The 72,089-nt window shown below is 37.2% G+C and overlaps 1 protein-coding gene across 1 annotated transcript; it reads left to right on the forward strand.

Annotated features, from left to right (window-relative positions):
• The first annotated feature begins 36,439 nt into the window (after positions 1-36,439).
• LOC149171103 (uncharacterized) lies at positions 36,440-38,912 on the forward strand. Its single transcript, XM_089427435.1, has 3 exons — positions 36,440-36,762; positions 36,903-37,146; positions 38,101-38,912. The coding sequence occupies exons 1-3, from the start codon at positions 36,538-36,540 to the stop codon at positions 38,598-38,600; spliced, it is 969 nt and encodes a 322-aa protein (XP_089283561.1). The 5' UTR covers positions 36,440-36,537; the 3' UTR covers positions 38,601-38,912.
• The last annotated feature ends 33,177 nt before the right edge of the window (positions 38,913-72,089 follow it).

Consider the following 72,089-nt stretch of genomic DNA (forward strand, 5'->3'; position numbering starts at 1 on the left):
GAAACATTGGATCATCTATGGGACATGGATTGATAGTGGAAGCATCAAACAAGTAAATTTCCCATTTGTTCTTGAGGTGGTTGTAGTTTGGATTTGCTTCTTTAATTGTGCCATTTGAAACAATGTATAGCTGCCCAACTTGAATTAGACTGTAAAGAGATTCAGCCAATTCAGCAAATGCAGAAAGGTGGATCTCTTCCTTATCACGATTGATAAGGTAAAACCCAAAAACTTTTCCTGATCCTCGCACATTGTTGTAAGTCTTCAATGATGTTTTTGCAGATGCTTTACCTTGGATTGACCAGTATTTTCGAGCAGGATTGAGTGCTGTGAATGGAATTGTTGTAGTTGTTGCTGTAATTGGTGGAGTAACTACAGAGGGCAAGGTATCTTCTGTTGATGAAGAGCTAACTTGGGATGTACCTGCCTTTGCATGTAGTAGTGTTGATGAGTCCTTCGTCAATGCTGCTGAGCGCATCACAACTTCAAGCTCAACCACTCGGATCGACCTTATGTAAAAAAATGAGAAATGAATTAATGAAGATTTTTTTATTTTTTTTTTGTGTAATGCAGGAAGCGTATAGAAGACAAAAAATAGAAAAGGGTAAATTCAAAAGTTGGGCCTTACGAGGAGTTTTGAAGCACCGTGCAAGCGGCTTTTTTAAGCAGAATTATTGAGCCAATTTGAATTTCTTCACATGCAACTTGTTGGCTATATGTTGATGGTAGCAAAGTCTTGTGTTGATGTGTTCCATCAGATAGAGTAATGCAAAAGTGCGAGGATGTTGTTTTTAATGATGTAACAGAACCAATATCGATTATCTGGAGCAATGGTTGAATATCAGTGGAACCATTCAACAGCAGAGGAATGGCATTTGTAGTCAATGTTGGCTCCATAGCATTAATAGAGGGATTCTATTTCTATGATAGTAGTACCTGTAATTCATCAAATCACCACAGCACAAAAGTCATGTAAAGAATAATGTGATGTGAATGAGGGAACTAATCTAGCAAGGCTAACTTTCGATGGTGAAACAATAATAAGGGCAGAAGGTTTGAGAGTAAATTGTCATTCACAACACTATTAAAGATGAGATGACCTTGTAGGTGTTGTCAGTTAAGGTTAGCTTAGGTAGAAGTACTAATGCATCAAAAGATCCATGTGATGTTAATTTGGACTCATCTGTTTTTTCAATAGTAACACCTATTGCTTCCATCAATTCTGATAAGATTTGAAACAGAGCCGTTGCTGAATCAAATAAACAAATCGTTGGTTGTCCACATAGATCCCGTGTGAAATTTAGGAGACTGATTCCTCGAAGATGAAGAATCCGAGTCAGTGGATCTCGACAGATTCACCACAGTGAGTGGAGGAAGTCCTAACAACCATCTGGATTGACGGTGAGGGACGAATGTAGTCACAATGACTGTTATATTTTATCAGATAAATTTTAAGGTGATATTCTTTAAGTCTCAAAAACGAAAGCACTCAGGTACTAAAAAAGAAAAAATACACTAAAAATGACAATCGACAAACAAAGTTAAATTACCTTGTCTGATAAACACCAATTACTGGAGATGAAACCCAGTCTCTCAATGAGTAACAGAGAAGGATGGCCAAATGTACGGTTACGGTTACTTTTGAGCTTCGCCCGAACCTCAGATTGAGGGGCCAAGTACTCTCGTGAAGACGAGCACCCTCCCAAAAAATGAAGACAAAGTAGGTCCGTCCGTTTGAGGTACCAGGATAGCCCGTCCCAGTCACCTTAGGTAAGTACCTAGAAGTATTGGCCACTAGAGATACCTCAAATCACAGACATTACCAGGGGGGACATAGTCGTAGACAGCACACTGTGTGGGCAGGATACCTGAGTCCCCGACTCAGTTCCGAAATCCTCGAAGGGACCCCCGTTACACAGAATGCCCAAAGGAGCTGTAAAAGAAGGCGGGCTACCTTCAATTACAATCCAATGTTGTCTCGTATTTCGCTCCGTTGTGAGTGGAGTGGTCCTGGTAATATGAGTGCAGAAGGATTTTTCACTCTTTAACGACACTAGTTTGATTTGCAACCTTGGGTAGTTGACTCACTCTCTTATCCCAAGGTCCTAATATATCTAATGTTGGTTTGCTCTAAAAAAGAGTATCTGATTGATTTTAGTGTAAATTTTAGTGTACTTTCTTATTTGTCTTCGGAGGGGGTATTGACGTATGAATATGATGAGACTCTCGACTCATTAAACCGTGCAGAACAATGCTATAAAAAAAAATTCAATTTCTTATGCAAACAAGTCTTATTCTACACATGTATTATTTCACATATTCATGTATTCATCAGTGCATATAAAGTCATTCAACACTTTGCATAACCGAAAGTTCCTTTTCTCAATATTCCCTAACAACTATTGAACCAAAACAAAGCAGCCTACAACTATTTCGACAGAAGGAGATATACAGTTTATCAGCTTTTCTTTCAACAAAAAATTCTTTTATGAGAGAAAAACTAAAGCATTTTCTTAAAAAATAAATTTTAAGACATCAAATTTGTTAGCATAATAATGTTGCATATCCTAATTTAGCCCTTGGGACAAGTTCCCCCCCCTTTTGGTCCACAAAGTCACTTGAAAAACATGGAAATGGGTCACTAACGCACAACTGAAAGTTCATTTTATCAATATTCCCTAACAACTATTGAACCAAAACAAAGCAACCTACAACTATTTCGACAAAAGGAGATATACAGTTTATCAGCTTTTCTTTCAACAAGAATTTCTTTTATGAGAGAAAAACTAAAGCATTTACAAACCGTAAGGTTATCTGAAAAAGGTACCTGTTACACACATGTTCATCTATTTGACATATATTGACAGGAAGTGTAGAAAGGATCACCTTTGGTTCTTTCTAGATTCGTTTGGGGATTTCTGTGCGGTAAGAAGAACTCCTCCTGACCGGCTCCAAGATGATTCCTGCACAAAAGAACGATTGTGACGTTAACTAAAGAAGCTCGAAATCCAAACATGATACTGAGGAATATTAAACTTTATCATGTCTTAGTCCAAGACCATTAGTATTGAGAATCCCAGAGAGGGAGGTATTGGGTATTCTAGCAATAGCAACACGTTTTTATACACTGAATCCTTGCCTCAAAAGCATCATAAAATGTCATGAACCTAAACTTGAAGTTTGATTTTTTTTCAAAACTAAAAGAAACTCACAGCACGAAAACTGAAACTTTGAAATTTAAATATATATAATCGGAACTGACAAACCATATTATTCAGAGGTAGGATTAAATATGAGTGAAAAAGGGTCTCTTCATAGTGAATATATAGTGAATACGTACACATATCACAAGTGTTTGTACTAATCTCATTGATTCTGATGATGAATTAGTAAAACGGTAAAAGATACAAGTTGGATGGATCCCATTCATTACATAAATATTTATTGAAAAAATAAAATAAAAAATAGATGTCATTGATCAAGAATGACATGCACTATCATATTGATGGGGACATAATTTAAGTTTATAAAAATGTCAAGTTCAAACGCGATACACATTTTGATCATCAACCTTTATTAATCACAATTGTGTGATTCAGCAATGTGTATTAGCTGAAATCTTAATGCATATGCAACGTTGCATCTCAGGTTGATTTAGCAATACGTTGATGTTAATTACAATTATTTCTTCACAAAATGCCGTTGCGGATTCCAGAAATGTTTAGCACGTTAGGTTGAGTAGCTGTTTAAGGTTCATATACCAGTCATTCTAATTTCTATATCAGTACTACTACTAATCACGGGAAAAGAGCGCTGAGCTCCTTACTAATTAGAAAGAAAAGAGAGCATAAGGAAGGAGAACTCCAAATTTATGTAAACCTTACCACTTAAAATACGGAGCAGATCGACATGGCCAGAGGGACATGAACGCAGGAATTTAATTTTGGTGAAGGGTTAATACGTTTGCATTATCTATATTTATATTTATTTTACAAAAACATATTAATTTTTTTAAATCAAACACATTGATTAACGATTTCAGCCACATAACTTTCGAGAGTCACGTAATTTAAGCCAGTTACGAATCAATATGATCTTACTATCGCCATTACTCGTCTTTATCTCTTTTTCTATGTTGACTATATAGTCAAGTTAGGCAAATAATTATGTAGTTTAAATATTCTTAAATTTTTATTTAAAATTAAAGGAAAAGAATGCAATAACGTGTTTAAACTTTACACATATTTAGCTTAGTTGTACGCTGAAAATGGTATTTGGATAATTAATCCTGTACACACATGTATATTACTATTTCTATTCCAATTCCAATTCCAATTTGATTAAAATTTCTACAACAAGGACACAAACAGAACAGTTATTTGATTAAAATTTCTACAACAATGACACACACAGAACAGTTTTTTGGACGGTTTCAATAATGGTTACCATTAAAAAAAATATCGAAAATAAACTGAGTTTTAATTTTTAAGACATTAACTGTACCGGAGACAACTATAAATCGATAGTTAAAGTGAATTATACTAACTATAATTGAAAATGAAAGAATGTATATGTCTGTGTGTGCATTTTAACTATGTATTTATCAAGCATCATCAAATCTGACACACAGAACAGTTTTTTGGACGGTTTAAATATAAATACAAGTATCATATTTATTTGTGGGAGTTTTTATCTTCAACTTTTAGCCACAAGATTTAAACCGAATAAAATTTAAATATAAAACATAAAAAAAAAAAAAAAAAACTAAATTTCATAAACCATTAACTTACACCTAGTATATTTAATTTACAAATTATAAAAGGTATATAAATTTTATGGTTTACCCCCACCCCAAAATAGTTCAACTATATATGACAAAAATTGTATCGTATAAGTTGACATAAACTCTTTCATAGTCTTTGCATCAGTTCTTATATAATCCGAAGGCTACCAAAAATTATTTCAATACGAACATACGAAATTATTTTATGGACCTATAAATCAAAATTCTTTAGATTTCACTCTACCAGATGAATATATGCGTCCAGCCATAAAAAGAATCCTCCATTGTAGTTCAAAATTCGTTCTTTTCACTTTTCTAGACTAATAGATGCGGCCATTTAAAAAGTCCTGCAAATCATATTAAATCAAGCGAAACGCTTGTGCTCCTTAATAAATTTTAGTGTGTTGTCGATTACATGTTTAAAAAGTACAAAGGTAAAGTAACTGTGAAAAGGAAGACTGCCGGGATTTTATTTACACTTGGCAGCTGTTTTCATTAGGATTGCCAATCTTCTAAGAAATCCAATATACCAAGCCTTAAAAAAAAACAACAAAGTAAAATTAGTGCGAATTTTAGGGTTGCCAACTATCCAAGAAATCCAATATCCAGAGTCTTATGAAAGAAAGCAGAGCTTATAGTTATGTGCCACCAGGTGACAGATTATTCTATGGCCACCAACTGCAGTCTCCAATCATCTCTTTATTGGACATATTAAAGTCTGGCACATGATCATATCTATGTAACTGAAGTCTTAAATATATATATAGTTTGTGGGTTCTTGGGCTCCATCTCATCTTCCTTTGTGTTGTATAAAACAAATTTATCATTAGAAAAATGAAATATATTCCTATTATAATAATCAAATCCATACAATATTCACATTATATTGACTCACAAGTTAAAGTGTCTGCATTTGGTCTACCGACGGTCCTATTAATCTTCAATATGAAGTCTCAACAAGAATCATGTTGGGTATTTTTCATGGGGAAAATACCAAAAACCAAATAAACAAACACACAGAGGCAATGCTCTGTTTTTACTTTTCTCCAGGATCCTTTTGTGCACAGAAGACTTAAAAAAAATCACAGAGAGACAGAGTATTTCAACACCATAAAAGATTTCTGAGAAATTACTGGGTTAACTGCTGTAAATCTCTTTTTACATTCACTGCAGTGAAAACAACTTACTGCTGTAATAAAAGTTTACATAAGTTTACTGCTGTAAACAAAATTCACACAGACTTACAAAAAAAACTTCACCATTTTCTTTATGCACTGCTTGTGCAAAAACCACACATGGTTTTCTTACTCCAAAAATTACATCACCTGGTTCTTTTTCTTTTTACACACTACTGTGTGTTTTTCCTTTTACCGCCCCATCATCCATTTTTCGTTGCTGTGAACACTTATGTATTTTACCTCCCGTGTGCAATGCATAATGAAAGTCAACACACTCAAAAACATAAAAACTTATTACATATGTTTTCACATTTAATACATGCCGTATATAAGAAATATATATAAAAGACATATATTATACGTGCCCATACCCATAATAAAAAAAACTTAACTAAAGAGCATATGCGCCCATACCCATATTAAAACGAGCATCACCAAAAACTTTGTACCACCATTAAATTCTTTTACCTACGGCGGTCAACCATAAACCTTTTACTCCACGCAGAACATTGAATTGATGTGGGTCCGTATGCAGCTCCAGGTGATCAACGGCGGAGGAAAGTGGAGCAGATCCGACGGTGGATAACCATATCGGAAGACCAACAAGTGCTGAAAGTTAACCTCCGAGAAAATGACGCTGCGTTACGTCAGGGCTGAACCACGTGTCAGCTCCAAAATTTCTCGGGCTCGATCATCGGAAAAGTACCTTTGCCTGAAATCAACCCGAGAGCTTTCCGGCTGGTTTGCTTAACGTTTTCTGGCGGTTTTGGCTGAGAGCGTATGGCTACGTTGAAATTAGATTTCAACACTCCCCTTTAATTTCAACAGCTGGGCATTCAGTCATACCCAGACACTTCCTCAAAAATTCAAAGCTTTTCTGATCCAATGGCTTTGTCAAGATGTCTGCTACCTGTTCTTGAGTCCTGCAATGTTCTAGGACAATTTCTCCATTGTTCACCAATTCTCTGATGTAGTGAAACCTGGTGTCAATGTGTTTCGTTCTCTTATGAAGCACTGAATTCTTTGACAAAGCAATAGCTGAGCTATTGTCACAAAAGACCACTGTTGCTTTTGCCTGCTCTTGGCCTAAGCTTCTCAACATCCTTCTCATCCACACTGCTTGACATGCTGCTGCTGTAGCTGCCACATATTCAGCCTCTGCTGTAGACAATGCTACAATGGACTGCTTCTTAGAAGCCCATGAAATGGCTCCTGAACCCATATTAAAAACATAACCGGAAGTGCTCTTCCGATCATCTACACTTCCAGCCCAATCGCTATCTGTGTACCCAACCAAATCTGAATGTTCTGAGGCATGATATAAAATTCCAAACATTTTGGTGCCTTTGACATACCTCAAAATTCTCTTTGCTGCCTGCCAATGTGCCTCCTTTGGCCTCTCCATGAACCTGGAAATTAAACTAACAGCATACATTAAATCAGGCCTAGTTGCTGTTAAATACATAAGGCTGCCAACAATACTTTTATACAAGCTAGGATCAAAATCCTTGCTGCTGTCCTCTCTGCTGAGTTTTAATCCCATTACTGTGGGAGTGATCGCTGCCTTGCATTCTTGCATGTTAAATCTACTCAGTACTTGATTTACATACCTTGCTTGTGAGATAAAAATTTCTTTTTCATTTTGATCTACTTCTATGCCTAAGAAGTATCTCAACAAACCCATGTCAGTCATTTCAAATTCATCCTTCATGACTGATTTAAAATTCTTAATGAGCTGATCATCATTACCTGTGAAAATAACATCATCTACATACAAGACAACAATTAAAATTTTACCATCTTTTTCTTTGATGTAGACGGTGGGTTCTCCTTCACATTTGTCAAATTCATTATCCAATAGATATGAATCTATCCTGCTGTACCATGCTCTTGGCGCTTGCTTCAGCCCATAAAGAGCTTTCTTCAATTTGCACACTTTGTGCTCTTCTCCTTTCTTCTCATATCCGAGAGGCTGTTCCACATAGACCTCTTCCATTAACACTCCATTTAGGAATGCTGATTTCACATCCATTTGGTAGACTTTCCATTTATTTTGAGCTGCTATGGACAGCACTGCTCTCACGGTTTCCATTCTTGCAACCGGTGCGAAAGTCTCCTCATAATCTCTCCCATACTGTTGCTTGTAGCCTTTGACAACCAGCCTTGCCTTGTGCCTTTCTATCTTGCCTTCAGCATTGCTCTTGGTCTTATAGACCCATTTCACACCAATGACTTCTTTGCCTTTTGGTAACTCAACCAAATCCCATGTTTTGTTTCTCTCTATGGCATTCATTTCTTCATCCATAGCTTCTATCCATTTCCTATCTTTAATAGCTTCTTCAAAATGAATAGGATCATCAACATGACAATACAAGGCAAATAAGGAATTCATTCCTTCTTCATAAATTTCACTTAGATTTCTAAACTTCTTACCTCGTTCACTTGGTGTGCAAGTGCTTGAAGATGCACTTGAATTTCCTCCTTGTGGTGTGCTTGGAGAAGCACTCTCATTGATCCTCAATGGTGTACCTTGCTGTCCTTGTGTTGGCGCTGCTGTTTGGGGATGCATTTCAGCTACCTCCTCTTCATCTTCATCATGAGACAAACAGTTCTTGACATTCACTGTTTTCTCTATGCTTCCATCCCAAGCTTCCTCTTCTATGAATTGAACATCTCTGATGACAAAAAACTTCTTGCTAGATGGAATATACAACCTGTAGGCTTTGGATTCATCACTGTATCCAATGAAGATGCATTTCTCCCATTTTCTGTCCAACTTCCTCCTTAGCTGATCTGGTATATGTGCATAGGCCACACACCCAAAAACTCTCATGTGGGTGACTCCTTGCTTTCTCCCACTCCATGCCTCTTCTGGCACTTTGTTCATGACTGCCTTTGTAGGACACCTGTTCAAAATATAAACTGCACAATGTACAGCTTCAGCCCAATACTCATTTGGCAAATGCTTTGCCTTCAACATGCTCCTTGCCATCTCCATGATGGTTCTGTTCTTCCTTTCAGCAACTCCATTTTGCTGCGGAGTGTACCGAGTTGTGAACTGTTTATGTATTCCATTTTCTCTACAAAACTTTAGGAATTCATTTGAGATATACTCACCTCCTCTATCAGTTCTCAATACTTTTATGTGCAGCCCGCTTTGGTTTTCAACAAATGCCTTGAAGTTTTGGAATTTCTCAAACACTTCAGTTTTGTTTTTAAGGAAATATATCCAAGTCTTTCTTGTACAGTCATCAATGAATGTCAAGAAATATAGGCTACCAGCTAATGATGGAGCTTGCATTGGTCCACACAAATCTGAGTGGATGATCTCTAAGGGTGTCTTTGCCCTTATGCTCTTCCCTGATGGAAAATTTTCTCTATGTTGTTTTCCCAAAATGCAGCCTTCACATAGGCTGTCCGGTTTCTCTATCAATGGTAATCCTCTTACCATTCCTTTTCTGCTCAATAAGTTTAGACCTCCAAAATTTAGATGCCCGAATCTCAAGTGCCATAACCAGTTCTCATCCTTTGGCACGCTTTGGAAGGCCTCTTGGGTGACTGCTGCCATTTCCCTTTTGTTCTTCATGTCTGCCCTGATCCGGAGAGGGAACATCCTGTTCCTTGTCATCTTCACTTCAGCAATGCATCTTTTGCTGGGTGGTATGTCCATGATGGTGCACACATCATTTTCAAAGTAAACATTGTAACCCTTTTGGATAAGCTGTCCAACACTCAATAGGTTACATCTCATTCCGGGGACATAGTAGACATCTGCTATGGTTTTCTTTTCTCCTTGTTTTGTAAATATTTTTACCTCCCCTTTTCCCATAACAGACACTTTACTATCAGTTCCTAGTGTGACCTCTGATTTCAAATTCTGATTTAAGGCTGAAAAGAGGGCTATATTCCCTGTCATATGGTTGCTGCAACCTGAGTCTAAAAACCATATGTCTTCACTATGTGTTTCAGCCATGTTACAAGCTAACAGGACATTATTTTGACTGCTGTTTTCTCTTGTAACATTTGCATTTTGTCTGCTGTTCATATCATGCTGTTTCTTTCTACAATCACTAGCATAATGACCATACTTTTTGCAATAATAGCATTGAACATTAGATTTATCATACCTTTGTCCTTGAGCCTGATACTGATCTCTTTGTTGGCTGCTGCCTTGACCTTGGTTCTGATTTGGATTGCTGCCTCTTCCTTGTGCATTTGATGGGCTGTTCCTTCCACCTCTATTCTGGCTTCTTCCTCTTCCTCTTCGGTTTCCTCTGCCTTGACCTCTTCCTCTTCCAAAGGACATCTGGGTCTTGAAGGCTTGCTCAAGAGATGAGTTTTCATTCCTACTCAACCTCTGCTCATGTGTTATCAGTGATGCATGTAGCTCATCAACTGAATAACTTGAGAGATCCTTTGTCTCTTCGATGGTGGTGACTATGGCATCAAACCTTGAGGGTAAGACCCTCAATATTTTCTCCACAATTCTTCTGTCTTCAATGGTTTCTCCATGAGTTCTCATTTGTGTGATTACTCCAATCACATGAGTGAAGAATGATTCAATGTTGTCTGACTCCTTCATTTTCAAGTTTTCAAAATCCTTTCTCAGCAATTGTAGTTTTGCTGTCTTCACTCTCTCCATGCCTTGATAGGCTGTCTTGAGGGTTTCCCATGCATTGTGTGATGTTTTAGCTGCTGCTATCCTTGGAAATATACTCTGGTCTACTGCTAGATACAACAACACACGGGCTTTTGAGTCCTTCTTCCTATTGTTCTTCAGCAGATCCTTCTCTCCCTGAGTTAGTGCATTGAACTCAGTTTCATCTGCTGGTTCTTCAAAACCTTCCTCAACTATTTCCCATAAGTCTTGAGAGGCAAACAGGGCTGTCATGGTTATTGCCCAGTAGTCATAGTTTTTCCCATTAAACTGTGGGAGCTGGGTGTTAAACAAACCCATACCAGTGCTTGTGCTGGCCATTCCTTGTATTCTGATCTATGTCTCTAAATCCTTGACTGTGTGTTTAAAACAGCTGACTGTTTCTTCAGCAACAAAAAAAAAACTTTTGAAATACCTGAATCCTTTGATGTCTGAGTCTTCTGTCTGCCTGAGAAGTTTTGCTGCAGCTACAAACCTTCTCCCTTCAGCTTCTTTGTCACCTTCAAAGAGCCTAAGCCTGCTCTGATACCACTGTTGGGTATTTTTGATGGGGAAAATACCAAAAACCAAATAAACAAACACACAGAGGCAATGCTCTGTTTTTACTTTTCTCCAGGATCCTTTTGTGCACAGAAGACTTAAAAAAAATCACAGAGAGACAGAGTATTTCAACACCATAAAAGATTTCTGAGAAATTACTGGGTTAACTGCTGTAAATCTCTTTTTACATTCACTGCAGTGAAAACAACTTACTGCTGTAATAAAAGTTTACATAAGTTTACTGCTGTAAACAAAATTCACACAGACTTACAAAAAAAACTTCACCATTTTCTTTATGCACTGCTTGTGCAAAAACCACACATGGTTTTCTTACTCCAAAAATTACATCACCTGGTTCTTTTTCTTTTTACACACTGCTGTGTGTTTTTCCTTTTACCGCCCCATCATCCATTTTTCGTTGCTGTGAACACCTATGTATTTTACCTCCCGTGTGCAATGCATAATGAAAGTCAACACACTCAAAAACATAAAAACTTATTACATATGTTTTCACATTTAATACATGCCGTATATAAGAAATATATATAAAAGACATATATTATACGTGCCCATACCCATAATAAAAAAAACTTAACTAAAGAGCATATGCGCCCATACCCATATTAAAACGAGCCTCACCAAAAACTTCGTACCACCATTAAATTCTTTTACCTACGGCGGTCAACCATAAACCTTTTACTCCACGCAGAACATTGAATTGATGTGGGTCCGTATGCAGCTCCAGGTGATCAACGGCGGAGGAAAGTGGAGCAGATCCGACGGTGGATAACCATATCGGAAGACCAACAAGTGCTGAAAGTTAACCTCCGAGAAAATGACGTTGCGTTACGTCAGGGCTGAACCACGTGTCAGCTCCAAAATTTCTCGGGCTCGATCATCGGAAAAGTACCTTTGCCTGAAATCAACCCGAGAGCTTTCCAGCTGGTTTGCTTAACGTTTTCTGGCGGTTTTGGCTGAGAGCGTATGGCTGCGTTGAAATTAGATTTCAACAAATCATTATGCGTACTGAATAGGAGTGTTATAAACATATATAACTAGTACAGAGATTATTGTTTTCTTTCTTTCAACTCTGAGAAATAACCAATATGTCCTCACTAAGACTATTACAAGACAACCTCAATCATGAAACTTAATAAAAACAAAAGTAAAAACATAACCAGAATGGGTTTTGACTAAATTAATACAAGACGAAAGGATTTAACATGAAAGGATTTCTACAGATTATAAATTAAAAATATTGACGAAAGGATTTAACATGAAAAGTTCTACAGATTATAAACTAAAAATATTGAATGCGACATGAACGTTACAGAATGCGCGAGTGTTTGTTATGTGGAAGTAGGGGAGCCAAGAGAACTTACGCCAATTAGTGGTGTTTGGGAGAAGGAAACGCGTAGACTGATGCACTTTGAATGGCTCCGAGGATTGCAGGGGACAGAGTATCTCCAATTTGATTAAAATTTCTACAACAAGGACACAAACAGAACAGTTATTTGATTAAAATTTCTACAACAATGACACACACAGAATAGTTTTTTGGACGGTTTCAATAATGGTTACCATTAAAAAAAATATCGAAAATAAACTGAGTTTTATTCGATAAACTGAGTTTTAACTTTTAAGACATTAACTGTACCAGAGACAACTATAAATCGATAGTTAAAGTGAATTATACTAACTATAATTGAAAATGAAAGAATGTATATGTCTGTGTGTGCATTTTAACTATGTATTTATCAAGCATCATCAAATCTGACACACAGAACAGTTTTTTGGACCGTTTCAATAATGGTTACCATTAAAAAAAATATCGAAAATAAACTGAGTTTTAATTTTTAAGACATTAACTGTACCAAAGACAACTATAAATCGATAGTTAAAGTGAATTATACTAACTATAATTGAAAATGAAAGAATGTATATGTCTGTGTGTGCATTTTAACTATGTATTTATCAAGCATCATCAAATCTGATAAATCTATAATTAAAATGCATTATATTAATTATAATTAAAAGTCCATAAAGCATGAAGAGAAATTAAATCTTATAAATTCAGTGTTAAAATTGATTATACTAATTATATATAACAATAAAAATAGACACCAAATTAATGTAAAAAACAAAATAAATTATTTTTTGATATAAAAGAATGATATCCGAATTCAACTGGAAATTATATATTTTTGAAAGTATCACATCTGGTCTAAAGAACTAATGTAGTGGCTCAAAAGCTTGCTGATAAATTACGAATTTAGTAATCGTCTTATCACCAACTTTACTTGGACAACAGATTCACATTGAATTTTGAAAACAAAAGATTATAAAACAAATTTATCATTAGAAAAATGAAATATATTTCTATTATAATAATCAAATCCATACAATATTCACATTATATTGACTCACAAGTTAAAGTGTCTGCATTTGGTCTATCGACGGTCCTATTAATCTTCAATATGAAGTCTTAGCAAGAATCATTATGCGTACTGAACAGGAGCGTTATAAACATATATAACCAGTACAGAGATTATTGTTTTCTTTCTTTCAACTCTGAGAAAGAACCAATATGTCCTCACTAAGACTATTACAAGACAACCTCAATAATGAAACTTAATAAAAACAAAAATAAAAACATAACCAGAATGGGTTTTGACTAAATTAATACAAGACGAAAGGATTTAACATGAAAGGATTTCTACAGATTATAAATTAAAAATATTGACGAAAGGATTTAACATGAAAAGATTTCTACAGATTATAAACTAAAAATATTGAATGCGACATGAACGTTACAGAATGCGCGAGTGTTTGGTATGTGGAAGTAGGGGAGCCAAGAGAACTTACGCCAATTAGTGGTGTTTGGGAGAAGGAAACGCGTAGACTGATGCACTTTGAATGGCTCCGAGGATTGCAGGGGACAGAGTATCTCCTGTGTGAAGTTTCTCATGAGAATTTGTAAGGTGATGGTAGATGAAGCTCAGTGTTGGCCAAAAACAGCAACAACAACTGTCAAGGAAAAAGCAGTGAAAATATCTTTCACAGTGAAAATATCTTAAAAGACAAAAGAATTGGAAAAAGCAGTAATGCAACTCAAAGGGCCAGGTTCAATGCACAGCAAAACTGGAGGTGAAAAGAAAGCAACTCATATATTTGAAAAAAGCAGTGAACTTGAAATCAACGGTTGAAACTGTTAAACTTGATCAAACGGTTCAGGTTAAAAGTGTTGACAATTGTTGATGCATAGGAAAGCCTGTCGACCTAATTATAATATTATACAAAATTCATAAATCGAATTTATATTACCAAATAAATTCTTACAAGATTTCAAACAAAATATGTCCATACAGAACCATTAGTGACCCCGCTCCCAAGTCCGTTGTGTGTGAAGCGTGTAAATGGTCAGCTCAGCGATGAGGCTAGAACCGTGAATTTTGTCAATTTGACCTCAAATCTTCGATTTTCAAGTTTGCAGCTCTACTCGCTACAGTAAAGTTGGTCGCAATTCTTCAACAAATGCCCCAAAAGGAGTGATTACGATGGGGAAGGGCGGAAGCCTGGCGGGCGACGAGTGGCAGAAACGGGGCGTCCTCACGAAATCAAAACAATGATGATTACACATGGCATACTGGAGACATTGGGGCGTCCTCACGAAATCAAAACAATGATGATTACACATGGCATACTGGAGACATTGACCGAGTGGAATGTCCGAAGAGCAGACCGAGGAGAAAACCAGGCAGCGCCTAACGAGCCATATATAGGGTATTAAATGCCTTTGAAGATGCACGGGACATAGCCCGTTAACATACGAATTGCCTTTTTTTATTAAGTGGCGAATTTCGCAATTCGTGTGTTAACAGGTTATGTCCCATGCATCTTCAAGGGCATTTAATACCCTATATATGGCTCGTTAGGCGCTGCCAACGTGAAAACCATTCCACCTATGGAGCGGGTCAACACAAAATCAGAAACAATATAGTTTATATTGTGCCGGATTATATGTGAACATGGATTTAATAGATTTTGTTTAATTATTATATATATTAAATAATATTTTCCATGCACAAATGAATTATCTCTAGACTTTCGGTAAATGATAGCAACAATCTATTACAAAATATTAAAACTATAGGTAATTGAGATGACAAACGTATTAAAATTTATTAAAGTCTACGCCCATAAATCACGCTAACGTAAACATTTAATGTACACGTCACAATTGGCGATAAGGTAAGGATTTATCCTTTGTGTGTTCAGACGGTTCGATATAAATTATATATAGCGCCAACTGCCAGATATGTCGAGGCGAGTCAGCGTTGCCTTCATCCCACATGCACATGCAAGGGCGTTGCCTATTGCATCGTGTTGGAAGTACCAGATCTAAATTACTGAGAAGTATGGTCAGTTTGAACAGAATCGAGAACATCGTTTCGATTTTCTACGGCGTCTGGCGTGCTTGGGCAGCATGATTAATTGGACTGCGAGGTTGGTTTTCAGTGGGTCCTTTGAATGCCGTTTCAACGAAGTCTACAAAACGAAAAATACATTTATAAACAACGCGTTGTATTTTGTTCGTTTGGAAGCTTCTAGCATCATTCCGGATTTATTGTGATCTATCCACTGCCATCTATCTATATATACATTGAAAGATTTGGGGTGACCAAGATGTGGTGCGTACTACAAAAGTCTAATAACCTAACTCTTTGCATTAACTCTCAAGTCCCGAAGTAAGAAGGATCGCTGATCCAAGCAAGGCTCTCTATTGAAGTATCTATTGTGTTTTAATCACAACATTTAGCTTCCGGGATGGCCGCCCCCTCAAGAGTTTCTCAGAATAAGCGAGGCAGAGAAGAATATTTGAACGGTAGATTGGCTTCACCAGACGCGAAGCAAACCAATAGCAGAACATTGGGTTATGGCTGTGATCTCGCAGCTGTTATGGAAAATGTCGACAATATGGATGACAATAACGAGACGGATGCTGTGAATGAGGTCGAGGTCGAGGTCGAGATGAAGCTCAATGGGGTTATAAAGTCTTCGGAAGATGAAATTGGTTTGAAAGCGAAAACAGATAATAATGTCGAGTCCACCCATGAGAAGGCCAGAACTGATCAGATGGGTTCAAATAAGAAAGGCGAATTAACTGTGGACGGGAATCCTGTAGCGACCTCGGTGACGTCTGATATAGGGAACTTCACCTATCACGATGACCATGTTCTTGCAGACCTTGATTTCTTCGTAGACAATATTACTCCCGCTGAGCTTGGAATCATGATGCAGAACTATCTCGATCAAGAAGCAGTGCCCGATATAATGTATTCGGACACCGTGCATGGATATATTGAGAGTACGGAGACTTCCTACGGCTCTTGTAGGGGGGATGATATTCAGCCGTTGAATGAACATCCAGTCATTCAAAGTGATTTTACATCGCCACAGCAAGACGAATCTGGAATTAGTGGAACCAAGTTTCATGACGTTTCGAACTAGACAAACCAGCTACTTAATTACCGCCTATGAGAAGGATTGTAATTCTAATGTATTGGCAAGAACGTTTGCCTCAGATTGTATGTTAAAACATTAATCTGAAAGAGAGTGTTTTGAGGCTGTTCGCCTTGAACTGGCATAGTTTTGAAACCGTCTGTAACGCGCCATTCAAAATTGTATCTTAAAAGATGCGAAACCTTCGCTTTCCTTTAGCTGAGCTTATTATTCTCTCATTGTTTCATCATTTTTATGCTTTTACAAGACGTTCTCGTAGTTTTGAGGGTGAGAAGAAATACATCTCAAATGTTTACTTTGTCTCTGGTTTGAATCATAACGTCATAAGTATTGGACAGCTCATCTAAAAGGGCTACAATGTTTTTTTCAATAATGATGAGTGAAATTTTTTGGATAGGCCTTCAAGTTGACAACTTATTGCAAACGTTCAGATGACAAACAAATAGAATGTTTCCCCTAAAGATAAGATCATATTTGAAGAAAAAGGTGCATAAGCACAACTATCAATGAACTCACAAGAGGATGAAAGAAAAGTTGCAGCTATTACACAAGTGAACTATCAAGGAGAGATCAAAGATGAAAATTGGTTATAGCATTTGAGATTTGGACATCTCAACTTTGGAGGTTTGAATTTGCTGCATATGAAAGACATGGTGAAGGGAATTCCACTCACTCTATGTGAAAGATGTATCTTGGGCAAGAAACATAGAGAGACATTTCCAGAATGTCAGTAAGGATAAAGGCACCTTTGAAGATTCTCCATTCAGATTTGTGTGGACCAATGTAGAAACCATCAATTGGTGGAAGGTACTATTTCTTGACATTCATAGATGACTACATAAAGAAGACATGGGTCTACTTCCTAAAACAGAAAAGTGAAGTGTTTGAATTCTTTTGCCAATACAAAGTTGTTGTTGAGAACAAAAGTGGACACTACATCAAAGTCTTGAGCACTGACAGAGGTGGTGAATACATCTCAAATGACTTCCTTTGTTTTTTGCAGGGAGCATAGAATTCACAAGCAATTTAGAACAAGGTATACACCTCAGCAAAATGGTGTAGCGGAATGAAAGAATATGACCATTATGGAAATGGCAAGGAGTATGTTGAAGGAAAATCATTTTCCAAATGATTATTGGGTTGAAGCTATCACTTGTGCAATGTATATCATTAACAGGTGTCCAACCAAAAGTGTAACGTCCTGTGGATGTGCGACGCGTTTGGGCGCTGGGCGAGCCGGGTGCACGCACGGGTAAGCGACGAGTTGGAGCGCACGGCTGTTGCGCGACGAAGGTGCGACAAAAGACTTGCGACGAAACCTGCGATACAAATGAAATGTGATGGAGTTTATACCCAGATTAGAGCGTGGAGCGTTTAACTTGAGGCCAACTTGCGATGGCGAGCAGGCCGACTTAAAGTTGGGCGTTGAACGATGGCTAAGGGGTGTATGAACGATGGTTGGGTGGTCAACTGGGCAAGCCCCACCCACACTTGCGATGAGTATAAATGTAATGCGTTTGGAGAGCATTTGGACATCATTCATTCGATCAACACTTCACACAAGTAGTGCGTAGTTCAAGCGCGCAGAAACAAGAGGAGGTGAGGCACATATCTCATGCGCTAAGTCTTGGTTTAGCTGCACGGTTGGTGAACGAACTTGGAGTTGGGTGAAGGTGTTGGGCAAGGTGTGCCCGTTGGTCGGTTAAGGCATGCACGTTGAACGTGTGGCGCCCGATTTGTGCGACGGGTTGGCGTGGGTGTCTTGGAGACTCGGGTGAGCGCCCGCCCATCGTGCAAGTGTGCACAAAGTCTTGTTGGTGTGTTGGGTTGTGAACGGAAGTGTGTCTCGGGTGGAGGTGCCCATGTGTGGCGACTTGGAGGCGCGCTCAAGTTGGGCAAACAACATGATTGTACGACGAGGTGAACGAAGGGTTGGAGAGTCGTGCGGCAACCGTGTGGAGGTGTTGATGAGCTGGGCAATCGAGTTTGCCGAAGTTGTGAAAATTGACTAAGTGTAAATTTGGGGTTTCCCAAGATTTAACTTGTACATTGTAAAAGTGAAGATTGTATAATATATTGATTCGGGCAGACTCATATTGCAGGGAGTTGCCTCTCCCTTTATACTATTGTGCATTTCTCTTGTATAATGTTGTTGATAATGAATTTGTATGGGTATTCATTGGTATAAAGGAACACACTAATAATACTTGGTTGCGAAACACAAACTAAGTAGGAAAAGTTGAATGTTAGGCATAGTCCACAAACATAAGTATTGGTGAAAAGAAAGTGTTCGATGGTGCCGCACCTTGCTATAAGCGGTTGAAAGACTATCGCAGGTGTAGGGGCATGACAGGTGGTATCAGAGGTAGTGAAGTGCAGAAGGGATTTGCGGATGAAGCTGATCCCACTGTCACTTCGTGACAGTTGGTATCAGAGCTGGTACGTGACGAAGTGCAGGTGTGGATGTACTTGACAGTTGATGACAGTGGAAGCAGGTACTTGCAGGTGAAGGAAGCTGGTTTCACATACAAGTGGAACAAGGTCCGGTTCATGATTGCAGGAAACTTGGTGAAGCTGGTGAATGGTGAAACAGGTTTAGCAGGGGTGAAGCTTAGTGCTTGGGCCAAGTTGAACGACAAGGCATGCCAAGTTTGGAAGAATGTGAAGGGAAGCTCTTGCTTACCTTATACAGGTTGAAGCGGATAAAAGAAGAGAACCCCTGGATTCAAAAGGAACTTGAAGTCTTGGAAAAGAATGTTGAAGACGAACTTCTTCAACTTGGTTGGACAATGGAGCAAGATGAAGTTGCAGATTGTGCTGACAAGTAAGAGGAAGCCGTGAAGATTGAGGATGTTGTAGATGTGACAACGATGGAGGATGAACTTGAGATCGATCAAGTTGGACCAGGATCGTGTAGTTTGCAAACATGGATGGATGAGGACACTCCTATGGAGGAGCCTCATGATGATGATGAAGTAAGTATTGATACTTGTGTTTCACTTGAGCATTTGGTAGATGGAGCGTATGCAGAGAAGGGCAAAGCCAGTTTGCTAATGCAAGGGAGCATCTTACCATGGATGTCTATGATGAGACCTTGTATGGAGAAGCAAGGATTGTTGATTGTTGCAGGACTTGTTGGGGTTGTTTTTTACCTTATGGTAGAAGGTACAAAGGCCCGTGACAAGGGAGGAACATGATGATCGTTGTGAAGGATGGGTCATGCTTTAGCCACATGGAAAATTGGCTAAGTGCCCGGCATGACGCATGGACAGATTGAAGGGCACACATTTGATAATACTTAGGTGGACTTCTCATAGCCGAGACCAAGAGATAGTCTTGGTGGAACCTTTAGTGGAGGAGCTATGAAAGAGAGACTCATGTGATGATGATATGGTTGGGTGACCAAGTTCACTAAACCGAAGATTGCAGACTTGGATGAGGATGATCAATTGTTGTGATGGGTCTACTTGGTTGGACTACATGGGCAACTTAGTCATGGACATCAGGTTGGAGACATGGAGCATGGCAGTATTATGCAGGGACATTATGCAGGAGCACTTGTAGAGGTGTCACTTATGGGCATCCAATGAGGAGTGTCAAGGCAAGGATGTTGTGCAGGTAGATTTGCTGGTGTGACATGGAGATGTTTTACTTATGAGCCGATGGAGAGGTTGTACACTCTTGTACAACAAGACCATGGACTTGGATGGAGTTGTGAGTAGGCTATGGAGCATTCCTACTACATGGAGAGCTGAGGCATCTTGCAAAGACCTTTGGGCCGAGACTTTTATGCTTGTTGAAGTGTTGGTTGGGGGTGGTTTATGGAGCTCATGATGACATGAGATTGTTGTGACTTTTGGGGACTTCATATATGGTGGACTTGGGGACACTTTGGAGCAATGGAGTTACAACGATGATGATGCCTTGGTGGCAACACTTGGGCATGGGTTGAGCCGAGACTCAACCACCTTTTGACACATGGGGGCTGATTGATTTATGATCATGGGCAGCAAATGGATAGATGAGACACATGTATACTTGTTTTTATGGCAGACTTGAGGGATGGCACATTGTAGATATGATGGAGGTTGCTTCATGGACCTGGATGTGGCACACCGAGAGTTGGAGATTGATGAAATGATCTCTTCACTTTGAAGAGATACACATATGGATGATGTTGGGATAGATGGGGCTGCTTTCATGTAGCACATTAACACCAAACATCATGGACATCATGTTGCAGATGGGATGAGGACAACTTCATGGACCTGAGCATGACTTACACTTATATGGAGATGGATTCTTGATCGAGTTGAGGATGTGACGGGATGTTTTGAGAAATGACTGATGATGGCATAAGGATGTTCACTCTCATGGTTTGAGCGTGACAGTTGGATTAGCTACCCAACTAGTTCAGACATGGGGTCGCGAAGTGTGCAGAGATGTGTTAGCATTATGTTGGAGTATCATGGCAGTAGTTCACATGATGACACATGATGAGGTCGACACGATATGTTGCAGTGAGCATGTAGCTTGGATGGAGGGGCCAGCCTTCCATGATGAGGAGCAGCATGTGGAGATTTTGACAGGGTGGTCGATGATCATGGATTGAGAGGATATCTGATGGATGACATACCAATGATGTGTATACCTTGGTATGGTGATCTTGGTGACAGATGGTTGCCGGGGCGAGACATGGTGGAGACGGTGGTTCTACATATATTGCAATGATGGTTGCAGTATGTGGAGGATTTGACATCATGGATATTGATGATCTTGGTGGATGGCTATCAGGATCATATGTTGTCAAGGACGATAACGATTTCAGGTGGAGGAGGATGTAATGTCCTGCGGATGTGTGACGCGTTTGGGCGCTAGGCGAGCCAGGTGCGCGCGCGCGGGTAGGCGACGAGTTGGAGCACATGACAGTTGTGCGATGGAGGTGCGACAAAAGACTTGCGATGAAACCTGCGATACAAATGAAATGGGATGGAGTTTATACCCGGATTAGAGTGTGGACCATTTAACTTGAGGCCGACTTGCGATGGCGGGTAGGCCGACTTAAAGTTGGGTGTTGAATGATGGCTAAGGGGTGTGTGAACGATGGTTGGGTGGTCGGCTGGGAAAGCCCCACCCACACTTGCGATGAGTATAAATGTAATGCGTTTGGAGAGCATTTGGACATCATTCATTCGATCAACACTTCACACAAGTAGTGCGCAGTTCAAGTGCGCAGAAACAAGAGGAGGTGAGGCACATATCTCATGCGCTAAGTCTTGGTTTAGCCACACAGTTGGTGAACGCACTTAGAGTTGGGTGAAGGTGTTGGGCATGGTGTGCTCGTTGGTCAGTTAAGGCATGCACGGTGAACGTGTGACGCCCGATTTGTGCGACGGCTTGGCGTGGGTGTCTTGGCGACTCAGGTGAGCGCCCGCCCATTGTGCAAGTGTGTAAAAAGTCTTGTTGGCATGTTGGTTTGTGAACGGAAGTGTGTCTCGGGTGGAGGCGCCCGTGTGTGGCGACTTGGAGGTGCACCAAAGTTGGGCAAAAAACATGATTGCGTGACGAGGTGAATGAAGGGTTGGAGAGTCGTGTGGCGACCGTGCAGAGGTGCCGACGAGCTGGGCAACCGAGTTTGCCGTAGTTGTGAAAATTGACTAAGTGTAAATTTGGGGTTACCCAAGATTTAACTTGTACATTGTAAAAGTGAAGATTGTATAATATATTGATTCGAGCAGACTCATATTGCAGGGAGTTGCCCCTCCCTTTATACTGTTGTTCATTTCTATTGTATAATGCTGTTGATAATGAATGTGTATGGGTATTCATTGGTATAAAGGAACACACTAATAATACTTGGTTGCGAAACACAAACTAAGTAGGAAAAGTTGAATGTTAGGAGTAGTCCACGAACATAAGTATTGGTGAAAAGAAAGTGTTCGGTGGTGCCACACCTCGCTATAAGTAGTTGAAAGACTACCGCAGGTGTAGGGGTGTGACAAAAAGTGTCAAGAATGCGGTTTCTGAAGAGGCATGGAGTGGAAGAAAGTATAGTGTCACTCACATGAGAGTCTTTGGATGTGTGGCATGTGCACATGTCTCAGATGGTTTGAGGAAGAAGCTGGACAACAAGGGGGAGAAATGCATTCTTTTGGATATAGTGATGAATCCAAGGCATACAAGCTCTAAAATCCATCAACCGAGAAATTCGTAATCACCATAGATGTGCAGTTTATAGAAGAGGAAGCATGGGATGGACATTTAGAGAAGCTAGTCAATGTGAAAGTATGTATACCACATGATGACAAAGAGGAATTAACAACAGCAAGCAATTCCTCAACAATGACTCCCTCTACTCCTATTCAAGCGCAACAAAGCAGGCAAAAAGTAACACCCTCAACAAATAATAGGAAAGTGTCACGTAGTTAAGCAAGTGCTTCTCCAACCATGCTACAAAGTGCAACACCAAGTGACATGTCAAGCCCATCTTCAGCAAGCACAAGAAGACCAAAACTCAAAAATTTAAATGAGATTTATGAGAAAGATGAAGTTGATAGTAGTGCTGGTCTAAATTCCCTATTTGCATTATTTTGTCATGTAGATGACCCAATCCATTTTGAGGATGGAGTCAAAGAAGAAAAACAGTTTGCGACAATGGAGGAAGAAATAGAAGCAATAAAAAGGAATGACACATGGGAGTTAGTGAACCTTCCGCTAGGAAATGAAGTCATTGGAGTGAAGTGGGTCTATAAGGCCAAGATAAATGTCGATGGGAAGATTGAAAGGCTTAAATCGAGGCTAGTTGTCAAAGGATACAAGTAGCAGGATGGAAGAGATTATGCGGAGATGTTTGCACCAGTTGCGAGGATGGAGAAAGTGTGTACAGTTGTGCTGATTGCCACACAAAATAAATAGAAAGTGTATCAAATGGACGTAAAATCAACATTCTTCAATTGAGTATGGAAAGAGGAAGTACATGTTTCGCAACCACCTGGTTATGAGGCAAAAGGCCAAGAAGGCAACATGTATAGATTGAGGAAAGCTCTTTAGGGGCTAAAATCACTGCATGCATGGTATAGTAGAATAGACACTTACCTAATAGAAAGTGGTTTCGATAAATGCGACAATGAGCCTACTCTCTACATCAAAGAGTGTGATGGTAATCTTCTTACTGTTGTCTTATATGTAGATGATTTGATTTTTACAAGCAGTGATGACTTCCTCATCAGTGATTTCAAATAAGTCATGAAAAGTGAGTTTGAAATGACTAGCTTGGGGTTGTGAAGATACGTTTTGGGCATAGAAGTGAAGGAAACAAAAAATGGCATTTTTATTTCTCAATAAAAGTATGTAGCAAACATTTTGGAGAGGTTTAATATGCAGAACAACAAGCTGACACCAACTCCAAAAGTCATGGGTTTGAAGTTGAGCAAAGAAGATTGTAGCAGCAATGTCAATTCAATATTATACAAAATTATCATAGGCAGCTTGATGTATTTGACCACCAATGGGATGGATCTAATGTATGCATAGATTTTGGTTTTGAGGTTCATGGAGACACCCAAGGAGAGACATTGGAAAGCAATGAAAAGGATTCTAAGGTATGTCAATGGGACAAAAGAGTATGGTATTTTGTACACCACAACAAATGATTTCAGGTAGGTTGGTTACACTCACAGTGATTGGGTAGGAAGTGTCGATGATAGAAATAGCACATGAGGATACGTTTTTCATTTGGGTTCTAGAGATATTTCATGGGCCTCCAAGAAGCAGCCGATAGTGGCATTGTCAACAGCAGAAGATGAATATGTTGCCACAACAACAACATCATGTCAAGAAATTTAGATGAGAAGGATGTTGACGGATCTTCGCCACGAGCAAGAGGGAATGACAACTATTTTCTCCGACAACGCATTTGCAATTGCATTGTCAAAGAATTATGTCTTTCACAAGCGGACCAAGCATATTGATGCTAAATATCATTTTATTAGAGAGTTGATTAACAATGATGAAATTGTGTTGTAGCACTGCAGGTCATAGGAACAATTTGCTGATATTTTCACAAAGCAATTGGGATGTGAAAAATTTGTTTATCTCAGAGACTGTTTGGGAATTGTTAATAGCGGAAGTTGCGATTACGGGGGAGTCTTGGAAATATTAATCCCAACCAACGCCTTAAACACACAGACAACCACCATACTTTCCTAGTAAACTTTTGCAGGTTACAATTTTTTTTGCAGTTGAAAGGACTGAAGTTTTGAGCAGTGGTACAACAGTGACCATTCCACAACACATTAGAGAGTTAAAGCACTTAATGAAGTTTGGTAAATACCTATGGGAAAACATTCACTCCGCGACTAGTATCTACCCTTCACAACCCCTGCAAGTTCAAAAAATCATTTATTATGTAAAATCACCCATACTATGTCTTAAATATTTTCTCTTTCATAACTTAATGAGTCAAGTTGTATGTTTTCATAAATATGAAGGAAAAAAAATTTTGTATGGTTAAGAAAAGTGAGAGAAGTTGAATGTGTAAGTCTGAGAGGTAGTGAGGGGAAAATCATGGAGCAATTTGTGGTGGGCACATGGAAACAAGTTCCTACGGAGTGGTGGGCACATGTAAACAAGTACTCTACAACGCCAATGAAGCGTAAATCATAGTAAGATCTTTTTGTTTTACTTGGAGTAGCAACATCCAATTTATCATTGGAATGCATTTTCCTATGTTTTGAAATATAATCCAAATTATGTTCTCTTGCGATATGGTCTTAAACTTTCATGACTAGCTTTACCGCAACCATTTTTTTTTACTCTGTTTTATCATGAGTAAATTCCTATGTTTTATTTAAGCCTCTGCCCAGTTGAAATTTTCTTATTGCAACTTAATACTTGCTTACCGCAACTAATTTGTTAAAGCAAACTCCTCTCCTCTGCAACTGTAAAAAATTCTAACAATTCGTTGGTAGATGTTTTGCAAAATATTGGTGTGAGTCTGATTACAATCTGATTACCATTAAACCAAGATTATGTAGACTAGTATATCATAACAAAATTTAACTTTACATTCCATATCATCCTCATCTAATTTTGCATTGGGAAATCAATTTCGAAGGGCTGACATCGGCATCGCATAAGTTTGTCATGAGATTTTCGTATCAATATCAATGGAATCCTTTATATCGCATGAGGTTGAATCATTGCCCATATTCTACCATGCAAAGTTCTAAATTGGCTAGATATAAGTATACTGTGATATTTTGGGAAGGATGAATGAATCATAACGTTTAATGAATCATAATGGTCCATGGTTGATCATATTAAAATGGGTATTATTGCTCATATTTTGATAAAGTAGAATTGATTATGTTTAATTATAGTAGACCTGATTAACTATATGTTTGATTATGGTTGACAAGAGTTTACCATTGCTAAATATGATTGGGCATTATGACTAGGGTTTGACAATTATCATAGTTTTCTAAGATAGGTTATGATTTTCCATGTTAATCATAGTTACAGCCATAGTTGACACAATTGTGACCTTGGTTAGCGAAATTTAACCTTTTTAACTATGGTAGTTCAAAGTCAATTATAACTAGCACAGTCACATTAATAAATGTGATTGATATATGCATATAAGCTTATATGAATCACATACACAACCACATTAACAAATGTGGTTGAAAAATGCCAATAAGCATTACTAACATAAATGTAATGATAATATTAATATTCATGTTAATGAATATATTATAATAATAATAATAATAATTATTATTATTATTATTATTATTATTAATTAAAATTACTAGTATTTTTTATTGTTAATTAAATTTGATATCATTATTAAATAATAATAATAATTCAGTATTAACTATTAATAATTAATTAATTCATTTTTAATATAGTTAATTAATTAAATAATATGGAAAATTAAATTGTAAAATAGTTAATTAAATTTAATTAAAATAGTTGATTAAACTCAATAATAATATTAAATCCAAGTGATTATTATTATAAACTTTAAGATAAATATCATAAATCCAAAAATACACACACTTCACTATGGTTTAGCGTGGTTCATTTTTATATAGAGACAATCTTTGCCACAATGCGACGTTTTAGCATGGTTGAATTTTTTTAACATTGTTGATTTTCAGATTGAGACAATATTTGTCACAATGTGGTCTTGGACCATGATTACCAAGATTATAAACCCAACAGATTTATACTAAACCCTAGGATTAATATTATAAACTCTAGCACTATTATTATAGACCCCATAATTGATATTATACCCTAAGAATATGAACCCTTAGATTATTAAACCCAAGAGATTGATATTATAAACCCAAGGGATTAATACTAAAAACCCAAGGAATTATAAACCCAAGGTATATAATCTCTAACATAAATATTATAAATCATAAAATAAATATGATTGACCATAGTTTACCATAGTCGATTTTTATGCTGAGACAATCTTTGTCATAATGTGAAGTTGCACCATGGTTGACAATGATTGACCATGGCTAATAGTGGTTGAACATGATTGATTTTCATATTGAGAGAATATTTGTCACAATGTGACATTGGATCATAGTTGACCATTGCTGACCATGATTATAAACCCATAGGATAATTAAACCTTGAGATTAATATTATAAACCTTATGATTAATATCATACCCTAGGAATATAAACCCTTATATTAATAAATTGTAGGGACTAATATTTTAAACCCAAGGGACAAATAAACCCAATGGATTAATACCAAAATCCCAAAGGATTACAAATCCAAGGGATTAATATAATAAACCCAAGGTATATAAAACCTAAGATAAATATGATAAACACTAAAAAAAGCATGTTCACAATCGTTGATTTTCATTTTGACATAATCTTTGCCTCAATGTCACATTGAACCACAATTGAACATGATTAATTCACATGTATACAGATCTTAGGCATAAGTTATAATAGGTTACAGGTGATCAGGATGTGGACTATCATCTCATAGCAGATGGTTCGGTTAGGTTTAAGGACGGGATCTATGTTCCAGTCAACATTGAGTTTAAGAAACTTACACTGAGATAATTTCATGCGAAGCCATATTTAGGTCACCTAGGATATCAGAAGACATTAACAATGGTGAAGAAGTTATATTATTGGCCAAATTTGAAGAAGGAAGTGGCAAAGTATGTGACTATATGTTTAGATTGTCAACAGGTAAAAGCAGATTCTAATCATCCAGGTGGTCTACTACAACCAATTCTGATTCTAGAGTGGAAATGAGAGGTCATTTCCATGGATTTCATTATAGGTTTTCCAAGGACATCTAGACAACATGATTCTATTATGGTTGTGGTTGACATGTTGACAAAGGTAGAACACTTCATTCCAGTAAAGTCTACTTATCATCTAGTGATGTAGCATAGGTCTTCATTAAAGATATAGTGAGATTGCATGGTGTAACAAAGAATATTGTGTTAGACAAGGATGCTAAGCTTACTCCTAAGTTTTGGAAGGCATTATTTGAAGGTTTGGGTACAAACTTGGCCTTCAACACAACTTATCATCCAAAAATAGATGGATAGATAGAGAGGGTCAACAGGATTTTGGAGGACATGTTGAGAATGTATGTTATGCATCAACACTGAAAGTGGGAAGATTACCTTCCACTAGTTGAGTTTACCTACAACAATGGGTATCAGGAGTCACTGAGGATGAGTTTGTTTGAGGCACTATATGGGTGGAGTTGTAGTACTCCCATCAGTTGGAGTGGTCCAGTGAACTAGTGTTGATAGGACCATATATGTTGGTAGAGATGGAACAAGAAATACAAATAATCAAGAAGAATATAAAGGCAACATAGGACATGAAGAAGAGTTATGCAGATCAACATAGGGCATTTAAGGAGTTTCAGGTTGGGAAACATGTGTACTTGCGCATAGCACCCAAGAAGAGCTCCTTGAGGATTAGGTCATGTGCGAAGTTGACAACTCGGTATTGTGGGCCTTTCGAGATCCTTGGGAGGATTGGACTAGTGGCCTACAAACTTGCACTGCTTCCAATAGTGAAATTCCATGATGCTTTCCATGTTTCATTGCTTAAAAAATATTTAAAGGACGTTGACCATGTTATTGATTGGTCTGTAGTGCAGGTGGATCTAGAAGGAGAATTCTAGCCAGAACCTCAGTGCATTTTGTAGAGAAATATGCTCATGCTTCGGAACCGAGTAATCGAGTAGGTTAAAGTGTAGTGAAAGCATTTTGGGCCCGATGAAGCTACATGGGAGATGGTTGATGAGATGCAGGTTATGTATCCTTCATTGTTTGTTAGTCGAGGAAAAGTAGTTTTGGTATATTTATATATGTATATGAGTGTAAATACTGCCACGAGCTGTGTTATAAAGCTCCAAGTAAGCGGTGTGTTTGTCATGTTTTCAATAGTGGTCATTGTAAATAATACAACGAGCTAAGTTATAAAGCCCCATGGGTAGTATGTTTTTCTTTTCAGTGGTTTTGCTGGTTGTAGGTGTCATAGAACACCGATGATGGCGTTCCCCAAATGGGGAGGGGTTTATAACAACCCCGGGTTAAAAAATTATGTAATAAAGTTAATAAAGGAAAAATAATACCAAGGTCATGGGACACATATTCCAAGCTAAATGTTGGGAAAAACATCCTAGAAGGTGCTCATTTGGTTTATTATGGATAAGAGAAATTGGCAAAGGCTTTGAAAAGGAAATATGCAATAATTAGCATTTTATTTATGAAAATAAAGGAAATTAAGAGAAAAGGAAGGTGAAAGGTCACAAGTTGCATGTGAGGAGGAAAATCAAGGAAAAATAATGGGAATTGAAGAAAATAGAGGCCTCATTAATAAAAAAGGCTTCTGAAGATCAGTTCACAACCTTTTTTCAGCTCAGTTTTGAAGCTCTCTCTCTATTCCCCCTACTCTTTCATACTCTTGCACACTTAGAGAATTCTTGGAGAAATCTAGCGTTGGAGAAAGGAAGGAAAGGAAGGATAAGAAACTAAAGGGAAACAAATATCAAGCAAGGAAGAGTTGGATCAAGCTTCTGCAATGAGATTAATTCTAGGTATCGAGCTGCATGTATGATTTCCTTTCTAGTTTTGGCATGCATGGTACATGCATGTGTGTATTTGGTTCTCTTGTTGTCATTGGCATGGGTTTTTTCGGTCGTGACAATGGTTTTAATCCTTGCCTTACCATTTCTAGATAACCATGGTGTGATCGGGTTCTTTTACTTGGTTGAGCTAGATTGTCGGATAGTTTCAAAACTGACTGGGGTGGTCTCAGGAAAATTCCCAAAGACCTAGGAATCCCTTGACTGGCAGGAAACACGGTAAAACCTGATGGTGGAGATGGTAAAATTCCTCACAGTTTAGGTGGAGAGATCCAGAGGCATCCATGCTTGTTTAGGGCCTAGTGATCCCTTGACCAATATATGGCCGGATTGCGGTAAAAATTGTAGTGTATGTTCTTTATTTGGGCATAGGAATCCTGTGATTGATATATCATGAGATACATGATAAATCCTGGTTGTATAGATGAGGGTTTAAGTCCTAGGAGTTCGTTGACCAATAATGGTGGGATACATGGTAAAGCCTGAGGAAGCCTTGGTTGTTTTTGTTGTGAGTCCCACATTCATACTTGGAATATGGCATGGGGGTGATTGGCTGAAAGAAAGATTTGATTCAGCCAAATCTATGCTCTAGTGGTACGTGGAAGTCCCTGACTTGGTTGGCTTTTTCATATGTTAATAAAATCTCTTTTCCTATTGTATTTCATGAGTAATTGCACTTGATATTATGTGGATTTGGTGGCTATTATATCATTGTTATTCTACTAGTTATATGTTTGTTATAAGCATGGTTTTATGAAAGACTTTGGTTATGGATCTCATCATGTTTTTTTAGTAAATGAGATGTTAATGAATGTATGACCTAATAGATGATATTGTAGCTATGGTGAGAAGGCATTAGACCTTCTTGAGAAATCTCAGATAAGTAATAGGTCGCTATGCTCAAATGTGTTTATATGACATGTACATTACATGTTTATGATGTGTTTGACGGAATGCCTATGATGGTTAGGATGAGTTTGGTCAGTTCCCGATTCAAGTTTTACATTAGAGGCCTTGTCTTCTTGTTATTTATCACTTCTGAAAATTTCATCAAGTTTTAGGGAGAAGCCCGAGTCCTACCCCTGAAAATGTGGCTCAGATTTCAGGGTCACTATCGCAAAACTGCCTGTAAAATACTACAGTCACATGGAGGCCTTTTTGTGGGAGTGACTAGAGGCTTTCAGCTGCATGGAGGGCTTGTCATGGGTGCAATTAGGGGTTTATGTTAGTAAAAAGCAAGTTAACTCAGGGGTTGGGAACCTAGAGTGGTTGGTTAGCCCCTAAGGGGCCCTGTAGCTCCTGAGGAAGGTCAGTTTGGTTTTGGTTTGTCGATTCCACTTCCTTAACTGTACTTGGGGAGTTGAATCATATCATAGTAACTCTTCATCACATGTTCACCCTGGTGGACCGTTTAGCTTGGGTAAATGTGGGAGAAGGGTGTTACACAATTGGTGTTTCACAATGTCAACTTACTTGTTTTTTCAAGGGTTATGTGTGTAATCCCTTATGATATCCATTGAAACCAAGATAAACATTGAGTTATGGTGGTCAAGACGATACTTTAGATGGGGCTCCTATTGCAAATGCTATGAGGTCTAATTGGGACTTCACATCAAGGATACCCCTGTATGTTAGCAGTATATAACACTGTTAACACAACCAAAATACATACTCATAACATATGAAATAACTATGAGAACAAGAATTTATATTATATAACAATTCCTTTTGCATTAACTAAACAAAAAAAACTAAGCTTACAATTGTAGTTATAAACAAGGGCCAAAAAGACCCATATTATAAATAAAAAACAGGATAATAACTTTGGACTAAAGGATCTCAACCTTAGTCATTTTGAATAATTCAATTAGGGCATGGTAGCCTTAAATAATAAAATACCCCTTAGGGTAAAATCTAAACAATATTTCTATGGTAGAAATCAAAGTAGAAACCTAGGTTGTCTATCTTCAAAAGGAGAATCATTTACACACTTAAGAATGACGAGAGAGTTCAAGAGCATCCGGCATGTAAGGGTGGAATCTGAACTTGTTAAAGATGGGAAATTTTTGTTTTGGGCATGAAGAAAACACTTGTAAACTCTAGGGAATTAAGTGTACATGAAAAAATCCCAACAACATGAAATATGAGTCACAAATTATTAAAAGAAAATAATATTAAAATTCGAGACAAGGAAAGGTATAGGAGAATATTATACATGAAGGAAATATAAAAAATGATGAACCATAATCTCTATCTCAAACAGAGAAATTTTCAGCGAGAAATGTTTGTACATAATACCTAATTAACCAAATTGAATAGGGTGAAAACCTTGAAAGAGAAGCGAGGCTTAGCTGTGAGGTCAGTATTTGCATACATGGCTATGGAAAAGGATTTTTCCAACCATTACCAATAAACATACCAAAATCGTTGTATGTTAGGGTTTAAGACCCCAATAAAAAGAAACAACCAAGTAACTTAAAGAAAATTTACTATGGGTTTTTCTTCAAAAGAAGTATATGGAATTTACCTTCGAATGCAAACTCATGCCAAGAGGAGGAAATGAATGGTTCTATGATTCCATACTGGATCTACATACAAAACGATCAAGGGTTATTTTAAAACCCTAGTTTGTATTAGTGACCAAAATAAGGTTTATACAAAGAAAATTTAAGAAGAAACGAGAGTTTTTTGAGAGAAAAGAAATCGAAGTTAAAACCCAATAACCAATACAGTTAACCATATGCTAGTTAGAGAAGGTCTCATATTTGTGTTACAAACTGAGTAGAGTATCATCACCATTGAAGACGAACTTGAAAAACTCCAAGTGAGCAAACCACTAGTTAAAAATATTGATAGAACGACTAGCAAAAGAGAAGTAAGGAAATCGTAAAAGTGATTCTACATTGTGTAAATTACCTATTAAATTAATTGAAGTCATGATATATTTATCTTGGTGTTGAATAAATGAATCTTGGAAGGGGATGAGGTTATGATACTTGGTAATGAGACAGTGAGCAAAAAACCTAGTCATAGAGCAGACCAGAGCTTTGTCTGTCAACATAAATGAAAATGATTGAACAAACTAATGTGAAGGAGGTCATTTAGGTTAGATTGAAACCCTAACATATTACCACTGTTAATTTAACACTTTTTATTATGAACCGCTGATTTCAAGCTCACAATTTTCCAAGTTGATCTATGTGAGGCTAGACGAAAAGCATCGTCATGGATTAATATAAACAACCCATGTGGCCAAGAAATATCCACAAATCAAAATTCATAAGTTAAAATTGAGTGTGGGTACAACCTTTACACATAATATTAACATAGAGTGTATGGAACCACCACACACACCAATAAATATATATATATATATATATATATATATATATATATATATATATATATATATATATATATATATATAAACTCAATTTGTGACAAAACTATAAGGTGGTTTCAGAACCTTGACTTGCAAGTTTGCATAGTATATAAGCCCACTAACAAAGATATATATTCATATATTAGGCTATATTAATAAATACTATGTAAGGAATCAAAGACCCCAAACACCATGAGCCATAGTAAGAATTATTGGTAAATAGTACCAGAGTAAGTTTATTCATATTAAAATAAAGAAATAAGGTGAAAGTTTATGATTGGAGCTCTTATTACACTTATGAAACAAGTCTTTTGACAACCCTATAGGAATTCGGTAAGGTTTAAAATGAGCATCTAGATCTAGCTATATTTGTATATGGACAAGGTTAATGTCAAGTTGAGAGTGGTGATGAATAAAATTGTGAAATTAAGAAGTAATAGTATTTTAACAAACCTTTAGCACTAGTCATAGTGGAGAGGGTTTCATGGAAAATGTTAAAGAGAAATTAAAACATGTAAGTTATAAAAGAGGTAAGTCTGGGGTTCATTACACACTGCATATGTGTCATTCATCATAAAGATTGTCATTAAATAATAATATTTTGACATGTCACAAAATGTCACTTACTTTCTTGTTAGGTGGTCTAATAATTTTGATCTAAAACCACTTTATATGGCATAGGATAAGAAGCACTCAATTCATGTCTCTTCTTTATCACATTTTTTTACATGAATTCAAGATAATTTTTCCCAATAACACATTGGAATTTTAGAAAAATATTATAACTTTAAATTTTATTGAAATTACTAAAATTCTAATTTAAACCTAATATATATAATATGGTTTATAAAAATTACAAAATACTGAAAAAAATCACCAAAATAAAATGATGCAAGGACACATTGGAATTTTAGAAAAATATTATAATTTTAAATTTTATTGGAATTACTAAAATTCCAATTTAAACCTAATATATAAATTGGTTTATAAAATTTACAAAATACTAAAAAAAGGATCACCAAAATAAAATGATGTGAGGACTAATCATAATTCCACTTCATATTAATGATAAAATAAAATCCCCATTGTAAAATCATATAGTAGTACTCTAACCTCTTCCATAACTTTGCATCAAGACTAAATCATATCATATAGTAGTACTCCAACCTTTTTCATAACTTTGAAACAAGGCTAAATCATATTATACAGTGGTAGTCTAATTTCTTTCATAACTTTGAACTTAGTGCAACTTTTTGGACCAGCGGAAAATTTTGAGGTAAAATCTTGATTTGTGTTATTTAACTTTGTTTTTTGATTGTATATATGGATCCAACACCCTGAAAAACCCCAGGTCACTTCGATTGTGCAGGGTTACCCATCAAACTTGTGATTTCGATAATTTCGTGCAGGATTTTAGAGAAATTAGACATTTCAATAATTTCGTGCAGGATTTTAGAGAAATTAGACAGGAAAAACCCACCAGAAAAATTGCCAAAAAACCACACTAAAGACAACTCGATTCTTATCCCTTGTTTGTGAAACCGAAGAGAAAAAAGATAATTAATGATGTGGAATTTCAAAACAGATCCACTGGTTAAATTTGACAGTTTTCCTACTTTCTCCATTTGTTTTCACAATTTCGAAAAAAATAGTTTTTCAAATGTATTTGATGAGCAAATTACCACTGTCCACGCAAGTCTCGTTCCCATCCCCGTTCCCATCTTTGTCCGTGCACGTGCATTGCATGTGTGAGTTGAGTGCAAATGACAATGTCATGGCGTCCTTATCCTTTGATACCCTGCCTGACCCCACGTGTAGATGCGCGCAAGGCCAAAGAAAGCGTGTTGGACTGTGATATGTTGCACTGCTTCTGCTTACACAGTGAATGGGGGAAAATGCTATTTCCACCTCTATTACATATTAAATGAGGCCTGACATGTGAGGGGGATACCGATATATAACACCCGCCGTTTTTTCTTTTCCTCCAGCCACGAGGGCGGGCGTTATATATCGGTATCCCCCTCACATGTCAGGCCTCATTTAATATGTAATAGAGGTGGAAATAGCATTTTCCGTCAAAAACTGCGTTGCAGACAAAAAGCGTGTGGATTTGGCAGGCGAATTGAGGTCCACCCATCGATATGATGTGCCAAAGCTGGTGGGGTATGTCGTAATTTTGTCATTATATGTCACTTTTGTATTTCTCTGGATATTAAGTCATTAATATATTTATTTCTTTTCTAAAAAGATAAAATCTTAACTAAACAAGAACAATTTTAACCGCCCAACAAATATTATTACTTAATAAATTAATAATTTATTTATTTTTATTTTAAAAAATTAAAACTTAATTAAAATATTATTACTTTACCCCATCCCCACAATGTTAATATTTATCATATTGCCATGATTCGTTATCTTTATATGGGAAATCACAAAATTTTGGACAAAAATCATTAACTTAGTACGTAATACTTAATACTTACCACTTACCATGACTGCTTATCTCGATGTGACAAGATCCTTGGCTTACTCCCAATGTGTTAAGATGAGAACCCAATGTTGGCACAAACCACAGTTTGGGGAAGGCGAGTCTTATTTCCAATCCTATAACATATTTATGACATTCTGACATGCGCCGGAGATAGCCTTTTATAACACGGATCCGGATAATTATAGAAAAAAAAAAAAAGCTGCGCGTTATAAAGGGCTATCTCCCGAACATGTCAGGCGTCATAAATATGTTATGAGGTTGGAAATAGCTCTTGCCGTTTGGGGAAGGCCAATAATTTAAGGACCTTCACCACGTCTTTTCTCCGCATCACATGAGCTTGATTCCAATCTGTTTGCACTTTGCACGGAGCATGAAAGGCTAATGGATGACATCATGATATATCACTGTGGCACCCCAGGAAAAGAAAAAACGGCGGGGTTATATATCGGTATCCCCCTCACATGTCAGGCCTCATTTAATATGTAATAGAGGTGGAAATAGCATTTTCCGTTTTTAACAGCCGTGGACCAGCTGTCCTGTCCCTACTCCTCTCCACTTGTCCTGTCCCTACTCCTCTCCACTTCCACCTGTCGCAACAAAAATCACCCTTCATCACCGTCGATTCGCCGCCTCAGATCATTCTGACAATCTCATCCTCGTCTGCGCATTAACTCATTAATGCTTTTCAGTCCATAAATTTGTAAGCTTTCTGCCTAAATGTATGAGAAGTTAGAAGGATCATTCGGTGAACTCGAAGCTCAATTCCGATTCCAGCTTTGTGTGGAAAATCCCCTTAATGAAAGCACCACAGTTGCTATAATTCCAATGTGGGGATCAGACGATCTGAGCATGGCAGATGATAACAATGGGAATGGGGACGAGTCTGACTCTTTCAGACCTATGGATATGTCTTTTGGATTTATGGAAGAAGATCCACAAGTTTTGAGCACCTCCACCTACTGTAATGGTCCAGCCATGCAATCAGGCGTTATTGATGGGTCCAAGCCTCATAATATACCTGACTTAGAGGATCAATATCAGATACTGAAGGTATTGGTTTTTTTTCTTCTAATTATTAGATTTTTTTTTGGAGTTTTTGGCAATAAATTTTTTGGTCAAATCTCTACCATTTGTATATGCTTGATTTCTTGTGATATATTCTTGCTGATTCCGTGAGCCGTGATGTGCAGAGCTACATTTCTTGCGCGTGTAGTGTTTCAGAGAGGACGCTGAGGAACGAGACAGTTAAAGCTCTAGAGATGGCCATGGAAAATTGTGCTCCGTGTGTTCGCAAGCATGATGATGAAGATCTCACGTGCAGAGGGGCCTGTCAAGTCCATAGGATGGTGATGAACCACCTTAGACAGGCAGGCTACAATGCAGCAATCTGCAGGTCTCAGTTCAAATACATGGCTGGAGGTTTTCCCCGTGGGGGTGAGAAAAACATCACTTGCTTTCCAAATTTTTTAGTTTATGATTTTGTTTTTTATGATCTGAATCATAGGAATTTTTGAACCACAGAGATTTTAACTATGAATTTATATGTATGATATACTTTGAATCTTATAATTTTAACTTATAATTTTATAGGTATGATATTTAGTAATAGAGAGTTTAACTTTGAAGTTTGAACTTCATTTATTAAGGTGACAATTTGGCCTGGATAGTTATTTCTATATATATATTTTATGAATAACTATCTATATATATTTTATGAATTGATATTAGCAGTGTTTTAAAATTCTAGAAAATGGGTTCAAACCTTTAGACACCTAACTCTGTGTCTAAATTTAGATTCTGAAACTCGAAGCTGTAACTTATATTTCCAAAAATAATTGCATTACAGTTACCTCTAGAATATTACATAATACTTTGTATACTATATATTACCTAAAATTCTACATTCTGAAACTCAGAAATTCATATTTACAAAAATAAAATAATTACACATTACAGTTACTTCTAAAACATTACTTAATACTTTGTATACTATATATTTACATAATACTTATTACATTACTTAATACATTGTATACTATATAATACATAATATTTCATATCACTATTACATAATACTTCATATTTTTTCCTTTTTTTCCTCCTAAAATTCTAGATTCTGTGACTTCAAGTAACTTCAAGCTGTAACTCATATTTCCAAAAATAATTACAAATTACAGTTACCTCTAAAACATTACATAATACTTAGTATACTATATATTACATAATACTTCATACTTCCAAAAATAATTTCTAAATAATTACACATTACAGTTACCTCTAAAACATACATAATACTGTGTATACTATATATTACATAATACTTCATATCACTGGATTGCAGTTGCAGGGTTGTCCCATTAAAATCTTCTCCTTTTTTTCTCCTTGCAGGCGACTATTTGTACATGGATGTGATATTGAGGAGCACAAATTCCCGCAAAGACATTCGTTTGTTTCTGGACTTGGATTTCAGAACACATTTTGAAATAGCGAGACCCACCAGGGAATACAGCGCCCTCCTTGGGTTGCTTCCCAAGATATATGTAGGGAGGGGTGATACATTGCAGTCCATTATAAAAATAATGTGCGAAGGTGTGAAGAATTCATTAAAGAGGAAGGGGATGCACCTTCCGCCATGGAGAAAATACAAGTACATGCACTCCATGTGGTTCGCTCCCTGCAACCGAACAACTGAATTAACGCTTGATCCCTGTTTCGATGGCAAGATCGTGGAGTGGAAATCGGGATGGCAGGATTGGGAGCCGCCCGCGGTGGCTGCAAATCCGGCGACGGAGAAGCGTCGGTCGAAGGTTTCAGGCTTAGCCAGAGCTTTGAAGGAGGCGCATCTCACTTCTTTTCCGGCAGATTTTGTCAGCCTGCCTGTGTTTTGACGATTGTGCAGGTTGATGACGAGGCTTACGGGGGGTGGTTTTATATTTTCTGTGTTTGAGCTTAATCACTGAGCGTGGTATTTTGGGATCAAATCAGGAGAGGTACATGATAGAAAAATTAGCAGAGGATGGTGAGATCCATACTATAACGCAATTGTATTGGTTTTTTTTTTTTTTTCAAAGATCGAGGAGGTTGGAGATGATGCCAGGTCCATTCTCCAATGGAAATATACTAATTAAGGGGAGGATCCAGATGTCCACAGCTAATGATAAATCTAACCTAGAAATGGCAGGTTTTTAGTTGAAGAGGAACCATTCAAAACTGTAATTTCAAGAGTATACCAAACGCTAACGTCAAAATCTTTCAAATTTCGTAGCAAAACTTTCGGGAACATGAGGCCTCAGTTTCGTAACTTTTTTTTGGAAATGACGTGAAAAAACTGCACTTCCCTCTCCATCTTTTCACTGTGTTAAAAACTCGCAATTTTTCTGCCATCTTTATTTCCGTGGCAAAGTTTGGGATTTTGGACTTACCTTTCTATCTCTCCGCTACGTGTTAATATATATAATTTTGTTAACATTTTATATTAAATTCATTTTTATCATTTTCAAAATCTTCTGGTCTGAAAAATATATATTTTTTATCTCCGACCATCAAAGAAAAGCATCACAAGGAAACCACCCTAACTAGCTCATCTGCTCATCTCCCTAGGTGCAGCAGGCGGTGCGATTAAATTGTATGTTGGTCGAGTTGAACGCTATGGGATTTGTTGTGTATCAAAATCATCCGAGCTTATTTTCATGAAAGCTTTAGGTGCAGCAGGTGGTCCAGTTAAATTGTATGTTGGTCGAGTAGCTTTGGTGCGTATCAAATCATCCTACTCTATTTTCATGACACCTTTGATCTCTCAATTACGTCGGGAAGCACTGACCCCATTCTTTAAAAAGAAAATTCAATTCGGTGTATTTTACACAAAAGCAACATTAACTTTATTTGAATTTTACAAAGCTATTTTTATATAAATTTATAATTTCAAAATAAATTATATATATATAGATAGATATATCTATATATAGATATAGATATAATCTCAAAGTATGTTTTTTCTCTTCTTGAGGATAAGATATTTATAATACAGCAACAATTTAGGCAATATAAATCTTGAGATGGCTCTTAAGATTCTTAAAATTTAGTTAAAATCACTTTTATAAATTAAAGGTTTTTTCTATTAAAAATATCAAAAACTATTTTTTCCTTATTAAAAATATTGGTAGATGAAAAAAATTGCTATCATCTACCGTATAAGATCAAACTAACTATATAAAGGTTAAGAGAGTCCCTGAAATTGTGTTAAATTTTAATTAAAAACACAATTTTAATCAGAATCGCTTTTAATTTAATCTAGGATAGTATAAGGATGTCTATTTTGAATAAAATAAGACAAATATAAATAGAAACTATGCTGCCATAAAGAGTTATGGAAAATTAAACTAATATAAATAGGTGATCGATTTTAATTTAAAAAACAAAAGATATTATGGTTAAAACTATGTAAAGAAAAAATCAATATCAATAAAATCTCAGGAGGTCAATAGTAATATTACTTATTCAAAAAATTACTATGTTTTTAAAAATATAGTAATGTAAGATTTTGTCATCTTTTTGAGGCCAAAAGATTAAAGATGAAAAATCCTCTCTCTTAAATTGTTTTACATATACTCAAATTAGATATTTTTTCTAAAGATTTGTCATGCCAATTCTTTTGACTTTTTAACTTAGTGAATTATGATGATCATGTTGAGAAAGGAGTTGTCTTTAGTGTGACTTTTTGGAGATTCCCGTGATGGAATCCCGTGGAAAAAATTGAGGTTAAATCTTGATTTGTATTATTTAAAAATGGCAAGAAGAAATTCCAATTTAATTTGTCTTTGAATTAAACTTGTAAATAGGTAATTAAGTTTAATTAACTTAATTAGCTTAGGAATTTCGAGTTGGAAGTCTTTATGTAATCATGTATATGTTCTCCCTAAATTTTAGGGATCCAAGATGAGTTTAGATTGAGTTGTAGTTAGATTAACTTAGTTTATTGAGTTATGGTCAGTTAAATTAGTTACATCTGTTTGTAAAACTAGTAGACAATTAACAGTCAGTTGGTGAACTGGTGCATCCACAAGTGTTACTCCAGTCAACTGAAGATTCCCCCATGAAAAACTCATGCATGTCAGTTCTGAGAAAGACCCAATTGATACTAGAGTGCAGTGACCGTGACCGTGTACTATCAGTTGTATGATTTACTGAGTTGTAAATATCATGCATGCAATCAGAGAAGGACCTATGTTTGGATTGCACAGTTTTGGAAGGAAATAGGGGCTTGGGAGGCAGAGGAAATTGGTTAAGTGTTGGCTAACAACATGCTTGTGAGGTAGAGAGTTGAGCATACCTGTGTGAAATTGTTCTAGTGAGAACAAGCTTCGTATCTTCACTCATATTTCTTATTTAATGCAATATAGATAGGTGGGGTTTTGAGTTGTGGCTTTCCTGAAGAGAACTTATTGTGTTATGTGCTATTGGTTTATCTTCTTCTTGTTCATATTGTTTTCATCGATCTATTGGCTTTCGCTGGTTGAAAGTAGAAGTAGATTATTTTCCCGTGCTTTAGTAAATTGCATGAGCTTATGAATCTACAAGAAATTCTACATGGTCTCAGATTTGAATTCAATATACTATAGGAGATTTTGATGTTTTGAGTTTTGGGTTACAGGTGAAATTCAAATTTGCAATACATACTTCAGGATCAATAGATGACATTTTACGGTTTATAGCTCGAGTATGCCTTGGAAGGCAGCTCGAATTTTATAGCCTGGAGGGACAAAATGGAGGTTGCTCTAGAGGATAATGGCTTGAAGAAATTTGTTGATCAAGACATTCCTAAGGCAGGAGCATCGGATGCACAAAATCTGGTCGAATGGAAGAAGTGTGTGGCGAAGGCGAGACAGATAATCCTTGAGGGAGTTTGAGACCACATTGTCTCGAGTCTCCATTGTAAGGAAACTTAGTATGCTATATGGAAAGCATTGACGGACTTGTATTAAAATAGCAGTGACCAAAGGAAATTGGCACTGTAGGACAGGCGAGACTATTCCAAAATACTTGACCAAGTTCACTCAATTTCGTGATGAACTTGAAAGTGTTGGAATCACAGTTGCCGAGGATGATATGGTGAGTCTTGCTCTTCTGGGAATCCCAAAGAGTTGGCATAGTTATCCGGAGTTTGTCAATGGTCGAGAGAAACTGCTAGATTGGGAATGACTGTGGTCGGATTTGATGCAGAAGGAGATTAGGAGGAACACCGGGGATGGCTCTTCATCAGACTAACAATGAAGAGAACTGTGCCTTAGAGATTAAGGCAAAGAAGGGGAAAGGGAAGGCTTTCCATTCCAAATCAGATTCTTTCCATGGAGGTAAGAAGAAAGACATGATGAAAGTTAAGTACTTTCATTTTCACGATCTAGGCCATTTTGTGACAAAGTGTCCACTCAAGAAGTCTAAGAAGAAGTTCTCAGAAGGAGTGACAGGTGAGGCTTTGGTCTCTCAATTAAATTGGATTTTTTCCTCATTGCATGCATGGTCTCATCAATGATGGGAAGTGTATGGTACTTAGACAGTGGAACTTCATTCCACATGAATGGCCACAAGGAGTTATTTAGTGACCTAGAGGAGAAAGATCTCCAGATGCATATCGAGATGGGTGACAATGGGAGGTATAGTGCTACTGGATTGGGCACGATTATTTTTCAGAGGGTGCATGGGGCTCCACTCACCTTGAAGAATGTTATGTATCTGCCCGGGCTGAAGAAGAAATTGGTATCCATTTCCATGCTTAGGGATAGGGGCTATGATGTGATTTTCTCGAAAGGAAACATGTTCCTTTGACACATAGCCATGGGTTAGGTAAAGAAGATAGGGATTCGGGTGAAGAATATCTATAAGGTGGAGGTAGAGGATTGTGTTGTTTTGAGCACGAAAACAGAGATGGTGCAGAGCCGAGACGTTGGCAAGTTGTACCACAAGTGATTGGGGCACTTGCATTATGGGGTTTTGAAGATCATGCAGAATATCTCCACTAGTTTTCCCAAAGGTACGCTAGAGCAAGTTCATACATGCGAGGGGTGTACTTTTGGTAAATACACCAATTCTTCCTTTCACAACAGAGATAATTGAGTAGAGGATATTCTAGAGCAAGTCCATTTAGATGTGTGTGGACCATTCTTGACAACATCCACGACCAAACAAAGGTATTATGTTATATTTGTTTATGACTTTTCTTGAAAATGCTCGATATTTTTTATGCAGAAAAAGGATCAAACCTTCACAAAGTTTTGTGAGTTTAAAGCATTGGTGGAGAAAGAGTCAGGAAAGAAGGTTAAAGCTATACAAAGTGATAACGGTGGTGAGTATGTCTCAAATGAGTTTAAGAACTTTTGTGCAGTGGAAGGGATTAAACGGGAGTTGATGGCACCCCATAACTCTCAGCAAAATGGGGTGGTCGAGAGGAAGAACAGAAGCATAGTAGGGGAAATGAGGGTGATGTTGCATGATCAAGGTCTCCCACTACACTTGTGGGCTAAGGCATGCACCACAATGGTTTATGTTCATAATTGTAGCCCACATTGAATTCTTGGGATGAAGACACCAGAGGAGGCTTATTCTGGTAAGAGGCCAGATGTTGGTCACTTCAAGATTTTTAGGTCATTGGTATATTTCCATGTGACCAAAGATGCATGGAGGAAGCTTGAGCTGACATCAAAGTTGGGGATATTTGTGGGGTACACTCATACACCTCACAACTATCGGGTGTACTTATCAACCAATAGGATGACAATGGTTTGTAGGGATGTAAAACTTGATGAGGAGAAGGTCAAGTGAGTTCTCTTGAGAGGGAGATTTAACTACATGTGGTTGAGGAGATTTTAGCTCCTAAGGTTGAGGAGCCTCGGATTGATGTGGAGCAGCCACATGCAAAGGATACGGGAGTGGAGACATCCACTCAGGCAGACTCTTCTAGAGATGGGAGAAAGCATAGTAGAGAGGTAGATAGATTGTTGTTGGATGCTAGAAAGAATGTGGGAGCACCCACATCACAACGCAGATAGAGGAGGTCACCTGAGAGGTAGATTGGATACATGGCTCTTATGAGTGGATGTGTTGAGACAAAGCGATCTTCCTTTGAGGACGCAGTGCGGAATCCAGTTTGGGTTGATGCCATGGTGGAGGAGTATGATGTTGAAAATGCAACAAGATGATGAAGCTTAGTGAAAAGAAGTCACCTTCACTAAGTGGCCCCGCAGGCTATTTTTGGCGCAAATTCTATTTTTAGACTATGTCTATTTCTAAACATATGGATCATGGTCTATGAGTTGCAGGATGCTATTTGTGGATGGTTGGTCATGTTGGTAAAAATAGATGGACTTCTATTTTTAGACATATGGGCGGAGTCTATTTTTATACTGTCAGGCTAAAAATAGAACAGTTGAATATTATTAGCTCTTAATAATATTTGGACTATAAACATTATCTTATCCTCTTGGAGCACTTTAGTTCGAGCTACGGATGTGGCACATGCTGCTGTCAGAATGAAATATGCTTTTATTATAAGTTAGTTGAGCTATTGCATGATGGACTTCAGTTAGAACTCAAGTGGTTGAGTTTGGTGGAGTTGATTGAGGAGTTAATGGAGTTGTGTTCAGTTTGACTTGGTTGAACTAGTTGTATTTAGTCTAACTGCAGAATACACTAGTGATGAGTGATGTGAATTAATTGTTAATTAATTCACTAATTATTAACTCATAAAGCAACTAAAGAATACATCAGTTAACTCAGTGCATGGACAATTCAGTGGAGACAGGTGTTAGAGGTGGAGATTGCTATCAGTTGTGACTATAGTTGTGCATGAGATTTGCACAATCAATGGATTGAGTATTGCCAATGAGGATTGCATGGTTCGGCCAAGGAAATATGATTTTGGATCAGCCATACTCATCCATTCTCATGCAGGATTGCGCAGTGGAGGCAGGCAAGCAGTGGAGGAGATTTGAACCTGTGATTGATTCAGATCTAAGCTAGTTTGTGTGTAACAGGTGGAGATAGTACTGAGTACTTGTGAGGAGTATTGTACTATGTATTGTTACATGTTCTCAATCAATATAATATATAGATAGTTGGGGGTTTTCAGCTGTATGCATGGGCTATTGGTTCACAAAAAGAAAAGAAGGCGTTGCCTCTTGGGATCGACTACCTGCAATGATAACTGTCAATGACTGGTGGTTGTCTATGAGTGTATGTATGATTCTAAGCGGGTGCATCATATATAACGAGCTTTAGTAAATCACTCTTGGCAAGGTATAACAACAAATAGCTCTATCCCATCCATGCACATAGTAAATATTCACTGTACATAGTTTTTATTGGCCCGCCCCCTGCCCCATCCACTAACTGCTATTAAACTCCCTAACTAACTGTAGCAACACGTATGTCTAGCCATTGTATCCTCGTATGGTGGCATGGGTTCCTTCCTTCATATACTCTATACGCTATGATGAAAGGGAAAGGGAATCCTGGTTATTGTAGAGAAACGAACTTAAAGGGCCTATTTCAGTAATAAGAAAATCCACTTCAGTTAGAACTCAAGTGGTTGAGTTTGGTGGAGTTGATTGAGGAGTTGATGGAGTTGTGTTCAATTTGACTTGGTTGAACTAGTTGTATTTAGTCTAACTGCAGAATACACTAGTGATGAGTGATGTGAATTAATTGTTAATTAATTCACTAACATTAACTCATAAATCAACTAAAGAATACATCAATTAACTCAGTACATGGACAGTTCAATGGAGACAGGTATTAGAGGTGGAGATTGCTATCAGTTGTGACTATAGTTGTGCATGCGATTTGCACAATCAATGGATTGAGTATTGCCAATGAGGATTGCATGGTTCAGCCAAGGAAATACGAGTTTGGATAAGCCATACTCATCCATTCTCATGCAGGATCGCGTAGTGGAGGCAGGCAAGCAGTGGAGGAGATTTGAACCTGTGATTAATTCAGATCTGAGCTAGTTTGTGTGTAACAGGTGGAGATAGTATTAAGTACTTGCGAGGAGTATTGTACTATGTATTGTTACATGTTCTCAATCAATATAATATATAGATAGTTGGGGGTTTTCAGCTGTATGCTTTCCCCGTGATATACTGTGTTGATATGTGTGATTGATGCTTCAATGTGCGCATGCGATTGTTTCTGAATACTGCAAAATTGATGATAAACGTAGAGGAGGCTATGTATTATGCATGCATTCTGCAAATAGTGTATAATCGGGATAATCTCTGTGAATATGTTATATTATTCAAAATTTCTACATGGTATCAGAGCAGAGTTGATAATCAGATCTATTATTCAGAAAGTGATTACATTTTATTTCTTCAGGCAGAGTCTGTAATTGGGCTAGGTAGCCACTGGATTCATCCTTCTTTTGGAAGGTGAGATATCTAGTAAAAGCCCATACAGTCAATCTCTGTACGAGAAATACTTTGTTCTCACAAATTTTAGATCAGAAGTGGTTGAGTTTTGAGCTGGTGGAATTTGAATTTCCAGCAGTGTTTTCTTGGTGTCAAAGTTGAAATGTCTTTCAACAGATTGTGATTGGAGTATGCTCTTGAGGGTAGCTCGAATTATATTGCATGGAAAGACAGGATGGAGGCGGTGTTAGATGACAATGGGCTGAAGGATTTCATAGAGGCTGAGGTCCCAAAGCCTACTAATGCTACTCACGTTGAGGCTTGGAAAAAGAAGACAACAAAGTGTCGAAGGATTCTATTGGAGGGCATGAAGGATCACATTGTATCCAACCTGCATGGAAAGGAATCTCCATACTTGATGTGGAAAGCATTGACAGATTTATTCCAAAGCAAGAGTGACTAGAGGAAGTTGGCACTCAAGGATAAACTCATAAACATTAAGTGTGAGAATGGAGACAGTATGCCCAAGTATCTCACGAAGTTCACCCAATGTCGGGATGAGCTGGGAAGTGTGGGGGTGACTGTTGATGATGAGGACTTGGTGAGCTTGCCTCTCCTTGGTCTTTTGAAGAGTTGGCATTCCTATCAGGACTCTATCAATGGTCAGGAGAAATTGCTAGGATGGGAGAGACTTTGGTTAGATCTTGTGCAAGAGGAGATTAGGCGGAATATCAGGGACGGATCTTCATCAAAGGCATCTGATGAAGAAAATTGCGCTTTACCTGCCAAAGCAAAGAAGGGGAAGGAGAAGGGTTCTCTTTCCGAATCCAGTTCTTCCAATGATGGGAAGAAGGTTGACAAATCGAAAGTGCGATGCTTTCGTTGTCATGAGGTGGGCCATTATGCTGCAAATTGTCCACGGAGGAAATCCAAGAAGGGATCTGGGGAAGGATTTGAAGGTGAGGCACTTGCTTCACAATTCGAGTTGGATTTCACACTCTTCGCATGCATGGTTTCATCCATGGTGGGAAGTGGTTGGTTTCTTGACAGTGGAGCTTCTTTCCACATGACCGGTGACAAGAGTTTGTTCAGTACTTTGGAGGAGAAAGATCTCCAGATACTCATAGCGATGGGTAATGATGAGAAGTATAGTGTCTCAGGTGTAGGCACGGTTATTTTTCAGAGGAAGCATGGAGCTCGCCTTACCTTGACCGATGTCAAGTATGTACCAAGACTGGAGAGAAACTTGGTGTCGATCGCGATGCCGGAAGACAGAGGCAACCCAAGGGATCTATATTAAACCCTAGGATTAATATTACAAACCATATCATTAATATTATACCCTAAGAATATGAACCCTTATATTAATAAACACAAGGGATTAATATTATAAACCAAAGGGATTAATATTAAAAACTCAAGGTATATAAACCCTAAGGTAAATATTATAAACCCTAAAATAAACATGGTTGACAATTTATTTTCATTTTGAGACCATGTTTTTCATAATGTGTCATTGGAACATGGTTAACCATGATTATAAACCCAAGGGATTTATATTAAACCCTAGGAATAATATTATAAACCCTATGATTAATATTATACCATAAGAATATGAACCCTTAGATTGATAAACCCAAGGGATTAATATTATAAACCCATGAGATTAATATTATGAACCCAAGGTATATAAACTCTAAGATAAACATTATAAATCCGAAAATAAACATGATTTACCATGATTTATCGTGGTTGATTTTCATACTGAGACAATATTTGTCATAATGTGACATTGCATCATGGTTGAGCATAATTATAAACCCAACATATTTATATTAAACCTTCGAATTAATATTATTGTAGAGCCTCTATTCTACACCTACTTGTCTACCATTTTCCTCAGTTCTTCCTTATCTTTCCTTCACTTTTGCCTCATTTTCACCATAAAACCTCTCAGATCATTACATTAGGTGTCAATAAGCATGATCAAGCAAGTTTTGCTAATGGATGACTATTTGTTTAGATTTTGACTTACTTGCAGGAATCCCGCAGCTATCTGATGATCCCGCAGCTATCTGAAGATCCTGCAGCCTTTTTGTTAAACACAATGATCCACGTGTCGGTTTGCTAGATGAGCCACATGGGCACTCAGGTATCAACGTGCTCGAGGTTCCTGTCCCATTGTTCCAGCCATCCACGTCATCTTTACCCATGGTCAAAGCTGGTCAAGTTACGGTCAACTCAAGGCTGTTTAACGGTGATTGTGAGCTGCTTGGTCACGTCATCTTAAACGGTGACTTGTCCACGTTCTACAGGTGGCAGGGGACATGATCCAACATGGGATTCATTACCCATGACGACAGAAGCATTAAACTCATCCACGCAGCCGTATGATGTGTCCAGGAACCATAAATACGCATGACTGTTTGTTGTTTTTCAGTTAATTAGCTGTACGAGTAGGCTATCTTAGAAACCTCTATAAATAGCTGCGTCTGCGTACGCTCATCAGACTTTTTATTAGTTGTAATTTTCTGAACTTGTGTGGAATTTAAGAGCTTTGTGAACTCTGTTTTCTAGTGCTATTCCAGCACTCTGTTTTGTATACTTTTTGCAAATGGAGGAATAGACATAGCACCGTTTTGAAGTTTCCAGATCTCTGAGTTTTCTTGTGGCTGAATGAACAGAGGACCCCTGCTCATCTCAGCTTTTGTAAAGTATTTTATGTGCAGTATTTCGTTATTTTCTTGTTTATTTCCTTAAGCATGTATAATTTCATTTACTTGTTTTCCTTTCTTTCAAGCTGATCAGTGTTATTTCTTTGCAGGTTTCTTTTAGCCCGGGATTTATTTTTTATATGTGTGTGTTTGCTTTACAGCTAATGGTATTTGAAGTTGACAATTCAAGTGCTGCCTTTATCTTTATAGTTGATTTTTAATCTTATTTCTCAAAGAGCTGTTAACATACATGAATGATCTTCATCATAAACTATTATCTTTTAAGATTAGAATATCACTAATTTGCAGCTAGTTTGAGTGCTTTTTGGACTGTTCTTTCACTACTTTCTATCCGTGCTTTACACAGTACATGTGCTTTGAAGCATCGAGTTAGAAAGAGCAAATCATCACCACTAGTCTTTAAAGTAGAAGTTTTGATTTTAAGTGCTTATTAGACTATTTTCTCACTACTTTCTAATCATACTTTGCATAGTACATATGGCTGAAGTAGAGAATTAGAAATAGCAAATCATTATCATTAGTCTTTCAAGCATATTTTTCTCACTTTTCTAATTCCACATAAGCTACTTCCTATCCGTGCTTTACACAGTACATGTGCTTTGAAGCATCGAGTTAGAGAGAGATAATCTTTATTCTTGGGTTTTAAAAGTGACTCTCTTTTCTTTTATTAGCAGCAACTTGAACGGTGTCTAGTGCCATTGGTAGTGGTCATTTGCTTTCAAGTTTATTTCAAGTCATTTCAGTTCACTTATTCTTTTCAAGCATTTCCTTTCAAGCAAGTAATTAGAGATCACTCAACACACACTTTCACTCATTTAGGATTCACTCTACACACACACCATCACTCACTTGTTTATAAATTCTCACTCCATCTTAGGAACATAATTAACCACAACAACACCCCCAACGATAAGAAAAACTCTAAGAGGTTACTTAAGTACATATAGTACACCCTCACTTCATCAGCTTACGAGCCCCGGGTTGACAATAAATACTAGCAATTTAGATAACACTAAATTGACTAAACATTTTGGCGCCGTTGCCGGGGAAGTGAAATTAAGTAGCCATATTCTTAGAAGAAAAAAAATAAAAAAAAACTTCAAGAAAAGAAGTTAATAACCTATCTAAGTATGCTCTCCTCTTGCACTTTGAAGTGATCTGGAGGATCAGAAAGGAGAAAGTTATTGATTTAATAGTTTCTTGAGTATGCTCTCTTCTTGCACCTAGAGTGAACTGGAAGATCAGAAAAAGAACTATTTAACTTAACTTGAAGATAAAATAAAAATGACATGCATAGAGCTAGAGATTCTAGGGGAAGGTTTTTAGCTAGAGCTCGAAGTTCAATCTTTACAAGTCCATCTGCTTCAAGAGATAGACAAGAGACACCTCCCTTATCTCCAACCGAAACTCCTAGTCCTGAAATTCAAGAGCTAAGAGTTGACTCTCCTATACCTTCTATTGAGTTTGAACTAGGAAGAGACTCTTCTCTTTCTCCTACCAGAAAACCAATTGTAATTGAGGAAATAGACTCACCTGAAGAGGAAGGAGAAATCTCTTCTCATTCACCCTTTGTAGAAGAACCAGAAGATTTTGAAATCCCTAGGAGAATCATCATGGCAGAGGAAGAAGGAGGCAGTAGAGGTAGAGGTAGAGGAGGAGGAGGAAATAATAATAACAATGGAGGAGGTAGAGGTCCCATTGGAGGAAATAGAGATGGGGATAATTCATTTGGGTTTCCCATTGTTGATGAGGACTCCCGAGCCACCATGAAAAATATATCACCATTCGTCCTCCCAAATTTTCATGGATTAAGAACTGAGGACCCTGAAACATTCTTGTTTGAATTTGAAGTTGTGTGTCGAACCTATGACTATCTGGATGATACTCAGAAACTCAAACTGTTCCCATCAACATTAAAAGATCAAGCTTTGAAATGGTTCATGGGATTAGTTACTCAGTCCATTAGGACCTGGGATGAAATGAAACAAACCTTTTTGGATAGGTATTTGGACTATTGTATGCCTACTAATCATAAGGATGAGGTTTTTAAAATGATGCAAAAAGAAGATGAGAGCCTAGATAATTTACTTGAGAGATTTCAATATAATTTAAAAAGAGCAAAAATGAGTACCTTGGATGAAGAGACCTTAAAAGCCCTCTTATTAAAAGCCATTAAGGATGAATGGATAGATATCTTAAACATGATGGGGAAAGGGGATATTTCTCAACTTTCTCTCAATGATATAGCTGAACTTTGTATCCATCTCTCAAGGGGCAAATCAAAAACTCAAAAAGGGCCTAGAGATCCTTCTCTCCTTAGGGCAAATAAATCTGCAACAGGATCAGTGAGTAGGGCTGAAATCGGTAATATGATAGATGAATTTAAAACTGACATCTTAGGGAGTCTTAGTGAACAAATTGATACCCTTAAGATTCAGAATAAACAAAAAGCAGAAGCCGAGGCTATGACCATCTTTTGCCCGAAGTGTAGAAAGAAGCATGCTTTAAGGGAATGTCCCTTGGAAGCACAAGTTGTGGAAACCTGTGTAATTTGCTCAAAAACCCATGAGACCAAGGAATGTCCTTCAATCCCTGGCCTCAAAGCAGTCTTTCAAGAAGATCCAAGTACGCTTGAATCCCTTTGTTTTGTTGCAAGAAGACCTTGGCAGGGGCAGCAAAATCAAGGGTTTAATAACTCTATGAATTTTCAGCCCCCACCAAATTGGAATCCTTGGCAACAACCTTGGTCACAACCACAAAATCCTTTCCAAGCATGGTTGCAAAGCATGCAAATGCAAAATCCTTATGGGAGATTTGCCCAATTCTATCAATATCCTCAATCCTTTCAGAATCAGCAAGCTCTCCAACTTCCAAATCAAGGTCAACAATTGTCATTACCATTCCCTCAACAACAACATCCTCTTCCACAAAATCAAAATTCTCAACTCTTGTTACAATCTCAGCAGAGGCCAAATCAACTTCCCTCTCAACCTCAACCAAACCCCAATAATAGGAACCCTCAAAGTGCTTATGTGATGGAAGGTCAACCACTTATGGAAGGTCAACCATTCCCTACCTATATGGTTGTCCCTCTCAATGAGGTCCAACTCAGATAAGGTAGAATCTTAGACCAACCTTCTACAAGTGCTCAACAACCAAGCATTTCTGAGGAAGAATCTCTCAAAGCCAATAAGGGTTCTGAAGTATCCCTTCAAAACCATTCCCTACCTATATGGTTGTCCCTCTCAATGAGGTCCAACTCAGATCAGGTAGAATCTTAGACCAACCTTCTACAAGTGCTCAACAACCAAGCATTTCTGAGGAAGAATCTCTCAAAGCCAATAAGGGTTCTGAAGTATCCCTTCAAAACCCAAGCATTAAAGAAAAAGAAAAAGAATCAACTCCCTTAGTAGAGCAACCCACATCTTCAGCTATTCCTCCTTTTCCTGAAAGATTGCAAATTGATAAAGGAGTGGAGAAGCAGATTTGGTTGCCTGACTATAGCTTTCTAGATGAATTGAAAAATGTCTGTATCAAGATTCCCTTGTTAACAGCCATTAAGGAGATTCCCATTCTAGCAAAGACAATAAAGGAGATGAGTTTGAAAAAAACAATAAAAAGAACCAGAGACACCAAAAGGATACATCTAGTTGGAAAAATTGCAGACATTATGATGGGTAAAATTACCATGCAAAAATATGTAGATCCCGGTAGCCCTATTGTTAAAACTCATATTAATGGGGTTGAAATCCCAAATACCTTGATTGACTTAGGAGCCGCTATCAACATTATGAGTAGACAGACCATGGATCAGTTAAAACTTCCTAACCTTCTCTTTACACCTACTTTGTTGCAACTTGCAGATAGATCAATCATTAAACCTGATGGTGTATTGGAGGACATTCCAGTCTCACTAGACTCTTGGGAATATCCAGTTGATTTTATGATTTTAACTCCCAAGAACAATCTAGGAGGACATCCTCTTATTCTAGGAAGACCTTGGCTGGCCACAGCTGATGCTTTCATAAGTTGTAGGTCGGGGGACATGTATATATCAGATGGTAATTCTACCAAGAAATTCAACTTGTATCCTCCCGCAAAGGCAATAACAGAAATAGGAGAAGATGAGTGGATTGATGATGAGGATACTCTTCAACCTGTTCTAACCATCTCTGAAATCAGTGAGGATAGTCAAATTCTAAATACATTAGAAAATTTTGAGGTACCCTTAGAATATGACTCTTCACAGTTCTAGTTAGATGCAGATATTGAATATCTCTCCTCTAGACAGATGTCTCTCTTCTCAATGGAAGAGTTTGGTAGTTCTACAGTTGAAATCTTTCCAGGAAAAACATTAAACATTAACAAGAACTTGGAAAGACTACAACAAGAAGAATTAACTAAACTGTTGCAAAAACATTCCACTGCCTTTGCATGGGAATATACTGACATGAAAGGAATCGACCCTAAGACTTGTATTCATCATATTTATATTGAAGAAAACAGCAGACCTATTAGGCAGCCACAAAGACGGATGAATCCAAATCTTAGGGAAATTGTGAAAGAAGAACTTCAGAAATTGCTCAAGGTAAACTTCATTTACCCCATTTCAGATAGCCAATGGGTTTCTCCCTTGGTTATAGTGCCCAAAAAGAATGGTAAATGGAGAGTTTGCATTGATTATCGAGAATTGAACAAGGCAACCTTAAAGGATCATTTTCCTCTACCTTTTATTGATCAGGTATTAGATACTTTAGCAGGTAAAAAGTATTTCTCATTCTTGGATGGTTTTAGTGGTTACAATCAGATTCAGGTAGCACCTGAAGATCAAGACAAAACCACCTTTACTTGTCCTTGGGGAACTTTTGCCTATCGAGTACTCCCTTTTGGTTTGTGCAATGCACCTGCTACATTTCAAAGGGCTGTACTAGGAATCTTCTCAGATCTGATTCATGATTGTGTAGAGGTATACATGGACGATTTTACAGTCTATGGTAATACATTTGAAGAAGCTTTGGCAAATTTGGAAAAAGTACTGGTAAGATGTAAGGAAACAAATCTTTCTTTAAGTCATGAAAAGTGTTTTATGATGTTTACTGAAGGGATTGTTTTAGGACATCATATTTCAGGAGATGGAATCAAAGTTGATAGATCTAAAGTAGAAGTCATCTCTAAGTTACCTGTTCCAAATTGCCAAAGAGATGTTAGAAGTTTTCTTGGGTTTACTGGTTATTACAGAAGATTTATTGAAAACTTCACTAAGATAGCATCCCCTCTTTTCAAACTACTTACTAAAGATTGTGAATTTAAGTGGGATCCTGAATGTCAATCTGCCTTTGAAGCTTTAAAGACTAGAATATCTGAAGCACCCATTTTAAGGGGTCCAAATTGGAAACTCCCTTTCCACATTTCTACTGATGCTTCAGATACAGCTTTAAGAGCTGTTTTGGGACAAAAGGATTTGATCCCTTATGCCATTTATTACACGAGTAAGAATTTGACTCCTACTGAGTTAAATTATACCGTTACTGAAAAGGAGTTTCTAGCCATTGTTCATGCTATAAACAAGTTTAGACACTATATAACCGGTTATGAAACCTTTGTCCACACTGATCACTCTGCCATTAGATACCTCATGAACAAACCAGTCACTAATGGTAGAGTTACAAGATGGCTTTTGCTTTTACAAGAATTCAACATAACTGTGTTAGATCGACCAGGTAAACAGAACACAGTAGCTGACTTCTTGTCTAGAATCCAAAACACTAATGAGGACTCTCCTGTAGAGGATAAATTTCCAGATGAGTATTTGTTTGTAGTAACTACCAAAACTCCTTGGTATGCTGATATTGCTAATTATTTAGTTACTGGAAAATTACCTTTACATTTATTTTCTAATGAGAAAAGGAAAATCATTCAGGATAGTTCACTTTATTCTTGGATTTCTAATGAATTGTTCAGAACAGGGCCAGATTTGATGATCAGAAGATGTGTACGGGAGGATGAGATGCCTGACATCCTTAAGGCATGTCATGACGAACCTTGTGGCGGACATTTTTCTGATAAGAGGACTGCCTATAAAATCCTTTCATCAGGATATTATTGGCCTTCTCTCTTTAAGGATGAAAAGCAATATGTTAAAAGGTGTGACAGTTGTCAAAGAACTGGGAGACCAACTCTTTCGAATGAAATGCCACTACAGCCACAGGTATGCATCGAACCTTTCGAGAAATGGGCTCTAGATTTTGTTGGACCAATTAATCCGCCATCCAAGCAAAATAGATATATACTGGTTTGTACTGATTATGTTACCAAGTGGGTAGAAGCTATAGCATTAACTTCTGCTACTGAAAATTCAGTTGTTCAATTTCTTTTCAAGGATATTTTCACTCGTTTTGGTGTCCCAAGAGAAATTGTAACAGATCAGGGAAGCCAATTTACATCAAGGATGGTGGAAAAGCTGATGGAGGAATATAAGATTAAGCATAGAACATCTACTCCATACCATCCGCAAGCGAATGGTCAAGTAGAATCTACAAATAAAGTTCTTGAAAGCATCATCACAAAGACTGTTCATCTTCATAGAAGAGATTGGGCAGAAAGGCTTCCTGAAGCCTTATGGGCCTATAGAACTACATGGAGGAACACCACAGGACATTCTCCCTATGAACTTGTTTATGGGAAGGAAGTCCTGTTCCCCATTGAGTTCCAAATCAAGACCTTCAAGACAGCAGTTCAATTGGGGATGAGCTTATCAGAAGCCCAGAAGCATAGAATGGACCAGTTAAATGAACTAGATGAAATGAGACAAGATGCAATTCTAAGAACCGATCTAGTTCAGCACCAAAGAAGCAAATGGCATGATCGACATATCAAAGAAAAGAAGTTTCAAAAGGGTGATTGGACACTCTTGTTTGATTCAAAATTTAAGGACTTCAAAGGAAAATTTCAAACTCATTGGCTTGGGCCATATGAGATTGATGAAGTCTTTAATAATGGAGCAGTTAGAGTGAAGACTATTGATGAACTTCGAACTCCCTTTATTGTGAATGGCCACCGGTTAAAAGTCTACCACAAGCCACTCTCAAAAGAGGAGTTTGTTAAGTTATTCCAAGGCGATTCTGAAATGAGGCTGGTGGAGAAGAATTCTTCTCCTCCATCAGCCTAATCTCTGTTTCTTTCAATTTCAATAAAATAAAATAAAATAAAAAAATAAAAAAAGAAAAAAAGAAAAAAGAAAAAAAATGAATAAATGTATGAGCCTGAAAACCAATCTCTGATTGGAAGTCTCATGCAGAAAACATGAGGTGAAAATCAGGGTCACCTGACACCTCATATTTTCCAAAAAAAAAAATCTCTCTCTTTCATTTTCATTTCATTCATTTCATCTCACCATTTCCTTCCATCTTACCATCCTCACTTCACCTCACTGTTTTCCACTCACTCATTCATTCATTCCTTCATTCCATTTCACTTCATTAATAAAGTTTTTTTAGGCAACTAAAGTATTTTATGCAGCTGGAAGACTTCATTACAGTTCCTGCAGCTATTTAACAATTCTGCAGCTGTCTAGCCTTCCTGCAGCCTTCTGCACCTGCACAAGAAACACAGTTTGTCTGAAGAAAATATTTACAGTTCAAAATCATCAAAGACAAGGAGGAAAGATCATGTGCTAGCAATAAAGTTAACAAAAGGTTAATAGCAAATCATCAGAAGCCAAATCAAATGCGGATCCGAGGTATGTTTAAAACTCTAAACCTATGGTTATTTCATTATGCGGAATTTTCTGGGTTATGTTTTGTTGACCACTAATCGTAATGATTACCCATCTTCTTTTCCCATGCGACCACAAATCTACGAATCCTCCACGTCTACCAGCTCATAATAACCACGATTTTTGAAATCACATATGGCTGTTTCTGTCATTAAGGTCTCGTACCCTAATGACGTAACCTACCGTATTACGTCTCTCAGTTCTCGTCCCGCAGCCATGTGTCAATTCACATCCGAAATCAGAGAATATAGCCGTTCCATTCATCATTTCGAAACCCTCTGTGCTCATAATACTCCATTCCTCACTATCATCTCCCTTATTCCATTTCACTCACTACGATTACCTCCATAAACCATCCTCTGTTTTCCCTCTGCCGTATAGCCAGTAAACCTGTGATACAGTCGTATTACGACTGTTAGTCACCGTTTTCACTGTGTCCACGCTGTTATCCTCCGCTTAACTCTAATTCAAGCCGTGAATTCTCGGTGTCTGAGGCTGTTGATGCACCGTATACCCTCTGTTCCACAAAGTCTGAACAGGAACCGAGGAGTTACTGTGTAAAGTGACGGGGTTACTGTGTAAGGTCACCATCAAATTCGTGTTTTAAACAGAGCTGAGGAGTCGATGGGAAAGCTTTTAAGGGCTGAACCAGAAGGTTTGAAATTCTTGGAGGCATACCCTCAGGTTGAGGAAGCATTACAAAAAGCTAATTGGCTACAGTGCATCAGGAAGTTTAAGGGCTACCACAAAGAAGTAACAAAAGCCTTTGCAAGATCATTTAAGGACAAAGACAGTCAAGCAGAAGTGGGTGATTTAACATTTACAGTCAGCGAAGGAAGCATAGCAAGGGCTACCTCTCTTCCACAAACCGGTGAACGTTGGTTCAAAAACCGGGCAGTCCAGGATCAACAATGGAAGCGGATTTTTAAAAACCCAGGTATGGACACAAGTGTTTTCACCAAAGGAATTCCAATCTCCCATGTTAAAGAAGAATGGAAAATTCTATTGTTGTTAGTGCAAAAATTTTTCACGTGTGAAGGGAGATTTGGAGTGTTGTACGTTTATCATGGTAAAATTATGCTAAACTCCATGAGAAAATTGCCCTCTCTGAGAAAGTAAAAGTTCAAAAACCAAGGGAAAAGGCACAAAAAGAAACACAGAGTGCTGCCACGGTAAGAAGGAGTAGTAGATTGCAGAATAAAAGGAAAGCCACAAGGACACTCTTCGTTGATCTTAGCACACCTGAGAAGGGTGCTACAAAAGCAGACCTTGAGGATAGTCCATCACATGAGGCAGCTACTCCTCCAAGAGAAGACAGTCCATTTCAGCCGGAGTTTGAAACTGAAATTGAGCATGAATATAGTCCAAGGAAGTCACCAATTGTTGACCCAATTCAACAAGAGGTGTACAACTATTTTGAAACATTGGAGCAAAACACTGCTGGCCCAAGTAATGTCATACCTCATGAGCAGCAAATAGATTTACTTAAACAAGAAATCTATGAACTTGAAGTGCTAAACCGTCACATTAAACAGAGAAATGAAGAAATGAAGCAGCAAGCTGAAATTGCCAAAGCAATCCAAGATAACACCTTTCTTCACATGAGCATGTGGCAGAAGAAACACAGCAGACTCAAGAAGAGATGTAGAAGGCTGAACAGAGCCTTAATCAATTTGAAATTCAGATGCCTGTTCAAGAGGCCAAAGGTTAATGTCTCTACACAAAGGAAGAGAAGGAGATTGGATGTCCTAGCTGAGGCATCCCAGCAGATGGACTGAATTGTGTTTTCATTGCATGAGGACATGCAATACCCTCGGAGTGGGGATATGTAGAGCCTCTATTCTACACTTACTTGTCTACCATTTTCCTCAGTTCTTCCTTATCTTTCCTTCACTTTTGCCTCATTTTCACCATAAAACCTCTCATATCATTACATTAGGTGTCAATAAGCATGATCAAGAAAGTTTTGCTAATGGATGACTATTTGTTTAGATTTTGACTTACTTGCAGGAATCCCGCAGCTATCTGATGATCCCGCAGCTATCTGAAGATCGTACAGCCTTTTTGTTAAACACAATGATCCACGTGTCGGTTTGCTAGATGAGCCACATGGGCACTCAGGTATCAATGTGCTCGAGTTTCCTGTCCCATTGTTCCAGCCATCCACGTCATCTTTACCCATGGTCAAAGCTGGTCAAGTTACGGTCAACTCAAGGCTGTTTAACGATGATTGTGAGCTGCTTGGTCACGTCATCTTAAACGGTGACTTGTCCACGTTCTACAGGTGGCAGGGGACATGATCCAACATGGGATTCATTACCCATGACGACAGAAGCATTAAACTCATCCACGCAGCCGCATGATGTGTCCAGGAACCATAAATATGCATGACTGTTTGTTGTTTTTCAGTTAATTAGCTGTACGAGTAGGCTATCTTAGAAACCTCTATAAATAGCTGCGTCTGCGTACGCTCATCAGACTTTTTATTAGTTGTAATTTTCTGAACTTGTGTGGAATTTAAGAGCTTTGTGAACTCTGTTTTCTAGTGCTATTCCAGCACTCTGTTTTGTATACTTTTTGCAAATGGAGGAATAGACATAGCACCGTTTTGAAGTTTCCAGATCTCTGAGTTTTCTTGTGGCTGAATGAACAGAGGGCCCCTGCTCATCTCAGCCTTTGTAAAGTATTTTATGTGCAGTATTTCGTTATTTTCTTGTTTATTTCCTTAAGCATGTATAATTTCATTTACTTGTTTTCCTTTCTTTCAAGCTGATCAGTGTTATTTCTTTGCAGGTTTCTTTTAGCCCGGGATTTATTTTTTATATGTGTGTGTTTGCTTTACAGCTAATGGTATTTGAAGTTGACAATTCAAGTGCTGCCTTTATCTTTATAGTTGATTTTTAATCTTATTTCTCAAAGAGCTGTTAACATACATGAATGATCTTCATCATAAACTATTATCTTTTAAGATCAGAATATCACTAATTTGCAGCTAGTTTGAGTGCTTTTTGGACTGTTCTTTCACTACTTTCTATCCGTGCTTTACACAGTACATGTGCTTTGAAGCATCGAGTTAGAAAGAGAAAATCATCACCACTGTCTTTAAAGTAGAAGTTTTGATTTTAAGTGCTTATTAGACTATTTTCTCACTACTTTCTAATCATACTTTGCATAGTACATATGGCTGAAGTAGAGAATTAGAAATAGCAAATCATTATCATTAGTCTTTTAAGCATATTTTTCTCACTTTTCTAATTCCACATAAGCTACTTCCTATCCGTGCTTTAAACAGTACATGTGCTTTGAAGCATCGAGTTAGAGAGAGATAATCTTTATTCTTGGGTTTTAAAAGTGACTCTCTTTTCTTTTATTAGCAGCAACTTGAACGGTGTCTAGTGCCATTGGTAGTGGTCATTTGCTTTCAAGTTTATTTCAAGTCATTTCAGTTCACTTATTCTTTTCAAGCATTTCCTTTCAAGCAAGTAATTAGAGATCACTCAACACACACTTTCACTCATTTAGGATTCACTCTACACACACACCATCACTCACTTGTTTATAAATTCTCACTCCATCTTAGGAACATAATTAACCACAACAACACCCCCAACGATAAGAAAAACTCTAAGAGGTTACTTAAGTACATATAGTACACCCTCACTTCATCAGCTTACGAGCCCCGAGTTGACAATAAATACTAGCAATTTAGATAACACTAAATTGACTAAACAATTATAAACCTTATCGTTAATATTACACCCTAGGAATATGAACCCTTAGATTAATAAACTACAAGGATTGATATTTTAAAATCAAGGGCCTAATAAACCCAATGGATTAATAGTAAAAACCCAAGGTTCTATAAGCCCAATGGATTAATATTATAAACCCAAGATATAAAAAACCTAAGATAAATATTACAAACCCTAAGATAAATAGTATAAAACCTAAAATAAACATGGCTGACCATGGTTAAAAATTGTTAATTTTGATTTTGACATAATCTTTGTATCAATGTGATGTTGAACCACATTTGGACATGGTTAATTTACATATGGAGACAATCTTGGTCATAATGCAGTATGGGACCATGATTGACATTCATACCGAGACAATATTTCTCATAATGTGAGGTTGCATCATGGTTGACCATGATTGGCCATGGTCAATGACGGATGAACACTATTTATTTTCATATTGAGACAATATTTGTCACAAAGTGATATTGGACCATGATTGACCATGATTATACACCCAATGGATTTATATTAAATCCTAGGATTAATATTATAAACCCTATGATTAATATTATACCCTAGGAATATGAACCCTTAGATTAATAAATGCACATGATTAATATTATAACCCCAATGGACTAATAAACCCAAGAGATTAATATTATAAACCCAAGGTATACAAACCCTAAGATAAATATTATAAGCCCTAAAATAAACATGGTTGACCGTGGTTTGCCATGGTTGACTTTCATATTGAGACAATCTTTGTCACAATGTGATGTTGCACCATGGTTCATGATGTTTGAACATGATTGATTTTAATATTGAGACAATATTTGTCACAATATGAAGTTGGACCATGGTTGACTATGATTATAAACTCAAGAGATTTATATTAACCCCGGGATTAATATTATACCATAGGAATATGAACCCTTGTGTTAATAAACACGAGGGTTTGATATTATAAACCCAAGGGATTGATACTAGAATCCCAAGGGAATAATATTAAACTCAAGGGAATAATAAACGCAAGGGATTAATATTATAAACCATTAAATAAACATGGTTTACCATGTTTGATTTTCATACTAAGACAATCTTTGTCATAATGTGACATTGCACCATGGTTGACCATGATTGATGGCGGTTGACAATGGTTGAACATGGTTGATTTTCATATTGAGACAATATTCATCACAATGTGACGTTGGACCATAGTTGCCATGTTTGACCCTGATTATAAACCCACGGGATTTATATTAAACCCTAAGTTTAATATTATAAACCATATGATTAGTATTATAGCCTAGGAATAAGAACACTTAGATTAATAAACCTATGGTTAATCATGGTGGATTTTCATATTCACACAATCTTTGTCACGATGTGGTGTTCGACCAGTGTTGATCATGGTTAACCATGATTGACCATAATTGACCACGGTTTACCATGTTTGACCAATCTTGACCATGACTAATCATGGTTGACCACGATTGATTTTCATATAGAGAAAATCCTATGATAAACAGTAAGACTATTATTATAAAGCAAGGTATATAAACCCTATGATACATATTATAAATAGTAAAATAAAAATGGTTGGCTATGGTTTTGTCTGGTTGATTTTCATATTGAGACACTCTTAGTCACAATGTGATGTTCAACATGGTTCACCATGATTGATTTCCATATGGAGACAATATTTGTCACAATGCGACATTAGACCATGGTTAACCATGTGTGACAATCACTCATTTTCATATTGAGACAATGTTTGTCATAATATCACATTGGACCATGGTTTACCATGATTTACCATGGTTGATTTTCAAATTAAGACAATCCTTGTCAAAATGTGACATTTTGATCTAAAAATGAAAATCTTAGATTATTATTAATGTATTACAGACTCATGTGCATGGGTTTGCCTACATTACTTAGTGCAACAGATCAATAAGATTGTGAATAATTTAGACAATGAGCAGTAAAGAAGCATAATAGACAACACACATAACACAACAAATTTAATATGGAGTTCACCAAAAACTCTTGGGCTACGTCTCCTAGTCCAGCTTTTAGTGGTGACCTCTCTATTATGTCTTCAAGAGCAGAGTTTTACAAAGTGTGAGCTCAAATTGAGTCTCAAAATAACAGATGCAAAATAACAAGAGTTTTTCTTGAATCCCTCAAGCCTCTCTGAGTACACAGACTCTTTCTTTCACCCTTTGTCTCTGTTTTCGCTCTGCCTCGTATTGCTTGCCTCTATCTCTATGAGTCTATGGCTTTAAAGCCAATCAGCGTTGTCTGTTTGTTCCCCCTTCTTAGGCTCTCTGGCTCCTGGTCTCTATCTAGTCGAATCCCCCTCTGAGCATTAATAATCATTGTATAACGTCTCTAGGGAAGGTGGCCACCTATTTTGCAACAGAAGGGACCATTGGACCTTTGAAATCCATAAAATTTTCGTTCTCTGTTTACACAGATAAATACATTCAAACATGGGAAAAATCTACCAAAACACTGTTCATCGGACTTCAAATATTCATTAATCCACACTATATTCCTATCGGGTCCGCTTTTAATCGCTATCGCAAGTCGCAACTGCCCTGTTCATGGTTTCCCTTTGTATTTTAAAAATACATTAAAACATTGAAAAATCCCGTAAATGGCTTTAGACGGACTTGAAATATTATACAACTGAATCAATAAACCCTCTCGGGTTTGGTTTCATTGCACCAACTCTTTTTCTTTGAATTTTGTTTATTTAATGAAAAACGCAAATAAAAAGGAAAATGTTGTTTATCGAAACTCAAAATTTATGAAATATCACCTATATCTCCATCGAGTCCGACTATCATGAGTTATGTTTATATCAGTCCCGCTCCATTATAATGCTCTGATGCGATGTTGCAATGTGATTGATCGCAATTGAATATCTCACATACCCCAGGGCCGTTTATAAGCACTCCAATATCGTTTGCCGACACGATATTGTGATGCAACTTGGGCCATCAATTTGCGCGCTTGATCGATGGTCCTCATTAGTCCCGCTGATCGCTGTCACATTTTCCATGTGGTCTCCACTAATAGCCTCCGCTTGCCACCGCCGATTATGATTTGCCGATCGAATCTGGACCGTTGATCAGCCAGATCCGACGGCTCTTGTGCATCACTATCTAAGCCTTCGATAGCTCTGTTTTTGGTCATTTCCTTATGTTTTTGCCTCCCGACAATGTAATCTGACTTTTATAAAGTTTCTCGTTTTGCAATATTTTTTGGATTTTGAAGACTTAGGGGGTGTTTTGGATCCATTTTGGATCATGTCTTCCCACTAAAAAACCTTTTGGAACACCAAAAGTTGGTTTTTAAGCATCGATCAAGTGAGGATTCAACTTCCTCACTTGTCCAATCTCTATCCATCGTGCACTTCTTGGTTTTGAACCTTTGAGTCTGATTCTGAGGTACTCAACATCCCCTCTATGCATAATTCTCACCTTCCTATCCAGAACTGTATCTTCTTGTAATTCATTGAGATATTCAGGAAACAGATCATCAATAGAAGGCAACTGACTTTTCTCTTCGGGATCTTCAATCAATTAAGGTTCAAACAGTCTGAATCTTTCTACATTAACTATTGAATAGATGTGCATGTAAGCTGGCAAATCAAGGCGAAAAGTGTTCTCACCAATTTTCTCAAGTATCTTGAAAGGCCCATACCTTATTTGTTTTAGCTTCTTACCTTCACCTTGCATTCTGTCTTTGCTAATGTACAGCTAGACTTGATCACCAACTTGGAAGCTATGCTCCATTCGATGCTTATCATGCCTTGCCTTGTACTTGGCCTGGCTCTTTACTAGTTGTTCCTGCACTACCTGGTGAATTTCTTGGATCTGTTCAATGAACTTGGTTGCTTTGTCTACATCATTGTGTCCATCAATTGCTATGTCTTTTCCAAAGACAAAATCCAAGGGAGACTTTTGTGTAAAACCAAAACAAGTCTCAAAAGGGTATCTCTGTGTAGAAGAATGCTTGGCAAGGTTGTAAGCATGTTGCACATAACAAAAATGTTCGGTGACGTCAAATCTAAGAAACTTCACCTATCACGACGACCATGTTCTTGCAGACCTTGATTTCTTCGTAGAAAATATTACTCCCGATGAGCATGGAATCATGATGCAGAACTATCTCGATCAAGATGCAGTGCCCGATATAATGTATTTGGACACCGTGCATGGATATATTGAGAGTACAAAGACTTCCTACAGGTCTTGTAGGGGGGATGATATTCAGCCATTGAATGAACATCCAATCATTCAAAGTTATTTTACATTGCCACAACAAGACGAATATGGAATTAGTGGAACCAAGTTTCATGATGTTTCGAACTAGACAATCCAACTACTTATCGCCTATGAGAAGGATTGTAATTGTAATGTATTGAGAAGAACGTTTGCCTCAAATTGTATGTTAAAACATTAATCTGAAAGAGAGTGCTTTGAGGCTGTTCTCCTTGAGTTGGCATAGTTTTGAAACTGTCTGTAACGCACCACTCAAACTTGTATCTTAAAAGATGAAGTGGACGCGAAACCTTCATTTTCCTTTAGCTGAACTTATTATTCTCCCATTGTTTCATCATTTTTATGCTTTTACAAGACGTTCTTGCAGTTTTGTATACATTTTTTCAAAACGTTGTCGATAAAATATTTAACCATTCTGTCAAAGACCTTTTTTCCAATCCTCTGATGAACTGGTTACTGAACATCTCAGTTTGACATCGTTCTACTTCGACAAGATACTATGAAATTAATATTTTTTTTGAACGTTTCAATCTTGTAATTCGTGTTGGAAATCTTAATCCCAACTACTGCCTTAAACACATTGACAACCACCATACTGATCCTACTTTTGCAGGTTGAGATTTTGTTTGAAGGCGAAACGACTAAGCACTTAATGAAGTTTGGTAAATACACATAGGCAAACATCAACTCTCCGACTTTTATCTACACTCCACGTAAGTTCAGAAAATCATTTATTATGTAAAATTTCCCATACTATGTCTTAAATATTTGTTCTCTCATTAATTAATTAATGAGTCAAGTTGTATGTTGGCATAAATATGAAAGTAAAATTCTTTTGTATGGTTGAGCAAAGTGAGAGGAGTAGTGTGTAAGTATGACAGGTAATGAAGAGAAAATCATGGAGCAATTTGTGTCATTAATTAATGAGTCAAGATGTATGTTTGCATAAATATGAAAGTAAAAGTTTTTTGTATTCTTGAGCAAAGTGAGAGGAGTAGTGTGTAAGTATGAGAGGTAATGAAGAGAAAATCATGGAGCAATTTGTGGTGGGGGTGTGAAAACATGTTATTAAAGAGTTTTACAAAGACCAGTGAAGCATAAATCTCAGTAATATTTTTTGTCTTACTTGGAGCAAAAGCATCCAATTTATCGTTGGAATGCGTTTCCCTATGTTTCTAAATATAATCCAAATTGCAGTAAGATCTTTCTTTTACTTGAAGCAGCAGCATCCAATTTATCATTCCAACATATTTTCCTATGTTTTGAAATATAATCATTCCAATGTATTTACATATGTTTTCAAATACAATCCAAAGTATGTTCTGTTGTTATATGGTCTTAAACTTTCATGACTAGCTTTATCGCAACCATTTTGTTTTTACTATATTTTGCTGTGAGTAAATTCCTGTTTTTTATTTAAGATTGAAGACTTTCTTTCCAAATAATTTGTTGAAGCAAACTCCTTTCCTTTTCCCTATAAAATTTTCTAACATGGTATCGGGTTAAAATTTGTTAGTATAAAACAAGTGCTTTTTAACTAGCAATTAAAAATTGTTTTGAGGGCAAATTTTGAAGTGTATTTACAAGTAGAAATTTTTTTTTTTTTCACTAAGAAATGGCAACATCAAGCACAAGCTTGACTTAATGAAAAAAATTATGATTATTGGGCTATAACAATGAAGGTTGTTTTTTCTTCTCAAGACATTTGGGATATGGTGGAGAATAGTTTTCAAGGACCAGTAGATGCACTAGCATATAATGCCTTGTCTCAAGCAGAAAGGGATTTGTTGAAGGACAACATGAAGAAGGATGAAAAATCCCACTTCTACATTTTTCAAGCAGTTCATGAGAATATTTTCCCAAGGGTTGCAGAAGAAACAAAGTCCAAGAAAGTGTGAGACACCCTCCAGACAACCTACCAAGGCATGACAAAAGTTAAGACAACAAAACTACAAACGTTGAGAAGAGACTTTGAAACAATTTGTATGAAAGAATCTAAGAATTTAGACTCATTTTTTATGCATGTAATTGGGCTAGTTACTCAAATCATGTCTCATTATGAGATACTTGAGGAAAGGAGAATATTTGAGAAAGTTTGGAGAAGTATGCGAGCAAGGTTTAATGTCATTGTTGTGGCCATAGAAGAGACAAAGGATCTCTCACAGTTTTGAGTGGATGAGCTTCATGCATCACTGATTTCTCATGAACATAGACTAAATAGAGCAACAAGGTCCTCATCGGAGCATGCCTTCAAGACACAAGTTTCATTTCGTCAAGGTAGAGGTAGAGAAAGATCATAGTCTAGAGGAAGAGGACAAAGCCCACACAAAGGTGGAAGAAGAATCCCTTCAAGCTCAAGTGGAAGGGGCAGCAATCAAAATCCAATTCAAGGACCAAGCCAAAATCAAGCACAAGATCAGAGGTATGATAAATCTCAAGTTCAATTTCATTATTGTAAGAAGTATGGTCACTACGCAAATGAATGTAGAAAGAAGCAATATGAGATAGGTAACAAACGAAGTGTAAATTTCACAAAGGAAAACCATAACCATGATAGCATGTTTTTATCTTGTAATGTAGCACAAGAAAAACAAAGTGATGTATGGTATCTAGATTCAGGGTGTAGCAACGACATGTCAAGGAACATAGAAATGTTTTCCCATCTAGATGAGAGTGTGAAATCTAGAGTGACATTAGGGACTCATAGCACTATAATGGGCAAAGGAAGATTTAATATCCTAACAAAGAAGGGGGAGAAGGAATACATCTCAGATGTTTACTTTGTCCCTGGTTTAAAGCATAACCTCATAAGCACTGGACAACTCATGCAAAAGGGCTACAATGTCTTTTTCAAGAATGATGAGTACAAAATTTTGGATAAGCCTCCAAGCAGACAACTTATTGCAAACATTTATAGATGACAAACAATAGAATGCTTCCCCTAAAGATAAGATCATATTTGAAGAAGAAGGTGCACAAGCACAACTATTAATGAACTCATAAGAGGATGAAAGAAAAGTTGCAGCTGTTACAAAAGTGAACTATCAAGGAGACTTCAAAGATGAAAATTGGTTATAGTATTTGAGATTTGGACATCTCAACTTTTGAGGTTTGAATATTCTACATAGGAAAGACATGGTGAAGGGATTTCCACTCAGCCTACGTGAAGGATGTATCTTGGGCAAGAAAGATAGAGAGACATTTCCAGCAGGAAAGTTAGTAAGGGCAAAGGCACCTTTGGAGATTCTCCATTCAGATTTGTGTGGTCCAATGTAGAAATCATCAATTGGTGGAAGCTACTATTTCTTGACATTCATAGATGACTACACAAGGAAGACATGGGTCTACTTCCTAAAATAGAAAATTGAAGTCTTTGAATTCTTTCGCCAATAAAAAGTTGTTGTTGAGAAGCAAAGTGGACACTACATCAATGTCTTGAGGACTGACAGAGGCGGCCAATACATATCAAATGACTTCCTTCTTTTTTGCAGGGAGCATAGAATTCACAAGAAATTTACAACAAGGTATAGAGCTCAGCAAAATGGTGTAGCAGAAATAAAGAATAGGACCATTATGGTAATGGAAAGGAGTATGTTGAAGGAAAATCATTTTCCAAATGACTATTGGGTTTAATATATCACTTGTGCAACATATATCATTAATAGGTGTCCAACCAAAACTATCAAGAATGTGGTTTCTGAAGAGGTATGGATTTGAAGAAAGCATAGTGTCACTTACATGAGAGTCCTTGGATGTGTGGCATATGCACATGTCCCAGATGATTTGAGGAAGAAGCTGGACAAAAAGGGGGAGAAATGCATATTTTTTGGATATAGTGATGAATCCAAGGCATACAATCTCTAAAATACATCAACCAAGAAATTCATAATCACTAGAGATGATCAGTTTATAGAAGAGGAAGCATGGGATGCAAGTTTAGAGAAGACATTCAATGTGAAAGTATGTATACCACGTGAGGGCAAAGAGGAATTGACAATAGTAAGCAATTCCACAACAATGACTCCCTCTACTCCTATTCAAGCGCAACAAAGCACGCATCAAGTAACACCCTCAAAAAATAATAGGAATGTGTCACGCAGTTGAGCAAGTGCTTCTCCAAACACACTACAAAGCGCAACACCAAGTGACACATCAAGCCCATCTTCAGTAAGCACAAGAAGAGCAAAATTCAAAAATTTAAATGAGATTTTTGAGCAAGATGAAGTTGACAGTAGCACTAATATAAATTCCCTATTTGCATTATTTTTTCATGTAGATGACCCAATCCATTTTGAGGATGAAATCAAAGAACAAAAATGGGTTGCGACAATGGAGGAAGAAATAGAAGCAATAAAAAAGAATCACACATGGGACTTAGTGAACCTTTCGCAAGGAAAAGAAGTCATTGGAGTGAAGTGGGTCTATAAGACCAAGAGAAATGCTGATAGGAAGATTGAAAGTCATAAATCAAGGCTAGTTGTCAAAGGATACAAGCAGCAACATGGAAGATATTATGCAGAGATGTTTGCACCAGTTGCGAGGATGGAGAAAGTGCGTACAGTTGTGGTGATAGCCACACAAAATAAATGGAAAGTGTATCAAATGGACGTAAAATCAACGTTCTTGAATGGAGTTCTGAAATAGGAAGTTCATGTTGTGGAACCACCTAGTTATGATGTAGAAGGCCAAGAAGGCAAGGTGTATAGGTTGAGGAAAGCTCTTTATGGGCTGAAAGCACTACGTGCATGGTATAGCAGAATAGACACTTACTTGATAGACGGTGGTTTTGACAAATGCGACAGTGAGCTTACTCTCTACATCAGAGAGAGTGATGGTAAGCTTCTTACTATTGTCTTATATGTAGATGATTTAATTTTTACAGGCAGTGATGACTTCCTCCTCGGTGATTTCAAATAAGTTATGAAAAGTGAGTTTGAAATTACTAACTTGCGGTTGTTAAGATACTTTTTGGCCATAGAAGTGAAGGAAACAAAAAATGGAATTTTTATTTCTCAAGCAAAGTATGTAGCAGACATTTTGGAGAGGTTTAATATGCAGAACAACAAGCTTGCACCTACCCCAAAATTCATGGTTTTGAAGTTGAGCAAAGAATATTGCAACAGTGATGTGAATCCGATATTATACAAAAGTATCATAGGCAGCTTGATGTGTTTGACCACCACTAAGATGGATATAATGTATGCAGTGATTTTGGTTTTGAGGTTCATGGAGACACGCAAGGAGATGCATGGAAAGCAGCAAAAAGGTTTCTAAGGTATGTAAATGGGACAAAGGTGTAGGGTATTTTGTATGCCACAACATATGATTTTAGGCTGGTTGGTTACACTGACAATGATTGGGTAGGAAGTGTCGATGATAGAAATAGCACATGAGGATATGTTTTTCATTTGGGTTCTAGAGATATTTCATGGGCCTCCAAGAAGCAACCAATAGTGTCATTGTCAATAGCAGAAGTTGAATATGTCGCAACAACAACAACATCGCGTCAAGCGGTTTAGATGAGAACGATGTTGAGGGATCTATGCCACGACCAAGAGGGAATGACAACTATTTTCTGTGACAACTCTTCCGCAATTGCATTGTCAAAGAATTGTGTCTTTCACAAGAGGACCAATCATATTGATGCTAAATATCATTTTATTAGAGAGTTGATTAACCATGATGAAATTGTGTTGCAGCATTGTAGGTCATAGGAACAATTTGCTGATATTTTCACAAAGCAATTGGGATGTGAAAATTTGTTTATCTTGGAGACTATTTGGGAATTGTTAATAGTGGAAGTTGTAATTAGGGGGAGTGTTGGAAATATTAATCCCAACCAACGCCTTAAACACACATACAACCACCATACTTGCCCAGTCAACTTTTGCAGGTTACGATTTTGTTTGCAGGTGAACAGACTGATGTTCTGAGCAGTAGTACAATGGTGACCATTCCACAACACATTAGAGAGTTAAAGCACTTAATGAAGTTTGTTAAATACCTATGGGAAAACATTCACTGCGCAACTATTATCTACACTCCACAACACCTATAAGTTCAAAAAATCATTTATTATGTAAAATCGCCCATACTATGTCTTAAATATTTTCTCTGTCATAAATTAATGAGTCAAGTTGTATGTTTCCATAAATATGAAGGAAAACATTTTTTGTATGGTTGAGAAAAGTGAGAAAAGTTGAGTGTGTAAGTCTGAGAGGTGGTGAGGAGAAAATCGTGAAGAAATTTGTGGTGGGCACATGAAAACAAGTTCTTACAGAGTTTTACAGAGAGTTACTCCACAACCCTAGTGAAGCGTAAATCATAGGAAGATCTTTCTGTTTTACTTGGAGTAGAACCATCCAATTTATCATTGGAATGTATTTTCCTATGTTTTGAAATATAATCCGAAGTATGTTCTCTTGCGATATGGCCTTAAACTTTCATGACTAGCTTTACTGCAACCATTTTTTTTTTACTATGTTTTGTCGTGAGTAAATTCATGTGTTTTATTCAAGCCTATGTCCAGTTGCAATTTGTTTACCACAACTGAATACTTTCTTGCAGCAACTAATTTGTTGAAGAAAACTCCTCTCCTCTGCAACTGTAAAATTTTCTAACAATTCGTTAGTAGATGTGTTGTAAAATATTGGTGTGAGTCTGATTACAATCTGATTACCATTAAACCAAGATTATGTAGACTGGTATATCATAATAAAATTTAACTTTACATGCCATATCACCTTCATCTAATTTTGCATTGGGAAATCAATTTCGAAGGGTTGACATCGCCATCACATAAGTTTGTCATGAGATTTTCATATCAACATCCATGGAATCCTTTATATCGCATGAGGTTCAATCATCGCCCATATTCTACCGTGTGAAGTTCAAAATTGGCAAGATATAAGTATAATGTGATATTTTGGGAAGGATGAATGAATCATAACATTCAATGAATCATAATGGACCATGGTTGATCATATTTAAATGGGTATTATTATTCATATTTTAAGAAAGTATAATTGATTATGTTTAATTATAGTAGACGAGATTAACTATATGTTTGATTATGGTTGACAAGAGTTTATCATTGTTAAATATGGTTGGGCATTATGACAAGGGTTTGACAATGATCATAGTTTTCTAAAATAGGTTATGGTTTTCCATGTTAATCACGGTTATAGCCATAGTTGTCACAATAGTGACCTTGGTTGGCGAAATTTAACCATTTTAACAATGGTAGTTCAAAGTCAAGTATAACTAGCACAAGCACATTAATAAATGTGATTGATATATGCAGATAATCTTATATCAATCACATGCACAACTACATTAGAAAATGTGATTGAAAAATGCCAATAAGCATTATTGGTATAAATGTAATAATAATATGAATACTCATATTAATGAATACATAATAAGCATTATTG

Source organism: Pinus tabuliformis, chromosome 4_2 (assembly GCF_031772625.1).
Source record: "Pinus tabuliformis cultivar Carrire ecotype Pingquan chromosome 4_2, CPIR1, whole genome shotgun sequence".
NCBI classification, from domain to species: domain Eukaryota; kingdom Viridiplantae; phylum Streptophyta; class Pinopsida; order Pinales; family Pinaceae; genus Pinus; species Pinus tabuliformis.

What these genes read in the sequence shown, in the direction of transcription:
- LOC149171103 (XM_089427435.1), top strand. Translation starts at nt 36,538, where the DNA reads ATGTGGGGATCAGACGATCTGAGCATGGCAGATGATAACAATGGGAAT. An exon ending in ATCAATATCAGATACTGAAG is followed by an intron (nt 36,763 to 36,902) that starts GTATTGGTTTTT and finishes CGTGATGTGCAG; the next exon opens with AGCTACATTTCTTGCGCGTG. An exon ending in TGGAGGTTTTCCCCGTGGGG is followed by an intron (nt 37,147 to 38,100) that starts GTGAGAAAAACA and finishes TTCTCCTTGCAG; the next exon opens with GCGACTATTTGTACATGGAT.